The 72,089-nt window shown below is 38.6% G+C and overlaps 2 protein-coding genes across 4 annotated transcripts in view; both read left to right on the top strand.

Moving 5' to 3' along the window:
• LOC115213150 (gamma-glutamylcyclotransferase) overlaps positions 1-3,079 on the top strand; it is a 12,868-nt gene extending 9,789 nt beyond the window's left edge. For both annotated transcript variants that reach the window (XM_029782083.2, XM_036504185.1), the window contains one exon: positions 1,222-3,079. In XM_029782083.2, coding sequence (XP_029637943.1) covers positions 1,222-1,495 — 274 coding nt within the window. In that variant the 3' untranslated portion in view covers positions 1,496-3,079. The remainder of the gene's footprint in view (positions 1-1,221) is intronic.
• Positions 3,080-38,981: 35,902 nt separating this feature from the next.
• On the top strand, positions 38,982-71,502 carry LOC118764006 (protein C19orf12 homolog). Of its 2 annotated transcripts, none has more exons than XM_036504184.1 (3): positions 38,982-39,130; positions 57,610-57,771; positions 71,235-71,502. In XM_036504184.1, exons 2-3 carry the CDS (start codon positions 57,612-57,614, stop codon positions 71,489-71,491), a joined length of 417 nt encoding a protein of 138 aa, XP_036360077.1. In that variant the 5' UTR covers positions 38,982-39,130; positions 57,610-57,611; the 3' UTR covers positions 71,492-71,502. The 2 variants fall into 2 exon arrangements, with proteins under 2 accessions (XP_036360077.1, XP_036360076.1); XM_036504183.1 differs by lacking the exon at positions 38,982-39,130 and adding an exon at positions 45,274-45,351.
• The last annotated feature ends 587 nt before the right edge of the window (positions 71,503-72,089 follow it).

Here is a 72,089-nt window from a genome sequence, read left to right as displayed (position 1 = left end):
TCCAGATCAATTCAATTGGGAAAAGGTGAAAAAGAAGTTGAAGGGGATAGTTAATGATCCCCCACTTGCACAAAACCGAATCAGCTTAACAAAGTCTAGGCTTCTTCATAAGTTTAGAAAATACTGCACCTATGAATATTTGCTAACAATTTCTAAATCACAAATCTTTAGTGTATAATCTTGAATATTGTAGCTACAGTATAATACACATTGTATTTTTTTATTATTATTTTAGGTTAGCAAAACTTCCCTCACGAACATCCTTCCTAGTTCGTTACTCTTGCTACCTTTATTTCAGCAGTTCCTGCTAATTAGAAATTAGCAAGCTGTTTCACCACAACCCAAGCTCATCCACTGTGCCTCATTGGCATGGAGCTGTAAAATAGATTCACTTTAGCTTTATGTCCACCTGAATACAGAAGCAAAAATACTCCTTAAAAAAAAAGGAAAGAAAGAGCTGTAAGGTAACAAAAGATGAATATCTCAGCACTTATCCAGTGTCCCTCCTCTTTATTTTTAAGCAGTTAAATCCCCTTTCTTTATTTGTTTTAATCACCCTTTCTACATCCTTTTATTTTTTTTTCATGCTTGTCTAGTTTAGACTGGTCTCAAGACATTTTAACCCTTTTTTAGCATGGATTGGTTGCATTTTATCCTTTCACTGGAGAGGCTGTCTGTGAAAGAACTAAAATGTCGCCTCTTCCCTCTATCAACTCTTATTCACAAGTTGCCTGTAATGCCCTTTGCAAACTCTGGATCCCTTTCATCTGTTCATTCTTTTTTTTTTTTTATTAAGGTTTCTTTAGGTCTTTCCGATCACTTTACTAAAAACAAATATTCCCACCTTTAGTTCACCTGTAAGGTTGACAGTAATCTTTTCTCTCACTATTTCTCTCGGTCTCAGCTATTTCCAATCCATCCATTATTTGACTGCTGTTAATAGAGTTTTAATATTAGGGAGAGTTCAGTAATTGTCTTGATCTTTATTCTTTGTTATCTGTTGGCATTAGGAAGGGGGCACCTGCCAAGGGCCTGTAAACATTAAGTTAGAAATTTTTTTTGAAAGGCCGAAGACTCATGGAGGAGACATCAATAGTTCGCTTGAGGGTTGTGGCCCACCTGCCTTTTAGTATCTTATAAATGTTTAAATCTTGTTTTAACTGTTTATCTTGCATTGCCATTATATTCCAAGGTATCTCACTATATTTCAATTTATTTCAGACAAGAAGGAGTTGATCAAAATATATATCGTCCAATTGAAGTCAGAGTTAAGAGTATGAATGATGTGACATATGATTGTCGTACATATCAGTTGCTGGGAAGAGACTTTGGAGATCCATCCCCCCAGTATAAGGATATTATTGTACGAGGAGCTTTAGCTAGCGGTATACCAAATGACTATATTGAATTTCTAAAATCAATTCCGGATAATGGAAACAAAAAAAAAGTGCCTATTTATGATGAAATTCTTTCTTTATTAGAAAATTCAAAATAATTTAACTAATTTATATTTATATGTTTTAAACTTGGATTTTTACATGCTAGTTCAAATATTTAAAATTTATTGAACTTCATTCAGATTTTTATATTAAATATACATAATATGCTTTCTAGCATTGTGTTTTTAAGGAATTTTTCCCAGACAAATTACCACAGATTCTGGCAGTTAAACAACATGCATACATTAAATATGCCATATTGATAATATTTACATTATAGAACTGCTTCTATTATTCAATTTGAATTTATTCTTCTTATGTGGTGTGATCACAAATCAGCAGCAAATTTATATACTATCCATATATATACTTCAGACTAGCTATTTCAGTTTTGTTTCAAAAGTGACGCAAGTATGCAAATATACATGATCAAATGATTAAGAAGTTTGTTTTGCAACCAAGAAGTCTCAGTTTCAATCTCACTGTATGACCTCTGGGCCAAATTTCATTTTCTATTACCTTGAGTGAAATTGGATAGATGAAACTGAGTGAAATGATGGATGGAACTTGAGAGAAATTGAATGGATAGAAACCCATCTGTGACTGAAATTGGATGGATGGAAACTGAAAAGAAGCTTATCAGATGGATTGTACTTGCAATTCCAAAGATCCAGCTGTGTCATATTGATTCTACTCAAGAATTACATTAATGGTTACACATATCTGTGGAATATTCAGCCAATATACATTACTTCAGAAGTAAATGAAAATTCAGCTGATCAAACAATTGAATCAGAGATCAACTAACCTAAGTTGTGCCTGGCTATCAGGAGTCATTTCAACTCTGGCCACTGATATGGGCAACCGTTTCCACAGGACCTACAGGTCTTAGGTCTATGACTTGGCTGTGAGAAAGTGTGGTCAGTGTTGGCAACTTGTAATAGAGTTCAAGGAATTGCAGAAGCATTTCAAGCCAGTTAAGATCAGACCACCAAACCACTACCTTTGTAGCCAGCTTGAACAATGACGCCATGTTGGGGTGACAGAATGTCCGTCAAATGTATATAATAGAATGCTGACAGTTCAACCCAGAAAATGTTGAGGGTCCCCTAAAGGCTCCAAAAATTTAAATAATTTGAATGTGTAGTAACAAAAGCTGAAACAGATCAGTGAAACAATTGGAGATATATTGTTTTGTTTCTTTTTATCAGTTATCTTTGGAAATAAATCATCTGTTATAGACCTGATTATATTTATGGGAAAACCCTTTGAAAACAAACAATTTATTATACATCTAATTATGTTCAACACAAAACTACTGTTTAAATGTTTCTGAATGGTTTTAAAAAAAAAAACACTTCAATTTCAGAATATTTAATAGATATATATATATATATGTATGTATATATAGCCCTTCCTGTATGACTCATAGGTTAGTGATCAGCTGCACACAAAGATGTACTTAACATCCTCATACGACATGAATATGGTACCTATTTTAAGCTGGTCTGATTTTGCTGAATCATACATGAAAATCATGAGACACACTCTCTCTCTCTCTCTCTCTCACACACACACACACACACACACACACACACACACACACACACAAAGTGTTTCTCTAAACTCACCAGCTATTTGCAAAAAACTTCCATCATCATCATCATTTAATGTCCACTTTTTCATGCTTGCATGGGTCAGGACGAAATTTGCTGAGGCAACATTTCTATGACAGGCCCTTCCTGTTACAAGCCCTCACCTGTTTCCAAGCAAGCTAATATTTCCCCATAGCCAGACATATTTTTCACAGAGGACTGGAACCAAACATCACTTGTATGTTGGTAATGCTCATTTATAACCGTCGAGTGATGTCAAGACAAAGGCATGGGCACACACGCACATATACATACATACATACATACAACCGACCTTTGACCAAGACTTTTGCTGATATGTCATGTTTGAGAAGATCCGTGAAGCCAAGTGAAATTGTAGTCATGGCAGATACTGGTGTCACATAACTGGCATGAAAAAAAGCACCCATTACACTTTTGGAGTGGTTGGCATTAGGAAGGGCATCCAGCCATTGAAAATATACCAAATCAGATTGGAACTGGTGCAGCCTTCCAGCTTACCAGTTTCAGTCAAATCATCTAACCCATGCCAACATGGAAAGCAGATGCTAAATGATGATGATGACAACAGGCTTCTTTCAGTTTCCATCCACCAAATTCACTTGCAAAACTTTGGTTGTCTTGAGTCTGTAACAGAAGACATTTGCTCAAGGTACTGCACAGTGGGATTGAACTCAAGACTACATGGGTGGAAAGCAAGCTTTTCAACCACACAGTCACACCTATGCCTATTCAAAAACAATAGTACTTTCAAAGTTTATACTTACAAACAGCAAATATATGATCTACAGTTGTCAAGGTGATAAAATGGAAATATGTTATGCTCAAAATTTCAATTCTAATTCATTTTGTATCAACATTTAGAAAAAAATGTACAGTTAATGATTAAAAAGCAATTACTACTTTTGTACCTAATGAGCAGTTTGTGTTGTCCATAGAAAATATGTTTTGTTGGCAGTACACATCTTATCCTCCACCCAAATATGCTGTTTACTTGTCCTGTTTTTATGTATTTCATGTTGTTTGCATAGTTGTGATGTCCTGTACCCATATATGCATACACACATATATATATATTATATATATATATATATATATATTATATATATATATATAATATTAATTAGAGACAAAACCACTATTATGCAAATCAAACAAAGAAAGACTTAATCCAATACATAAAAAATTTTATATAAATTAAATATAATTAAGATATCCACTACGATCGTTTCTTGTCACTTCTATGGACATTCATCAGGTGGTTTCATAGTTCAAAATTGCATAGAAGGTCTAGAAACCACCTGATGAATGTCCATAGAAGTGACAAGAAACGATCGTAGTGGATATCTTAATTATATTTAATTTATATAAAATTTTTTATGCATTGGATTAAGTCTTTCTTTGTTTGATTTGCATAATAGTGGTTTTGTCTCTAATTAATATTATATTATATTTTACTATAAAATTGGATTCAATCCTAAATCTGATTTTTCCCTGTAAATTTGGATTTATTCCCTAATATTTATTATTATATATATATATATATATATATATATAATATATATATATATAGGGAGAGTTTACAAAAAAAAACAAAAGACGAAGACAGGTGGTGTACAAAACAAACAGATGTATTAGTATAAGGCTCGGGAATAGAAAAAGTCTTTTATGTTTCGAGCCTACACTCTTCTACGGAAAGGGACACAGAAAAAACAAGGAGAGAAAAAAATGTGTGTAGTAACTAACGATCAATCATGGCGACTGCACAAAAGTAATGCTTAAATGTTAGTTATTACACAAAAAGAAAAGGAAAACAAATTACATTATTTAGATTAATTTATTCAGCAACCGGCCTCCTCTGAATTAGCTATGCTTCTAGAGGTCAACTGCACTGAGGTATGCACATATTTAATGAACCAAATTATCATTTTATGATAAGTTAATATTACAATAACCTATTTCTGTGAATGAGTTGTCAGTAGTTTACAGAATGCATATTACCATTAAAAAGTGTTACATTTAATCATTTCAGGGTTATGTGGTAACAAGCTTGCTTTCAGGTTCAGTCGCAGTGTGTGATACCTTGGGCAAGTGTCTTCTGTTATAGGATGAAAGGTAATGTTGGTCTTGGCAGGATTTGAACTCAGAATGAATGTGTGTGTGTGTGTGTTTTATCATCATCATCATTTAACATCTGTCTTCTATGCTGGCGTATGTGCAAGTATCCTATGCAGCTTAGAGGATTTGAGGTTTACAGACAATCTTAAGTATGGCCATTAACTTCAGGATACAGTTTGTAATTTCGCTCTTACAGAAACTTATATTGCATAGTTTTAAATCAACAATATAGAACTAAACTTTCGTCCTAGCTCATCTGTCATTTGTAATTTATTTAAGATCAAAGTTTATAATAAATGATTTGAAAAGTTATCACATTATATTCATACCTGCACACACACACACATGTATATATAATATACATAATGTGAATATATCTCTCTCTCTCTTTCGGAGAGGCACTGAGCAGCTATACGCACACATACACACACGGCAGTAACTCCCGCCTACCGAATTCAATCACAAAGCTCCGGTCGGCTCAGGGCTATAGCGGAAGACACCTACCCAGAGTGCCACGCAGTGGAACTGAACCCGAAACCATGTAGTTAGAAAGCAAGCTCCCTAACCACACAGCCATATATATATATATATATATATAAATTATTAGAGAGTTAACCACTATGTGGATAACTCTAGTGCTAAAAATAGCCCCGATAGTATAGCCACAGAAAAAGATGTTTCCAACTAGAAGTAACATACATTTAACGGAAGGAAAGTGAAATATAACGAATAAGGGAATGCTGAAAAGCTCCTGGCTTTAAGGGTATCATGAAAGGCCTGGTCCTGGTTGAAAGCCCAACCTTCCAAGTTCTTTCACAGAGCTTAGAAAAACTGAAGGACTGCTGCAATAAGTGTGAATTTGAGAGGAGAATATGTTGAATAAGATCATAATTAACTGATCCTCCTGTGTTTTTTTTTACTCAAAACCGGAACTTTTAAGTACCTTCTCATACATATATGTATTTAGGGTGCATGTTATAGTAATTCCCAGACTAGGTGGTGCATTGTGTTCTTGAGCAAAACACTTCATCTCACTTCGACGTGTGGTACATAAGGCACCTGTTCTGATGACGTCAATTTGAGGGAGATAGTGAGGTTATGTGTGATACAAGCATTTGATCACTATAAACAAATCATTTGAGCAGGTTGTTCAGCAAAAGCTGAACACTCATATGTCGCCTTCAACAGGAGAGTCTATCATTAAGGTATGTGTGGGTTTCTATCACCAACATCAACTCAACCACCACCAGCAACAGTGTGGAGGCGCAATGGCTCAGTGGTTAGGGCAGCGAACTCGCAGCCGGAGGCTCGCGGTTTCGATTCCCAGACCGGGCGTTGCGTGTGTTTATTGAGCGAAAACACCTAGAGCTCCACGAGACTCCGGCAGGGGGTGGTGGTGACCCCTGTTGTACTCTTTCGCTCCAACTTTCTCTCCCTCTTTCTTCCTGTTTCTTTCCCCGACTTCCTACGCCTGGGTGTGCACTCATCCATCCATCGATGCTCTCGGTGTCGGAGGTTGACCTGCTTTCTCTTCTGCGGGTCTGACAAATAGCAAAGGACCACGTTTCGGACTTCTCCCACTACAGACAAAATCCTGACGCGCGATCTTGCGAGCTCTGGGACGAAGACCGTTTGCTCAACAGCAACAGCAACAGCACCAGCAACAGTAATACATGCTATTGTAGCAGGGATTCAAAGATGAATCCCTGAACATGTGGTCAGACATCACGAGCAACCCACACTAGTTTCATATGATTGGTCCAATCAGCATGAAATGATAGCATGGACAGGTTTTCTGAAATGTTCTAGAATGTGACCTCCAGTAAAAAGCCTCTCAATACAGTTGACTTCCACTTAGCATCTCTGGCTATCATTCAGTTGTTTTAGTTTCCTTCTACCAGTGTGGTATGTTGTACTTTCACACATTTGTTTACACTTCTGAAGTCAGTGTCATCAGCAACTTCCCATTTTTGAGGACAAGTGTTATCCTTTTACTTGGAAAAAGAAATAAGGATGTGTATGGGAAAGGCATGTACAAGGGGGTGCTGAAAAGTTTTTTTGCTTTAAAAGTAACATGAAAGACCTGGCTAGAGGCCAAACCTTCCAAGTTCCTTTACAGGGCTTAGAAAAACTGAAAGACCACACAAGAAAAACACACAATCAATGAAGAGACAAAAGAAACAGTAAGATGATACTACAAAGTCAGAAAACAGCTCAGCTCCCATGATTTTCGGAAACATTTTTTCACGTTAAGAGTTGCTGAAGCATGGAACAGACTGCCGGCATCAGTTATTAGTTGTCGGAGCGCTGCATCCTTCAAAACTTCCATGCTTCCTGAGATTTGCCAACACTACACCTGATTTTCTCCCCTCCATACACACGCAAGCATGTATCTGACTCATACACTGTTCGCTTTCCAGACATTTGTACATTACTGCATGTACTTTATGCGCACTTTTTGACAAGTTGTGGTGCACCTTAGCACTGTATACAATAATTTCATTATTATTATTATGTTGATTTTATTAGGTATTTCTGTTTATTTAGAAACCTACAATGAAAAGAGTGGAGGTGCAATGGCCCAGTGGTTAGGGCAGCGGACTCGCGGTCATAGGATCGTGGTTTCGATTCCCAGACCGGGCATTGTGAGTGTTTATTGAGCGAAAAAACCTAAAGCTCCACGAGGCTCCGGCAGGGGATGGTGGTGATCCCTGCTGTACTCTTTCACCACAACTTTCTCTCACTCTTACTTCCTGTTTCTGTTGTACCTGTATTTCAAAGGGCCGGCCTTGTCACTCTCTGTGTCACGCTGAATATCCCCGAGAACTACGTTAAGGGTGCACGTGTCTATGGAGTGCTCAGCCACTTACACGTTAATTTCACGAGCAGGCTGTTCCGTTGATTCAGATCAACCGGAACCCTCGTCGTCGTAACCGACGGAGTGCTTCCCATCCACAATAAAAAGATCATTTCACAGATGCTAAACTATAAACTTCACAGGGTACCACCTTATAGTTGATACCGTTCCGCTAAACGCAGGAAATTTGTCTCGCTATTGCCAATAAATACACAGTTTTTTCGATTTTTAAACCTCTTTTTCCTCCAATTTTTTCTCCACAACATCATACCTTCATAGTAATTGAAATGGAAAGCTTCATCATTATAACCGATTTTTTGATGTCTTTTAAAAAAATGCATAATTTGCGAATGAAGGAAACTAGATCCCATGTTTATTATAGAGATTACTAGCAGTATCGCCCGGCGTTGCTCGGGTTTGTAAGGGAAATAACTATATAAGCATTTTTAGAGAGTTATAGCCAAAAAATAGCAAAAAAATGCATTAAAAATGGAAAAAAAATTATAGTAAATTTTTCTTTAAATCGTTGACTCATCGTAGACATTTTCTGTTTTGGTGTCTTCAAGCCATGAAGTCGTTGTTCTAAAAGAACGCTGGTCTCCTTGACAACGCTTTACGACGTAGATTTCCTTACACTCCCTTCCCCACAGCTTCACGAGGGAGGGAAGAAGGGGGAGAATCAACACAGGTGCAGGTGTGACCATGGACGCCAACTCCGCCGCCATCGACACACGAAAAAATATGCATTAAAATGGAATAAAAAATGATGTTAAATTATTTTTAAAATCGTAGACTCATCGTAGACGCGCGCTAATACCCAGACGGGCTCGATATGAATCACGACTATAAGATACCCGAATTTGGTTAAACTGCACCACAAAATGTGGGAGTAGTTAGGAATCTAAATCGAAGGGGACAGACACTCACACAACTACAGTTTTATATATATAGATGTAACAAATCATACTTTACACTTCTATATTTAACTGTGCGTGTATATTCCCTATTTTTGTTCTGGTGTCATCCGCCTGTCTATTACAAACGTTTAACTGGGAATTTACTTAAAGTAATAATAAAAAAAATCATATACAACAGATAAGTCGTCTTAATAACATATTTCTGTGTACCAGACCTTTAGCTGTTATTTTTAGCATAACGAGTTTTCTGGTGAGGGCTTCATTTGCATAAACTACGGATGCACAAACGCACAAAACAGAGAAAATGAAACAAATATGGACGACTTGTTCCGAAACACTCCCGATTAGGGAACAGTTCTCAAAAATAACCCCCAATTGTTTTCCCCCAAAATTCCCATGTCCTCGGTATCTACATAGTCCGAAGTATATTTGTAGAAGTTTTCGTTAAAAAATATCCATTTTCTTGAAAGTTAGGACGAATTGAAGTGAACTCCAGTGAATTTTCAGAAATTCCCCATCACACCCCCTTCTAACCCCCCCCCCAAAAAAAAAAATTGTATATTTGGAATCTACATGATATAACACATATTCATAGGACATTTCATTTAAAAATATCCATTTTTCTGAAAGTTATGATCATCCAAAATCTGTAATTATGCCTGAGTAGTGTCCCTTTAATATCACGTCACAATTGATAAAAGTTTGAGAATTAAAATAAAATATCTTTTTTTCTAATGGATAAAAATTTTTACGAAGCCTTTACCAATATATTCCTTTGACATTTCTCTTTCATACTAATATCAATATAATAATTCTTAATATTAAAAGAATGATGTGAATTCAAAGTGTCCATGTAGGACGTTACTAACCGTCAGTCACCTAGTTTGGTCTATACATTTTTTCTCCTAACTTTTGTTCTACTGCACCAGATTTAAAGTATGTTATGTGTAAATGTAGCTTATCACTAGTCAAACATAATTCAACAAACTAAATTTGATTTCGATTAAAACTGAATTAATGAAACTGCTTGGAAGACGCCGACTGCAACAAAAAAAAAACCTCCAGTCAGAATATTATTCAACTACTACCGTAGTTGAATGATATGTAGATAGATATGTATATATATATATATATATATATATATATATAGGATATCCTCCTTCACCTCACATAAACACACACACACGCGCACATTCCCCCTCACTCCCTTCTCAGCCTTTAGTCCAATCGCCATGGTGATATGACCAAATAAAAAGTTTACATTATTTACAGGCGTAGGAGTGGCTGTGTGGTAAGTAGCTTGCTAACCAACCACATGGTTCCGGGTTCAGTCCCACTGCGTGGCATCTTGGGCAAGTGTCTTCTGCTATAGCCCCGGGCCGACCAATGCCTTGTGAGTGGATTTGGTTGACGGAAACTGAAAGAAGCCTGTCGTATATATGTATATATATATATGTATATATATATATATGTATAAATATATATATGTGTGTTTGTGTGTCTGTGTTTGTCCCCCTAGCATTGCTTAACAACCGATGCTGGTGTGTTTATGTCTCCGTCACTTAGCAGTTCGGCAAAAGAGATCGATAGAATAAGTACTGGGCTTACAAAGAATAAGTCCCGGGGTCGATTTGTTCGACTAAAGGCGGTGCTCCAGCATAGCCGCAGTCAAATGACTGAAACAAGTAAAAGAGAGTAAGAGTATTTGACGGATATTTGTCCCCATCTTGTTTGTTGTAATTACAACATTTCGACTGATATATCCTCCAGCCTTCATCAGGTGTCTTGGGGAAATTTCGAACCTGGGTTCTCATTTCAGTATTTTTTTTTTTTTGTACAGCTTGGTACTTATTCAATTGGCCTCTTTTGCCGAACCGCTAATGTTACGAAGGTATAAACACACCAACAATGGCTGGTAAGTGGGATGGGGGCAGACACACGTACACACACACACACGGATGGATGGATGGATGGCTTGGAATGGAACGGAATGGACTTCTTTAAATTTCCGTCTACCAAATCCACTCACAAGGCTTTGGTCGGTCCGGGGCAATAGTAGAAGATACTTACCAAAGGTGCCATGCAGTGGGACTGAACCCGGAACCATGTGGTTAAGAAGCAAACTTCTTAGCACACAGTGACTCCTGCACCTACTAGCAGACTCAAATCTTGGAATTTTACACTATATAAGCTCAACAAAGGGGAGCCAAGAAGCGATAGAATGTAATAATGGAGGAAAATAACCAAGTATGGCAAAATTAAGCAGGTTAGAGGAGAAGGGAGCAATCTGGTGAAAAAATACACTGAGGGCAAACACTAAAGTGACACTACACAGTGGTCCAACCTGCTAAAAATAGCAACCAAATCTCCTCCAGACCGAATCTCTTAATCACACCCTATTCATCTTAGTTTCTGATATACAAAGACAGGACAGCCACGGTAAAGACAGATTTGAGCATAGGTCTGCTCGTGTAGAGATAACCAAAGAGCAGTAATGGACAAACTGTGGCCCACAGAAATCACTGAATAGTATGCCTTACTGAAAAATTACCTTGAACCTTTTTTGGTAGTGCACCCAGCTTGATGGTAAAGCATACCTCAAGCAGCTCATTGCTGGAGAAATAGGTCGTCTAATACTTGCCCAAGAGCGAAACGATTTCACAGATTTCACTGTCAACAATTTCAGTCACCCTGTTTATTTATTATCTACAGCTGACACTCTGACCTTTCGTTGCTTACAAGCCCATATCAGACTTGTTGCTACCCAACCATAAACCATTCTTACCTTTTCCTTCCCCTCCATCTGCTGTTAGTACAGTTTACACTCTTTCCACATGAATGCAAAATACTTGTACATGACACCCAACACTACTGCATGTCATCAATACTGTGTCTTTGATATCCATTGTATCTTTCCTTCCCTTTGTGGCTCATATCTTTAACTGCTTGATCTGCTTCTATGGTCTGCTAATCTCCCTAACATTTTCCATTCACATACTTAAAACATTACAAAATCATCATCGTTTAACGTCTATTTTCCACGCTAGCACGGGTTGGACGGTTTGACCGGCGTCTGGGAAGCCAGGGGCTGCACCAGGCTCCAGTCTGATCTGGCAGTGTTTCTACAGCTGGATGCCCTTCCTAACGCCAACCACTCCGTGAGTGACAAACATAATTCGGTAAATAGAAGCATTATTATTTCTAAATCTTTCGAAGAGATTTATATTTCAGTACTTTACCTTTAATCATATGCTTGTTTGAATCATTGGACTGCAGCCATGCTGGGGCCCATCCTTGAAGGGTTTAGTCAAATAAATCAACAATTTTTTGTTAGTCTGGTACTTATTCTCTTTTGCTGAATTGCTTATTCATGGGGATGTCGTGGAGGCGCAACGGCCCAGTGGTTAGGGCAGCGGACTCGCGGTCGTAGGATCGCGGTTTCAATTCCCAGACCGGGCGTTGTGAGTGTTTATTGAGCGAAAACACCTAAAGCTCCACGAGGCTCCGGCAGGGATAGTGGTGATCCCTGCTGTACTCTTTCACCACAACTTTCTCTCACTCTTACTTTCTGTTTCTGTTGTACCTGTATTTCAAAAGGGCCAGCCTTGTCACCCTCTGTGTCACGCTGAATATCCCTGAGAACTGCGTTAAGGGTACACGTGTCTGTGGAGTGCTCAGCCACTTACACGTTAATTTCACGAGCAGGCTGTTCCGTTGATCGGATCAACCGGTGCCACGCAGTGGGACTGAACCTGGAACCATGTGGTTGGTAAACAAGCTACTTACCACACAGCCACTCCTGCGCCTATAGGTCAATATTATTGTTAAAGGCGTGAAATTGTAAGGATTTCATTTTTGGACGATGACCAGGAATGAGCTTGTCCATATTTTGGTTTTTTTTGGAGGTGGGGTTGGTTCTTGTATTGCACTTCTGTTTGATTTTTGAAACACATACAAACATACACATTATATAATATACTCTTATCCGTCCGCTTTGCTTCATTGAAATCTTGAAGCTATGAGATAATGTATGATTAATTCAGAACGATATGAATAGATAAGCAATATATTTGAGAGAGTAATCTGAATCCTAAAAACTGAAGAAAGTTCGAAATGTATGGAAAGGAAATAATCATTGGAGTAAAGCAATTAGAAGGATTATGATCTGTAATCCAGCAATGTGGCTTTAATCCATTTTACAGGGTTGAGAGAGAGTGGGAGGGGGGAATAACCATACTGTTAAGCCTTCACATAAAAAGTTCACTTCGGAAAGAAATGGGTGGGGAGGCAAGGAAACAAAACCAGAGAGGACACCAAACTGTGTGTGTGTGTGTATATATATATATATATATATTATACAAATTAGAGACAAAACCACTATTATGCAAATCAAACAAAGAAAGACTTAATCCAATACATAAATTAATTTACATAATTTAGAAATTGAACAATTATTAATATCCACTATATATATATATATATATATATATATATATATATATATATATATAAAGTACAAAGTGAGATAGAGGTCATGAGTGTAACCCACTATGGGATATCATTTATCCAATATACTGCCAGTGAAGTACCCAAAAGGCTAATACATAAATGCTTACAATTACAATGCAGTTAGTTCATTTATTGTATTAGATGGGCGAAGGTAAAATGTTTTACCTCAAATTCATAATACAAAATAAGAAAATGGAGGAATAGCTTCCTTTCAATCATCAACTTACAGATAATACCAATTCATATAATTTATTAACTAATTAAATAGGAACATCCAAATCCGACAGAATAAAAGAATATACATCAATAAGTAAGATAATACCATAAAAATAATGAATTATTTTTATGGTATTATCTTACTTATTGATGTATATTGTTTTATTCTGTTGGATTTGGACATTATTTTTATGGTATTATCTTACTTATTGATGTATATTGTTTTATTCTGTTGGATTTGGACATTATTTTTATGGTATTATCTTACTTATTGATGTATATTGTTTTATTCTGTTGGATTTGGACATTATTTTTATGGTATTATCTTACTTATTGATGTATATTGTTTTATTCTGTTGGATTTGGACATTATTTTTATGGTATTATCTTACTTATTGATGTATATTGTTTTATTCTGTTGGATTTGAATGTTCCTATTTAATTAGTTAATAAATTATATGAATTGGTTTTATATGATTGAAAGGAAGCTATACCTCCATTTTCTTATTTTGTATATATATATATATATTAGAGAGAGAGAGATGTATTTTAGGAGGGTCATTATGCCAATAATATACATACACACTGGTTTTATTTCACTTTATTATTTGTCAATTGATCAACTATTTCATCAATAAACTAATCGCTCATTTGACTGGTCATTCAATCAATCAATCAATCTATTAATCAGTTTGTCTTTTGGTCACTATTCGCAACATCTTCAATGACACGCCCTCTCTACTCCAGTGCATGTGTTCATTATTAGCATAGTGACCCACCCAAGATACAACAAAATCTATTTCAACATACAAGTTCACATCAAGAATCATGCAAGCTAATTACAAAAATGATGTGTGTGGATGCTGCGTGTGTGTGTGCATGTTTGCTTGTGTGTGTGTGAAATATAAGCTAAGAGAAACAACTCAGAGTGACCAGTTCCATTTATCTGAATAGCAAAGCCGAATAAGAGTATATTATATAATGTACACGGTAAATTTGTAGAGGCATGTGGCTTAGTGTTTAGGGTGTTGGACTCATGATCATAAGATTGTGGTTTCAATTCCTGAACTGGACGGTGTGTTGTGCTCTCTTTTACTTGTTTCAGTCATTTGACTGCGGCCATGCTGGAGCAACGCCTTTAATCGAGCAACTCGATCCCGAGACTTATTCTTTTGTAAGCCCAGTACTTATTCTATCGGTCTCTTTTGCCGAACCGCTAAGTGACGGGGACGTAGACACACCAGCATCGGTTGTCAAGCAATGCTAGGGGGACAAACACACTCACACAAACACACACATACATATATACAACGGGTTTCTTTCAGTTTCCGTCTACCAAATCCACTCACAAGGTTTTGGTTGGCCCGAGGCTATAGCAGAAGACACTTGCCCAAGGTGCCACGCAGTGGGACTGAACCCGGAACCATGTGGTTGGTAAACAAGCTACTTACCACACAGCCACTTGAAGAAAATATTTCATTTCACGTTGCTCTAATCACACAGCTAGAAAAAATGAGTAATTTTGCAATGGATTGGTGTTCCATCCAGGTGAGGAATATATATATTCCACGAAAACCAGCCCTATGAATTTATATGACTCAGGAAAAATCTTTATCTTTTATCCCAACAAGACAAATTGATTTATTGAAATTATCTCTGCTTCCAGAGAAGATAGAACTGTTTGGTGGCAAGTGGGACCAGCGCCAAATGAGGAGAGATAATCTCAAGAGTCAAGATTTTGTCTGTGTAGAATAAAGAAGACAACTGTTGGTACATGTTTCTACCTCGATAGTCATCATTAGCACAACAGTAGTTCTTTGAAGATGCTTATCAGCCAAGGTAATTTGGCACAACTAAAAGAAAAATAGCTAAGTGAAATATGTGTCTATGACACATAAATTGTTGTATTTGGTCTCTCAGCATTTGAAACCAATGTTGGTTTGTTTATGTCCCCATAACTTAGCAATTCAGCAATAAGAGACTGATAGAATAAATATGAAACTTTAAAACAAAATGAAATAAAAACAATTACTGGAGGCAATTTGATCAACTAATATCTATTTCTTTACTACCCACAAGGGGCTAAACACAGAGGAGACAAACAAGGACAGACAAAAGGATTAAGTCGATTACATCGACCCCAGTGCGTAATTGGTACTTAATTCAGCGACCCCGGAAGGATGAAAGGCAAAGTCGACCTCGATGGAATTTGAACTCGGAACGTAACGGCAGACAAAATACAGCAACGCATTTCGCCCGGTGTGCTAACGTTTCTGCCAGCTCGCCGCCTTGATCAACTAATATCATCAAGGCAGGACCCCATCGGGATCACAATCCAGCGACTGAAACAAGCAACAGAATAAAATGAATATACATATGCTTGTCCTAAATTTTCCCATTATTCCCCATTAGTTCTCATAAACAAAGACTTGAGTGTTTAATTGTTCATGTTCTAAAGTATTTATGCAATTATATACTTCAGTAGACTATCTGTATAGCGCGAGGAGGGTGTCAGGCATGAAAGTGGAGTAGGACTAAGAGCTATCAAACTTTTGGCGTATACAAAATAAAAAGTAGAAATAGCAGTCAGGTCAGGTTCTCCTGACAACAGCAACAACAGATACTAAAGATGGTGCTATGGCCTTTTCTTTGATAATATCTTTCTTGCTTATTTAGTTCAATGCACACTTGCCTTGAACCAACCATTTCTCTTTGTGTGTGTATATGTTCTTGATAATAGTTTAGAACAAATAGTTTTACACCAATTACACAATTTTTTTCATTTCTTTCCGGCCCTGGTCAAACACTATAGTTTAAAGGCCATGGACTGAAGATGTGAATTTTCCGAGTCCTCTCCCTTTTGCGAGAAAACATTTTTTTTTTTTTTTTTGTCATATTCATTTAGAGCAAGTTGTTTTACACATATCACACTATTTTTTTTTTGTTTTTGTGCCCGGGTCAGACCCTCAGACGCTTTCGGAAATTCCCCGATGTGAATTTTTCGAGGACTCCCCCACCACCACCACCACCACTTTCACGAGCGCGCGTTTTTGGGGTCATATTCGTTTAGAGGAAGTTGTTTTACATCTATTACACTATTTTTTGTTTTGTTTTTATGACCGGGTCAAACGCTCTAGTTTGACCCTTTTGTCATGAGAACTTGACTAATAACTGTCAAACTGCTATAAATAGAATGTAATTTTCCCAAAATACTTATTAACTACGAATTTACTTGTATGAATCTCTTCTAAAGGGCAAATTCTTTTCACTGCTCACTTATATGATTCAATTTAAAGTATTGTTGTCGGTATTATTAAGGCGGCGAGCTGGCAGAAACGTTAGCACGCCGGGCGAAATGCTTAGCGGTATTTCGTCTGCCGTTACGTTCTGAGTTCAAATTCCGCCGAGGTCGACTTTGCCTTTCATCCTTTCGGGATCGATAAATTAAGTACCAGTTACGCACTGGGGTCGATGTAATCGACTTAATACCTATGTCTGTCCTTGTTTGTCCCCTCTGTGTTTAGCCACTTGTGGGTAATAAAGAAATAGGTATTATTTAGTCAGCATGTGATTTGAGGAAGATTTGGTTGATATTTCTAGCAGTTCGAGCGAACACATTGCGGTACTAGGTTTTTTTTTTATTTAATTGCTTCAGATGTTCTTATTCATGAGGAAATAGCAATGTAACAGACATAGGTATTTTAAAAGAATAGGCAGCCAGCTTGTTACATCCTTTGTTATTTACTTGTTAAAAAAATATCGCGCAGGAGTGGATTGTGGTAGGTAGCTTGCTAACAACCACATGGTTCCGGGTTCAGTCCCACTGCGTGGCATCTTGGGCGAGTGTCTTCTGCTATAGCCCCGGGCCGACCAATGCCTTGTGAGTGGATTTGGTAGACGGAAACTGAAAGAAGCCTGTCGTATATATGTATATATATATATATATATGTGTGTGTGTGTGTGTTTGTGTGTCTGTGTTTGTCCCCCTAGCATTGCTTGACAACCGATGCTGGTGTGTTTATATCCCCGTTACTTAGCGGTTCGACAAAAGAGACTGATAGAATAAGTACTGGGCTTACAAAAGAATAAGTCCCGGGGTCGATTTGCTCGACTAAAGGTGGTGCTCCAGCATGGCCGCAGTTAAATGACTGAATCAAGTGAAAGAGTAAGAGTTTTCCAAAAGAATAAACGAATTCTAAATGAGACATTAACACCGTGGCCAATAAATCACAGGAGGGGGGGGATGTCACAATTTTGTCTAGGAAAGAAAATATTCAAGTTCAACTTATTTTTCCGTGAACTTTTCCCTGGATTCATTAACACGTAGCAACCGGCGTGTGTATATAGCACTTACGGTCAGCTGATAATAATTGACATTCATATGTGATCATCCGGTTTCTTCCCGTTTATTTTTTTCACTCTCTCTCTCTTCAAATACCATTGTTCAATTTACTCATCCTTCTTTACCTCCTATTTGTCACAAGTTTGTGTGACTGGCTGAAGCAGGATTTCCCAAGTTACATAATGGAATTTAGGAGCTCGACAAAGAGAAAGTAGGCGAAGGTCGAGGACGTGTACACCACCCATTTACTCTCTCTTTTACTTATTTCAGTCATTTGACTGCGGCCATGCTGGAGCACCGCCTTTAATCGAGCAACTCGACCCCGGGACTTATTCTTTTGTAAGCCCAGTACTTATTCTATCGGTCTCTTTTGCCGAACCGCTAAGTAACGGGGAAATAAACACACCAGCATCGGTTGTCAAGCAATGCTAGAGGGACAAACACAGACAAACACACACACACACATACATATATACGACAGGCTTCTTTCAGTTTCCGTCTACCAAATCCACTCACAAGGCTTTGGTCAGCCTGAGGCTATAGCAGAAGACACTTGCCCAAGATGCCACGCAGTGGGACTGAACCTGGAACCATGTGGTTGGTTAGCAAGCTACTTACCACACAGCCACTCCTGCGCCTTTCAACCTTTCCTTTTTTTTTTTTTTTTTCAAAAATTTCTGTTTTCGATATAGGAGAATACGATTTGGATCTTTTCGCTTTGACCGGCAGATTTTTAAAATAATTTCTATGTAACTAAAAAATTTGGCGATCTTACGGTATATGTACCGGTGTACTTCCGGAAGTACTGGATACATTTCAAAAAAGTGTTTTTTTTTATATATGGGGGGTAGGTTAGGGTTAGGGTTAGGGTTTCTGTTAGGGTTAGGGTATGTGGCGATGCTTCAGTATACGTACACAGTGACTTTGTTTACATTTCTGAAGATAACAGAAACCCTTTTCTCCCAACCCTAACACAAACCCTAACCCTAACTCGGGATCTTTTCCTTTTGAACGGCAGTTTTCAACACAATTTCTAGTTAGCGAAACATTTCTAAACTTCGTATACTGGTAGAATGTGTCAAAATAAAACATTTTTTTCTCTTGGCTTTCTTGAGAATATTGTAATTTGTAAGTTTAACGTAGTTTAATTTTTCAAATTTTAACCAATCCTATGGCCTCTATTAAGCTAAAATCATTTGCTGCGTCTAAAACTGAGACAACATCCTGTCACTAACCCTAAACCTAACCCTAAGTTTTAGCCTTTCGTTTTTTTTTTCTTAATTGTTAAATTAATTTAAGGATAACAATTAAGAAAAAAAAAAAAAACCAAAGCAATGGAAAATAATTTTAATTTAACAATTAAGAAAAAAAAAACGAAAGGCTAAAACGAAAGCAAAAACTCAAAACAAAAACAAAACGAATAAATTTAGACATACGCGTAACAATTAAATTAATTTAACAATTAAGAAAAAAAAAATGAAAGGCTAAAATTTAGGGTTAGGGTTAGTGACAGGATGTTGTCTCAGTTTTAGATGCAGCAAATTATTTTAGCTCAATAGAGGCCATTGATTGGTTAAAATTCGGAAAATTAAACTACGTTAAACTTACAAATTACAATTTTCTCAAGAATGCCAAGAAAAAAAAATGTCTTATTTTGACACATTCTACCAGTATACGAAGTTTAAAAGTGTTTAGTTAACTAGAAATTGTGTTGAAAACAACACTTTTTTGAAATGTATCCGGTACTTCCGGAAGTACACCGGTACATATACCATAAGATCGCCAAAAATTTAAAACGTCGTATACTGGTAGAATGTGTTTATAAAACATCTTTTTCTCTTGGCATCCAGCTCTGTTTACGAGTGACCCCTCAGTTTATGGCCACAGGGTATCTTCTTTTCTCATAAATAGCAGGGACATTTTCATATGACACCGCAAAAAATTGTTGTTGGCAGACTTCGGCAGATATTGTTTTCACATCAATAGACGTCATTGATTGGTTGAAATTGCCGAAATGCAAGAAATTAAACATCAAATATGTTACAAACTACAGAATTTTCTCAAGAATGCCAAGAGAAAAAGATGTTTTATAAACACATTCTACCAGTATACGAAGTTTCAAATTTTTTAGTTACATAGAAATTATTTTAAAAATCTGCCGGTCAAAGTGAAAAGATCCTTGCCAGATGAGATTGGAACCTGGTGCAGCCAACAGGCTTGCAAGTCCTCAGTCAAACCGTCCAACCCATGCCAGCATGGAAAGCAGACATTTAACTATGATAATGATGATGATGATGATGATGACGATGTTGAAAAACCTTCTCTGTGAAGGATCATGGTAAACAAGAATAAAAGGAGGTAGTTTAAGAAATGAAACATCATCACCGGTGACTCATCTTTATAGTATACTAGCAGCATAGTCCGGCGTTGCCTGGGTATGTAAGAGCCCCTAGTAGGCAACGACTAATCCCGATCTAGTCCTTTCCCTCTAGGGAACGAAGGTGCACGTGTAGGTTGCAATGTCTTCTGTGTATACGATGTTCCTAGCTGTCCCTTTGGGCGAAAACGCGATTTCCCAAAATGGCATGATTTTATCGATTTTTTCTGATGGTAAGGTATTGCATGGAAAACTAACGTCTGAAATTAAGTTTCTTAGGATAACATTAAGCTTCACCATAAGTTTGGTGAAAATCGATTGCAAGTTGCGAAAACTACAACAGAAAATGTGTTGCATATAAAAAGCTGAGATTCTCGACCCCATGTCGAATTTATCAATTTTTTTCACAACTGGGGGAACTTTTCAAAATTTTCGCTGCGTTAGTTTTGAATTATGACATTGGGCTATGTATGTGTCAAGTTTCATGAGAATCGATTGAAAGCCCTGGTCAGGGTGAGGATACAACCTGACAGACACACAGACAGACAACTTGCCTTTTATATATATAGAGATCAACTGTGAACCACAGCTGATGTTTTGTTTATTGTGAACATGAGTTATGCTATGTCAACTGCAAAATATAAGCATGTTATGTAATGTCTTGTCATTGGCGTTTTTTGTATTTCACAACATATTTTATTGTTTCTTTGGTTTTTCATTTTCTTTTAACTTCAATACTTTCTAATCAGGAGGTTTTAGACTTACTGTGAATTCTATCCAATGATGAAGATCTTTCTGTTACTATCAATGAAAGCATGAAGGGTGCTACATTAACAGGACTCACAACACTTGTTGGGGGTCTATTCTTTGGATCTCCTGGACTTATAGGCGCAGGAGTGGCTGTGTGGTAAGTAGCTCAATAACCAACCACATGGTTCCAGGTTCAGTCCCACTGCGTGGCATCTTGGGCAAGTGTCTTCTGCTATAGCCCCGGGCCGACCAATGCCTTGTGAGTGGATTTGGTAGAGGGAAACTGAAAGAAGCCTGTCGTATATATGTATATATATGTATGTGTGTGTATTTGTGTGTCTGTATTTGTCCCCCTAGCATTGCTTGACAACCGATGCTGGTGTGTGTACGTCCCCGTCACTTAGCGGTTCGGCAAAAGAGACCGATAGAATAAGTACTGGGCTTACAAAGAATAAGTCTCGGGGTCGATTTGCTCGACTAAAGGCGGTGCTCCAGCATGGCCCCAGTCAAATGACTGAAACAAGTAAAAGAGAGAGTTGCTATTGGTAAGTTGTAAATATCATATTATTTCTGAGAAATTGATAGATTTCATTAACTCTTTTGATGCCAACCTGACTGAAACCACCTCTGGACTCTTTAGTACAAATGTCTTGTTTTCATAAGTTTTGAATTAAAATCTTTTACTAAACCTTAGTCACAATTTATGTTTCTAAAACTAGCTTAATGATAACTAAGTTATTTTACTAAATTCTTTGTTATATTTAAAATTAATTGAAAGAAACACAGAGCATCTCAACAGAAATAGGGTAACAAAAGGGTTAAAATATATAATAGAGAAACAATTCTTAACTCTTTCGATATCAACCTCGCTGAAACTGCCTCTGGCTCTGTAGTACAAATGTCTTGTTTTCAAAAGTTCTGAATTAATATCTTCCACACTAGCTGAAAGATAACTAAGTTATTTAACCAAATTCTTTGTTATATTTAAAATTAATTGAAAGAAACACAGAGCATCCGTCAAAACGGAAATGGATCCCATAAAATTCAAATGTTCACTGGACAAATTTTTTTAAAAAATCCTGAACCAACCCCTTACACTCAGATATGTCTCCAACAATAATAACTCTTTGTTAGAGTGAGCTATGGTGCTCTATATATGACTATAAGACTTCACCAGGTGGCACCATTGAGTTAAACATGGGCTGGGCCTATACTGGCCGAAACCTATCAATAGCATCAAAGTTTTATATATGTATATATCATCATCATCATCATCATCGTTTAACATCTGCTTTCCATGCTGGCATGGGTTGGACGGTTTGACTGGGGACTGGCAGGCTGGGAGGCTGCACCAGGCTCCAATCTGATCTGGCAGAGTTTCTATAGCTGGATGCCCTTCCTAATGCCAACCACTCCGAGAGTGTAGTGGGTGCTTTTACGTGCCACCGGCACGAGGGCCAGTCAGACGGTATATATATATATAGCTTAGTTTTTCCTTGGGGCTGGCCGGATCGGAGTGATCAGGAGAGTCAAGATTAATCAGCCGAAATTGCTAGGATGATCCGGTTCTTGACTGAAGATTGAAGGCTTCGAATGTCCCGTCTGTTTTTTGTATCGTCTTCGAGATGTTTTACGTTCTTGTCCCAGTTTGTATTTTTCTACATATAATATCATCATCATCATCATCATCATTTAACGTCCGCCTTCCATGCTAGCATGGGTTGGACGGTTCAACTGGGGTCTGGGGAGCCCGAAAGCTGCACCAGTCCAGTCAGATCTGGCAGTGTTTCTACAGCTGGATGCCCTTCCTAACGCCAACCACTCCGAGAGTGTAGTGGGTGATTTTATGTGCCACTGACACAGGTGCCAGACGAGGCTGGCAAACGGCCACGCTCGGATGGTGTTTTTTTTGTGCCACCGACACAGGTGCCAGACGAGCTGGCAGACGGCCACGCTCGGATGGTGTTTTTATGTGCCACCGACACAGGTGCCAGACGAGGCTGGCAGACGGCCACGCTCGGATGGTGTTTTTATGTGCCACCGACACAGGTGCCAGATGAGGCTGGCAGACGGCCACGCTCGGATGGTGTTTTTATGTGCCACCGACACAGGTGCCAGATGAGGCTGGCAAACGGCCACGATCGGATGGTGCTTGTTACATGCCCACAGCACGGAGGCCAGTCGATGCGGTACTGGCTACGGCCACGTTCGGATGGTTTTCTTATGTGCCACGTGCCACCGGCACTGGTACCACAAAGATACAAATTCCATTGATGTTCATCTATTTTGATTTGTTTTGATTTGATTTTCACTTGCCTCAACAGGTCTTCACAAGTGTCACAAGAAGGAAGGTATGCACAGGTGGACTGACTACGTCCCAGGTAGGGGCCATAGGGTTATGGCCTGACTAGTCTTGCCGGGTCTTCGGATGGTGTTTTTTGTGCCACCGACACAGGTGCTAGATGAGGCTGGCGAACGGCCACGATCGGATGGTGTTTGTCATGTGCCCACCGCACTGACTACAGCACTGATGGATTTCTTGTGTGCCACAGGCACTGGTACCACAAGATACAATTCCATTGATGTTCATCTATTTTGTCTATTTTGATTTGATTTGATTTTGATTTTCACTTGCCTCAACCGGTCTTCACAAGTGTCACAAGAAGGAAGGTATGCACAGGTGGACTGACTAGTCTTGCCGGGTCTTCGGAAGGTGTTTTTATGTGCCACCGACACAGGTGCCAGATGAGGCTGGCGAACGGCCATGATCGGATGGTGTTTGTTACGTGCCCACAGCACGGAGGCCGGTCGATGCGGAACTGGCTACGGCCACGTTCGGATGGTTCTCTTGTGTGCCACCGGCACTGGTACCACAAAGTGTGTGCCACCGGCACTGGTACCACAAAGATACAGATTCCATTGATGTTCATCTATTTTGATTTGTTTTGATTTTGATTTTGATTTTCACTTGCCTCAACAGGTCTTCACAAGTGTCACAAGAAGGAAGGTATGCACAGGTGGACTGACTACGTCCCAGGTAGGGGCCATGGGTTATGGCCTGACTAGTCTTGCCAGGTCTTCGGATGGTGTTTTTTATGTGCCACCGACACAGGTGCTAGATGAGGCTGGCGAACGGCCACGATCGGATGGTGTTTGTCATGTGCCCACAGCACGGAGGCCAGTCGATGCGGTACTGGCTACGGCCACTTTCGGATGGTTTTCTCTTGTGTGCCACCGGCACTGGTACCACAAAGATACAAATTCCATTGATGTTCATCTATTTTGATTTGTTTTGATTTGATTTTGATTTTGATTTTCACTTGCCTCAACAGGCCTTCACAAGTATCACAAGGAGGAAGGTATGCACAGGTGGACTGACTACGTCCCAGGTAGGGGCCATGGTTTATGGCCTGACTAGTCTTGCCGGGTCTTCGGATGGTGTTTTTATGTGCCACCGACACAGGTGCTAGATGAGGCTGGCGAACGGCCACGACCGGATGGTGTTTGTTATGTGCCCACAGCACGATGGCCAGTGATGCGGTACTGACTACGGCCATGTTCGGATGGATTCTTGTGTGCCACCGGCACTGGTACCACAAGCGGTACTGACTACTTTTTATGTGCCACCGACACAGGTGCTAGATGAGGCTGGCGAACGGCCACGACCGGATGGTGTTTGTTATGTGCCCACAGCACGATGGCCAGTGATGCGGTACTGACTACGGCCACGTTCGGATGGATTCTTGTGTGCCACCGGCACTGGTACCACAAAGATACAAATTCCATTGATGTTCATCTATTTTGATTTGTTTTGATTTTCACTTGCCTCAACAGGTCTTCACAAGTGTCACAAGAAGGAAGTATGTACAGGTGGACTGACTACGTCCCAGGTAGGGCCCACGGGTTATGACCTGACTAGTCTTGCCGGGTCTTCGGATGGTGTTTTTATGTGCCACCATGTTCCCACAGCACGGAGGCCAGTCGATGCGGTACTGGCTACGGCCACGTTCGGATGGTTTTCTTGTGTGCCACAGGCACTGGTACCACAAAGATACAAATTCCATTGATGTTCATCTATTTTGATTTGTTTTGATTTGATTTACACTTGCCTCAACAGGTCTTCACAAGTGTCACAAGAAGGAAGGTATGCACAGGTGGACTGACTACGTCCCAGGTAGGGGCCATAGGGTTATGGCCTGACTAGTCTTGCCGGGTCTTCGGATGGTGTTTTTATGTGCCACCGACACAGGTGCTAGATGAGGCTGGCGAACGGCCACGATCGGATGGTGTTTGTCATGTGCCCACCGCACTGACTACAGCACTGATGGATTTCTTGTGTGCCACAGGCACTGGTACCACAAGATACAAATTCCATTGATGTTCATCTATTTTGTCTATTTTGATTTGATTTGATTTTGATTTTCACTTGCCTCAACCGGTCTTCACAAGTGTCACAAGAAGGAAGGTATGCACAGGTGGACTGACTAGTCTTGCCGGGTCTTCGGAAGGTGTTTTTATGTGCCACCGACACAGGTGCCAGATGAGGCTGGCGAACGGCCATGATCGGATGGTGTTTGTTACGTGCCCACAGCACGGAGGCCGGTCGATGCGGAACTGGCTACGGCCACGTTCGGATGGTTCTCTTGTGTGTGCCACCGGCACTGGTACCACAAGTGGTGTGCCACCGGCACTGGTACCACAAAGATACAGATTCCATTGATGTTCATCTATTTTGATTTGTTTTGATTTTGATTTTGATTTTCACTTGCCTCAACAGGTCTTCACAAGTGTCACAAGAAGGAAGGTATGCACAGGTGGACTGACTACGTCCCAGGTAGGGGCCATGGGTTATGGCCTGACTAGTCTTGCCAGGTCTTCGGATGGTGTTTTTATGTGCCACCGACACAGGTGCTAGATGAGGCTGGCGAACGGCCACGATCGGATGGTGTTTGTCATGTGCCCACAGCACGAGGCCAGTCGATGCGGTACTGGCTACGGCCACTTTCGGATGGTTTTCTCTTGTGTGCCACCGGCACTGGTACCACAAAGATACAAATTCCATTGATGTTCATCTATTTTGATTTGTTTTGATTTGATTTTGATTTTGATTTTCACTTGCCTCAACAGGCCTTCACAAGTATCACAAGGAGGAAGGTATGCACAGGTGGACTGACTACGTCCCAGGTAGGGGCCATGGTTTTGCCTGACTAGTCTTGCCGGTCTTCGGATGGTGTTTTTATGTGCCACCGACACAGGTGCTAGATGAGGCTGGCGAACGGCCACGACCGGATGGTGTTTGTTATGTGCCCACAGCACGATGGCCAGTGATGCGGTACTGACTACGGCCATGTTCGGATGGATTCTTGTGTGCCCCGGCACTGGTACCACAAGCGTACTGACTACTTTTTATGTGCCACCGACACAGGTGCTAGATGAGGCTGGCGAACGCCACGACCGGATGGTGTTTGTTATGTGCCCACAGCACGATGGCCAGTGATGCGGTACTGACTACGGCCACGTTCGGATGGATTCTTGTGTGCCCCGGCACTGGTACCACAAAGATACAAATTCCATTGATGTTCATCTATTTTGATTGTTTTGATTTTCACTTGCCTCAAGGTCTTCACAAGTGTCACAAGAAGGAAGGTATGTACAGGTGGACTGACTACGTCCCAGGTAGGGCCCACGGGTTATGACCTGACTAGTCTTGCCGGGTCTTCGGATGGTGTTTTTATGTGCCACCATGTTCCCACAGCACGGAGGCCAGTCGATGCGGTACTGGCTACGGCCACGTTCGGATGGTTTTCTTGTGTGCCACAGGCACTGGTACCACAAAGATACAAATTCCATTGATGTTCATCTATTTTGATTGTTTTGATTTGATTTACACTTGCCTCAACAGGTCTTCACAAGTGTCACAAGAAGGAAGGTATGCACAGTGGACTGACTACGTCCCAGGTAGGGGCCATAGGGTTATGGCCTGACTAGTCTTGCTGGGTCTTCGGATGGTGTTTTTATGTGCCACCGACACAGGTGCTAGATGAGGCTGGCGAACGGCCACGATCGGATGGTGTTTGTCATGTGCCCACCGCACTGACTACAGCACTGATGGATTTCTTGTGTGCCACAGGCACTGGTACCACAAGATACAAATTCCATTGATGTTCATCTATTTTGTCTATTTTGATTTGATTTGATTTGATTCACTTGCCTCAACCGGTCTTCACAAGTGTCACAAGAAGGAAGGTATGCACAGGTGGACTGACTAGTCTTGCCGGGTCTTCGGAAGGTGTTTTTATGTGCCACCGACACAGGTGCCAGATGAGGCTGGCGAACGGCCATGATCGGATGGTGTTTGTTACGTGCCCACAGCACGGAGGCCGGTCGATGCGGAACTGGCTACGGCCACGTTCGGATGGTTCTCTTGTGTGCCACCGGCACTGGTACCACAAAGTGTGTGCCACCGGCACTGGTACCACAAAGATACAGATTCCATTGATGTTCATCTATTTTGATTTGTTTTGATTTTGATTTTGATTTTCACTTGCCTCAACAGGTCTTCACAAGTGTCACAAGAAGGAAGGTATGCACAGGTGGACTGACTACGTCCCAGGTAGGGGCCATGGGTTATGGCCTGACTAGTCTTGCCAGGTCTTCGGATGGTGTTTTTATGTGCCACCGACACAGGTGCTAGATGAGGCTGGCGAACGGCCACGATCGGATGGTGTTTGTCATGTGCCCACAGCCCGGAGGCCAGTCGATGCGGTACTGGCTACGGCCACTTTCGGATGGTTTTCTCTTGTGTGCCACCGGCACTGGTACCACAAAGATACAAATTCCATTGATGTTCATCTATTTTGATTTGTTTTGATTTTGATTTGATTTTCACTTGCCTCAACAGGCCTTCACAAGTATCACAAGGAGGAAGGTATGCACAGGTGGACTGACTACGTCCCAGGTAGGGGCCATGGTTTATGCCTGACTAGTCTTGCCGGGTCTTCGGATGGTGTTTTTATGTGCCACCGACACAGGTGCTAGATGAGGCTGGCGAACGGCCACGACCGGATGGTGTTTGTTATGTGCCCACAGCACGATGGCCAGTGATGCGGTACTGACTACGGCCATGTTCGGATGGATTCTTGTGTGCCACCGGCACTGGTACCACAAGCGGTACTGACTACTTTTTATGTGCCACCGACACAGGTGCTAGATGAGGCTGGCGAACGGCCACGACCGGATGGTGTTTGTTATGTGCCCACAGCACGATGGCCAGTGATGCGGTACTGACTACGGCCACGTTCGGATGGATTCTTGTGTGCCACCGGCACTGGTACCACAAAGATACAAATTCCATTGATGTTCATCTATTTTGATTTGTTTTGATTTTCACTTGCCTCAACAGGTCTTCACAAGTGTCACAAGAAGGAAGGTATGTACAGGTGGACTGACTACGTCCCAGGTAGGGCCCACGGGTTATGACCTGACTAGTCTTGCCGGGTCTTCGGATGGTGTTTTTATGTGCCACCATGTTCCCACAGCACGGAGGCAGTCGATGCGGTACTGGCTACGGCCACGTTCGGATGGTTTTCTTGTGTGCCACAGGCACTGGTACCACAAAGATACAAATTCCATTGATGTTCATCTATTTTGATTGATTTTCACTTGCCTCAGCAGGTCTTCACAAGTGTCACAAGAAGGAAGGTATGCACAGGTGGATCGACTACGTCCCAGGTAGGGGCCACGGGATATGGCCTGACTAGTCCTGCCGGGTCCTCTCATGCACAGCACACTTCCATAGGACTCGGTCTTCAGTCATTTCCTTGGTGAGACCTAAAGTTCGAAGGTCGTGCTTCACCACCTCGTCCCAGGTTTTCCTGGGTCTACCTCTTCCACAGGTTCCCTCAACTGCTAGGGTGTAGCACTTTTGCACACAACTATCTTCAGCCATTCTCGTCACATGACCATACCAGCGCAGCCGTCTCTCTTGCACACCACAACTGACACTTCTTAGGTTCAACTTTTCTCTCAAAGTACTTACACTCTGACGATTATGAACACCGACATTACACATCCATCGGAGCATACTGGCTTCATTTCTTGCAAGCTTACGCATATCCTCAGCTGTCACGGCCCATGTTTCACTACCATGTAGCATGGCTGTACGTACACACGCATCATATAGTCTGCCTTTTACTCTTAGCGAGAGGCCTTTTGTCACCAGCAGGGGTAAGAGCTCTCTAAACTTTTCCCAGGCTATTCTTACTCTAGCAGTTACACTTTCAGCACACCCACCCCCGCTACTGACTTGGTCTCCTAGGTAGCGGAAGCTATCAACTACTTCTAGTTTGTCTCCCTGGAACGTGGTAGAAGTTGGTCTCTGCACATTTCCAGTGTTTATTTCTCCTGAGCATCTGCCACAGACAAAAACTATTTTCTTAGTTAGCCTTCCTTTGACATTGCTGCACCTCTTATGTGTCCATAGCTTACACTTGGTGCACCTTATAGAGTTTCTACCTACACCTTTTTTACAGATCGAGCAGGGCCATCTACCTGAAGTCGTTTGTGGTTGGTCCACCTTCCTACTTATTAATATATATATATATATATAATGTGTACCAGGCTTAAGAATAGAAAACAAGAACTGGGGTTGATTTGTTCAACTAAATGGTCTCCAAGGCAGTGTTTCAGTATGGTTCTATACAGTCTAATTAGATGGCCAAACTTTAATATGTATTGTAGAAGGCCTTAAACGATCGTATTTGATCACGTAAAAGCCTCATCTGAATATCAAACGCACAATTTTTAGAAGTGCTTATTCACGAAATAAGGTTTTAGTGCGTGAAAACTTATGGGGGGGGGGTCTAACATAAGATATAAGATCGAAGGGGATTTTTAGAGGATATGTGTTTTAAAAATTGTGTGTTGCATATGCAATGGTATATTTAGAATATTTGGTATATTAAGACCCTTTGTGATGCCCCGTCTGAGAACCAATCTTTAGGAATGTGAATTTAATTATTCTCTTTTATCATAAACAATTTGATTCTATCCTTGTCATTTCAAAGATAATGATTGACAGCACGTTATCTGTAACTTAAGAGTTTTAAAATATTAATTCCTTTAGCTACAAATATGACAAATTGCAATCCAATCGATTCCTTATTGTCGTTAAGAATGAGAAGGAGTTGTCTAAAATGTAATTTATAAAACTAATTGTTATTGAATCGCAATCGATTTCCTCCAGCACAAGGGAGACAAATCTTTATACATTTTAAATTCCTTGTTATCTCCCTTCGAGTATTCGATATAGATATTTCACAAACAGTCTTAAGAAGAAAAAAAATTGTAACTTACGTACTACACCGAAACGGATGTTATTTCTTAAAATATGTTTCGATCGAATGCTTATCTAAAATCTCAATATAATTTAAATAAATTCTTGTTCAATCCCCTTTAATTTGTCTGAATTTATTACTGTAACATAGTATTATTTACTTAATTACTTTTCAAACTTTATATCTAGTTACATTTTTGTTCTTATGAAATAAAATAAAACGAGTAGTTAACAGTACCCTATTTCTAACAAATAGTTGTTTTTTTTAAAATTCCAGTAGTTTTCGTTTTATAGTTTTAATATATTCTGATAGTTTAAAAGATGGCCGTCTTCCCTATAACCATATCAACTGCGTAAAGTATAAATAAGGGAATTTAGCCATCTCCCATTTTAGGCAGGTAAATGAAAATAAAGAACAATCAAGTTCTAATAGATTATTACAGTGGTTAATTAACATAGTGATTAGAATAGACTGAAGTGTGGTATTTGTTGCGATTTTCTGCGTTTTTAGGTCAAATCCTGCTTTTCATCATTTCGAGGACGATAAAAAGGTTCCCTTCTTGGGCAGGGCTTGTTGGAATTGTTATAGCGTCGGGCGGGCGATACACTTGGCAGCATCTGTTTCGATTTTGTACATTCTGAGTTCAAATTCCACCCCGTCACCGATAAACGTTGACACTTCTTTCACTTCTCTGACCAACAAATAATATTTGAAAAAAAGGAGGCGCAATGACCCAGTGGTTAGCGCAGCGGACTCGCGGTCGTAGGATCGCGGTTTCGATTCCCAGACCGAGCGTTGTGAGTGTTTATTGAGCGAAAACACCTAAAGCTCCACAAGGCTCCGGCAGGGATGGTTGTGATCCCTGCTGTACTCTTTCACCACAACTTTCTCTCACTCTTACTTCCTGTTTCTGTTGTACCTGTATTTCAAAAGGGCCGGCCTTGTCACTCTCTGTGTCACGCTGAATATCCCCGAGAACTACGTTAAGGGTACACGTGTCTGTGGAGTGCTCAGTCACTTACACGTTAATTTCACGAGCAGGCTGTTCCGTTGATCGGATCAACCGGAACCCTCGTCGTCGTAACCGACGGAGTGCTTCCACATTTGAAAAAAAAAAAAAAACACCTGAAAATAGAATCTCTTTGGTTCAGTCGGTAGATCGACCGATGCCATCACCAATAGACTTTATATTTACATGTGACATGGTAAACGCCAGGATCCTTTGTTTATTCTTTGTATTTAACTTTTCTTCAGTTCAAGAGAACCAATAAAGACCAACCAACGGTCGTCAAAATTTGGTGAATCCCCAAATTGTTTTCTTTCTTTTCTGTCTCTTGTTTTTTTTTATATTTTTAATTATTAAATTGTGCAACGAAGAGAATGACGCCCAAAGCTTTCGGTGACTTTCCCAGGGTGATGAGGTGGCTGTAATTTATGTGTAAATTGATTTTCTGTTGGCTGGGAAATCTTGGACATGGAGATGACTTTCCGGAAAGATGCAGTTTAGAGATGACAATATTCGTTTTGAAACGCATTAAAGATGATGAGAAGAGATGAAGATGCAAATAATTGAAAGTGTGATTCTAAGAAGACGAGACATGGTTGGTTAGTTTAGGGGAGCATGAAATGTCGGTATCGTTGTAACGGTAAGGGCGAGAGAAAGATAGATAGATAGGTAAGTTTCTTTATTGGCCACACAGGGCTGCACACAGATGGGACAAATTACAAGGTAGAGCTTTTCTTTTGGGAGATGAAAAAAACCAAAAAACCCAAAAAACAAAAGAAACAAAAAAAAAGTGGCGTTGGTTTTCGATCAAAAGGGATCGTAAAAGGGAAAAAAGAAAAAAAGGAAGAAAAGGAAAATAAACAAAAGAAAAGAAAAATGAAAAAAGAAGAAAAGGGGGGAAAAAAGGGGAAGAGGAAAAAAAACGATCAAGATAGATAGATAGATAGATAGATAGATAGATAGATAGATAGGTAGGTAGGTAGGTAGGTAGATAGATAGATAGATAGATAGATAGATAGATAGATAGATAGATAGATAGATAGATAAATAGATAGATAGATAGAGAGGCTTGATGCAGCGATGTAGTCCCGAAAGGTGCTTAGATGTATAATTCTTGGCGTATCTACACAAGTATGCCCACCCGACTTTATTTCCTCACAACTTCCAGAAAAATAAATATTAAAAAAAAAAATTTCTACAAATATGCTTCAAGCGGTTTAAATTACGTTTATATCAGCATTTTGTAACAACCAATAATTAACGCAACCAAACTTTTACATGTTACTTTTGACAATCTTTTTCCAAAGGGTGAAACCGGTAAAGTAAATAAACATCTTTTAAAATTGCATTTTCAAACCATCTTTCGTATATAATTCCACTCGTGCGGTACCCTACAACTCCACTTTGTTATATATATATATATATAATATATATATAATATATATATTTTGCAATTAAGGACAACTACTTAATAAGGAAAACTTAACAAGAAATTGTCAGGTAGATAGCGTAAAAACCTCATAAGAGAAAAAATTTCGAAAATAATTATTTCTTATTGAACATATTAATTTATATATAGATCAGATGTTGATCAGTTAGCTGTTCGGCTTAAGCGAGGCAGGGTCGTTGTTTATTTATAATACATTCAGGCCTGCTGATGATTACGTAAGTATGAAATCACTGTGATACAGGCCTATATTTTTAAATATCTTACTTTGAAAAATTGCATTCGGTGGGATAAGTAATATTTTTGGTAGAAATGACTGATTGTCCCTCTTAGCGTTTGGCAAGTATATATAATGCCTCCTGGCATGTATGTATAATTATGCCCTCTATATATAATTATATATATATATATATATATATATATATATATATATATATATATGTATATACAAAATTTAGAGGGCTGACTACTAAAAGTGGACAGCCTATATGCTAAACATAGACGTCAAATCGCCATTTACCACGAAGAATGTGTTCTCAAGAAAAATCTCTGCAAAAAAACCAAACTGTAAAAATAAGCAAGACACATGAAAATATAAGAAATAAAAAACGATTTCTTGAGAACACATTCTTCGTGGTAAATGGCGATTTGACGTCTATGTTTAGGATATAGGCTGTCCACTTTTAGTGTTCAGCCCTCTGAATTTTGTATATATATACACACACACACACACACACACATATATATATATATATATATATATATAATGAAAATAGTATTGCAATACGAGAGTATTGCTTTCCAGTAAAGGATAGCCCGTAAGGGTAAAATTATACATAAAAGTAAATAAATGGCACAACGAAACACCGATATTTACTGGAAAATAGTGAACGTAATAAATACGACGCTAATGTATAGCTTCACTGCGTATGTACTAGTAAAGATGCGTGTGTGCAACAAACATGAAAAAAATTGTCTACGAAGAACATCTGAAAAATGAAAAACCTAGAAACGGATAATGCAGTACTTTTATTTATGTATATATATGTATGTCTCCTGTCTTCTGTTCTCACGTGACAGCTAGCCGCCGTTGAGCGCTCTTTTCGTTTTCAGCAGCCGCAGAAGCAACACGTATTTGTTCGTCTCCCCGTGGCCATTAGGCACAACTTCACAAGCCAGCCCCATACTCAACTCGTCCTGTCGAAAGACCCTTGTCCCACGTCCTGGTTTTGTTTTGTTGTTTATTTTTTATTTTTATTTTTATTTTTACCGTTATTGTTTTTACGTTTTTGTATTCTTATTGGTGTCACGTATTCTGTATTTTTGTTTATGTACTTCGTTCGTTTTCCGTCCTCGCGTTGTATACATTCGAAGCTTTCTTCCAGGGGATCTAATGCGCTTGGCTTAGATTTCCCTTGGCTGGCTGGCCATATCGGAGCAATCTCAAGATTAATCAGCCGAAATTGGTAAGATGATCTGGTTCTTGACTGATGACTGAGGGCTTCGAATGTCCCGTCCTGTGGTTCTTGTGTCGTCTCTGTGGTGTTTCATGTTCTTGTCCATGTCTGTAATTATTTTTACTGTTTACCTATATGTATGTATATATATATATATATATATATATATACAAATTGAGATCGGGGTTGTAAATGCAACCCACCATGGGATACCATATATCCAATATACTGCTAGTGAGGTACCCAACAAAGTTAATACATAAATGTTAAGAATTGCGATACAATTAATTCATTTATTGTATTATATGGGCAAAGGTAAAATGTTTTACCACAAATTCATAATACAAAATAAGAAAATGGAGAAATACATCGAAATCAAATATCAGTTACCAGATAATACTCAATCACATACTTTATTAAACCACCATATAAGAAGCTATAAGGTTAAACATAATAATGCAGGGTAAAGCAGTGTACATGAAGGAGTGTACATAAAATAGTAATGTTATACAATAAGTAGAATACGTATAATAGAACATAAATATAAGTACACATAAATATAAATATAGACTATATCTTACAGCTGTTTCGGCTATGTAGATAAGCATGTCTCATTCAACTCATATTAGCCATTTGTGGTAGGTCAATATGTAGTTATAAATGAGACATTTACAAAAACATCCTAAGGCCTCTTCGGAGATTACAAATTAGATTACATATATACTTATAAAGGTATATATGTATAAGTTTTATTATGGGTATATACCCACACCTTTATAAGTATATATGTAATCTAATTTGTAATCTCCGAAGAGGCCTTAGGATGTTTTTGTAAATGACTAATTTATAACTACATTTTGACCTACCACACATGGCTAATATGAGTTGAATGAGACATGCTTATCTACATGGCCGAAACAGCTGTAAATATAGTCTATATTTATATTTATGTGTACTTATATTTATGTTCTATTATACGTATTCTACTTATTGTATAACATTACTATTTTATGTACACTCCTTCATGTACACTGCTTTACCCTGCATTATTATGTTTAACCTTATAGCTTCTTATAGGTGGTTTAATAAAGTATGTGATTGAGTATTATCTGGTAATTGTTATTTGATTTCGATGTATTTCTCCATTTTCTTATTTTGTATATATATATATATATATATATATATATATATATAAGCTGGTTTTTATATATAATTATGACGCGAAACTCTATAACTCCTTCTTCTCTCTTTCTTTCACTCTCTTTGGCTTCCTTCCTCTCTATCTCTCTCTCTCTCTCACTCCCCCTCATCTCTCACAGCCGGGTCGACGAACTTCCTTTCGCTGGCGGCCTTCTTCAAGTAAACATGTTTCTTCTTGCGCTCGTGAAAAAATTTTTTCTCGTCTAGGCTTATAGGCCCTCATTATTTGTTTTCCTGTCCTGTTTCTATTCCTTCCTGTACTGTATTTTTTGTAATTGTATTTTTATTTTGTAGTTGTTTTAATTTTTATTTTTATTTACTGTATTTTTTTGTAATTGTATTTTTATTTGTAGTTGTTTTTAATTGTATTGTTTTTACGTCCTGTTTTTGTCACATTTTTTTCCTTGTTTTTACCCCTCTGCAAAGGAATTTTATTTAATTCTTTCGCAGGAAGGATTAGTTCGACGAGACGTGTTCTGTCCTCAACTTCGAAACACGCTGGAGTTGAACTAGGGACAGCTGACGAAGGGGATTTTTCCTTGTGTAGTTGTCTTGTACTCTGTTTTTTCGTTGTTAAAAAAATGGTCCGTTCCATGCTGTTTTTACGTTTTCGTTTCTCGTTGAGTTCTACGTCTATTTGTGGTGTCCTGTACACACGTATATATATTTATATATGCATGTATATATACATGTAGATGTAGGTACGTACATACATGTTTGTATGTATTCATATATTTTATTTATTACACTATTGTATGACTGAGCGCCCTCACGTCGATTCGATTCGTTTCGGTTCGTTTCGTTTCTTCTTCTTCTCTAAGCTGGTTTATATATATATATATATATATATTATATATATATATATATATATATAAATTAAATATAAAATATAAATTACAAAGTGGGACAAGAACGCAAAAACACACAAGGAGACGACACAAAAAAAAAACAGACGGGTCACTCGAAGCCTCTAAACTTCAGTCGGGAACCGGATCATCTTAGTAATTTCGGCTGTTTAATCTCGATATCACTCCGACCCGGCCAGCCCCGAGGAAAATCCAAGCCACAGGCACTGGATTTCTTGGAAAGAGGGTCGAATGTATACGGAACAAAGACAGGATGCCACACGAATATAAATACAAGAAACAAAAATATATATAAAAAACAGAAATAAAAAACACGAAGATGGACAGTACAAGGACAGGAGCGTCTTACGACTTTAGACAATTTTTAACTTATCTTGGCTGAGAGTGTGTGTGTGTGTGTGTGTGAGAGAGAGAGAGAGAGAGAGAGAGAGAGAGTGAAGGCGCATTGCTGAGTGGTTAGAGCGTCGAGCTTATGATCGTAAGGTTGTGAGTTCGAATCCCGGACCGGGCTGCGTGTTGTGTTCTTGAGCAAGACACTTTATTTCACGTTGCTCCAGTTCACTCAGTGTAGAAATGAGTTGTGATGTCACTGGTGCCAAGCTGTATCAACCCCTTTGCCTTTCCCTTGGATAATAATACTGGTGGCGTGAAGAGGGGAGGCTGGTATGCATGGGCGAATGCTGGTCTTCCATAAACAACCTTGCCCGGACTTGTGCCTGGGAGGGTGACTTTCTAGGTGCAACCCCACGGCCAGTCATGACCGAAAGGGTCTCAGCATATATATACATATACGTGGGGGGAAAGGGTGCTGAAAAGTTCCTGGCTTCAAGGGTGTTGTAAAAGGCCTGGCTGTAAACCCAATCTTCCGAGTTCTTTGTCAGGGCTTAAAAAAAAACAAACAAAAAAAATCTGAAGGCCTACGTCAATAATTGCGTGAATCTGAGAAGGGAATATCTTTATATATAAAAATGTAGTTGTGTGTCTGTCTGTCTCCACCGATTTAGATTCCTAACTACTTCCACATTTTGCGGTGCAGTTTAACCAAAAGCGAGTATCTTATAGTCGTGATTCATATCGAGCCCTTCTGGATATTAGCGCGCGTTTACGATGAGTCTACGATTAAAAAAAAAAATTACCATAATTTTTCCGCATTTTTAATGCATTTTCGCTCGGTTTATATAAGGGAAGTAACTCTCTAAAAATGTATTATTAAATCTCAGAACGTAAAACACTACTGTAACCCCCCCCTTTGTGGTTAACCATATTGAGATGGCTATTATACTTTACATCTCTAAAAATGCTTATAAAGTTATTTCCCTTACAAACCCGAGTAACTCCGGGCGATACAGCTAGTGTTGAATAAAATCATAATTGACTGATCCTCCTGTATTTTCTTTTGCCGAAGCCAGCAACTTTTCAGATTCTCTCGTATGTGTGTGTGTGTGTGTACATATGTAAGTATGTATGTATGTGTGTTTGTGTGTGTGTGTGTGTATGTGTGTGTGTGCGCGCGCATGTCTGTGTTTATGTCTGGCACAAAAGGTCGTTAGAATAAGTTCCACATTTTAAAAAAACGTAAATACGTAGGGTGGCTTATTTTCCCGATTAAATAATTCAAAGTGGTGCACAGCATGGCCGCAGTCCATTGACTGAAACAATTGAAAAAGATTAAGGATTTACCTCAGAATTTAACTATCAAATATAATCAATACGAGAGATCACTATGTGGATCCCTTGGATGCTAAAAATAGACGTCAAACCGTCTTACCACTAAATCTGTGTTCTCAACTTAGTAAAGCGCTAGATGTTTACGAGCTAGACACGGATTTAGTGGTAAGACGGTTTGACGTCTATTTTTAGCACATAAGGGATCCACTTAGTGGTCTCTCATATTGTTTATGTTTAAATAGAATTCACAGTCCTTGGACATTTTTAAATATGCTGACCACTAGTTGAAATTGATATTATTTAATAATATTATTGGATCGTTTCGGTTTGAACAGCAGTTTTTTCTAGCGGTGTCATGAAATTGTCACCCATAATTATGACCCTAGCATCGATCTATTGCATTTCAATCTGTTTTAGGGTTAGGACAAGGGGTTGGGGAAGGGTATCTTTTTTTCTTCACAAATGTAAATAAACCCAATCTGTTTCTTAAACGAGGGACATATTCATACGGCACAGAATGTTGTTGTTTTTTTTTTTACCTCAATAGACGTCATTGATTGGTTGCAATTGCAGAAATTGAAAAAAAAACAACAACAAATATCTTACAAACCATAGAATTTTCTCAATAAAGCCAAGTATACGAAGTTTGAAATTTTTTAGTTACCAAGAAATTATCTTAAAAACTGCCGTTCAAACAGAAAAGATCCCTGACCACTAGTTAAAATTGATATTATTTAATAATATTATTTATTAATATTAATTTCTCCTTTTATTATTTAACAATCAAGTTATAGTTAATTTCATATCGCGAAAATGTGAACGATAACGAACACTAATTGGCGGGAAATTGCAATTCATTAAGGAACGCTCGGATGACGACTCGTAGATTTTGAATAATCAAAATATTTGTAACTTCGCTGGAGGAATTTCGATGAAAAATTTCTATTTTATCCGGGGTTTTACATGTTGGGAGTGTACCTGAGGAACAGCAGGTATATTTATATGTTTGGTGAACTTTGTTGTAATTTTGATCTATTATAATTATTTTTCTTTTCGCCTTTACTTTTGTCAATTATTTCTACTAAACCATACCTAACACTTCAGATCAAAAAGCTCTTCTTCGTCTTCTGTTCTGAGATATTACGAACTTGCTATAATAAAGTTCTCTGTCTGCCCCTTCTCCTCTGTCTCTCAAACCTCTTTTTACTCTTTTACTTGTTTCAGTCATTTGACTGCGGCCATGCTGGAGGAGCACCGCCTTTAATCGAGCAACTCAACCCCGGGACTTATTCTTTTGTAAGCCCAGTACTTATTCTATCGGTCTCTCACTTTTGCCGAATCGCTAAGTTACGGGGACATAAACACACCAGCATCGGTTGTCAAGCAATGCTAGGGGGGGGGGACAAACACAGACACACAAACATAGACACGCATACATATATATACATATATACGACGGGCTTCTTTCAGTTTCCGTCTACCAAATCCACTCACAAGGCTTTGGTCTGCCTGAGGCTATAGTAGAAGACACTTGCCCAAGGTGCCACGCAGTGGGACTGAACCCGGAACCATGTGGTTGGTAAACAAGCTACTTACCACACAGCCACGCCATCACAGTTATAAAGATTGATAACCAAGACAAGTTTCCACTCATAAAACACAGTTGCTGTGATAATTTCTTAAGTTAAACGGATAATTTCATTTTACCATTACACCTGTCTACAAACTCTGAGCAGTGAACTTTCAGGAATAGCTGTCAGTTCTCAAGGAATTAGATGGTTGTTCTCTTTTACTTGTTTCAGTCATTTGACTGTGGCCATGCTGGAGCACCGCCTTTAGTCGACCAAATCGACCCCAGGACTTATTCTTCGTAAGCCTAGTGCTTCTTCTACCGGTCTCTCACTTTTGCCGAACCGCTAGGTTACGGGGGACGTAAACACTCGATGTTGCGGGGACAGACACAGACACACATACGACGGGCTTCTTTCAGTTTCCGTCTACCAAATCCACTCACAAGGCTTTGGTCAGCCTGAGGCTATAATAGAATGCACTTGCCCAAGGTGCCACGCAGTGGGACTGAACCCGGAACCATGTGGTTAGTACGCAAGCTACTTACCACTCAGCCACTCCTACGCCTATGTGAAAGAATTTTTGTCCCCTACATTAAAATTTCTACCTTTTTGCTCCCCACTCTCACAGGTAAGTTTCTTTCTCTCTTAAATTTTTTTCGTCCCAATCGCAGTCAAGAAGATAAATAACTAAGACAAGGCATTCGACTCACTCTGAGATATTTTTTTTACGTTAAATGGATTGGCCTTCAACTCTCTGAACGACTACAGCCGCTATAATGAAAGAATTGTTAATCGTTTTAGTAAATTAAACCTGATTAGCCAAAGTACATTAGTAGGAGCACTCCGTCGGTGGCGACGATGATGGTCCCAGCTGATACGATCAACGGAACAGCTTGCTCGTGATATTAACGTGCAAGTGGCTGAGCACGCCACAGACACGTGTACCCTTAACGTAGTTCTCGAGGAGATTCAGCGTGACACAGATTGTGACAAGGCTGGCCCTTTGAAATACAGGTACAAGAGAAACAGGAAGAAAGAGCGAGAGAAAGTTGTGGTGAAAGAGTACAGCAGGGTTCACCACCACCCCCTGCCGGAGCCTCGTGGAGCTTTAGGTTTTTTCGCTCAATAAACACTCACAATGCCCGGTCTGGGAATCGAAACCGCGATCCTCCGACCGCGAGTCCGCTGCCCTAACCACTGGGCCATTGCGCCTCCACCCAAAGTACATTACTATACACTGCAAAGGGGTCGTATAATTAACGCTTTGTTGAAGCGGAGCTTATCCAGAATTCATCACGATTCGACATAGGTGTTGGGTAACACAGGCATTAGATCACGTTCTTCAACTGTGTAAACTTCGTATATACTGATTATGTGACGGAGGTAAAGAATACGGGTGGGGTGGGGCGATCGATTGTTTTGAGTCACAGAGTTGTCAATGAATGGTCTTATCAGCTGTTAAGGTACAGAGTTCGGTAAATTCCGTAAGGAATTTTTATTTGTTTTTTTTTTTAACTGGAAATGTACATTTCGTTTGATGTCAGCACAAAGTGAAAGAGAGAGAGAGAGAGAGAGAGAGAGAAAATGACAGGGATGTGTGTATATGTTGATGGTGGGGTGCGAGATAGAAAGTGTGTGTGTGTGAGAGAGAGGTGTGTTGATGTGTGTGTGAGGGAGAGAGAGAGAGAGTGACAGTGTACATTTTTTAAAATTTATTTTTCCTCGCATCATTTTTGAGCGAGTGCGTGAGTGATTGACTGAGAGAGGGAGGTGTGTGTTGTCGGAAAGAGAGAGAGAGAGAGAGGGGGGGAGTGAAAAGTATGTGAGACGGAGCGAGAGAGAGAGAGAGATAGCGTAAATTTTATTTACTTATTTTTTCTCGCATCTTTTTTTAGTGTGTGTTTGACTGAGAGAGAGAGAGAGAGAGAGAGAGAGAGAGAGAGTATTTCTTTATTCACCATAAGGTTGAGAAAAAGAGGGGACAAAACAAACGTTGGGGGTCAGGGTATCGAATGAGACGAAACATGAATAAACAAACAATTAAAATATATACAATTAAATGAGAATGAGTGATTAACAAAAAAAAAAAAAGCGGAGGACGTAGTTGACCCCACAAACCACATACTCACACTGAAGACTTTGATTTCTCCTTTTCTACATTCTCGGTTAAAGAGAGAGAGAGGCCTTACGCTATCACTCTTTCTCTCTCTCAGTTAATTACTAAAAAAAGATGAGGAAAAATAAATTTAAAAAAATGTACAGTCACTCACTCTCCCTTACACACACATACCTCTCTCTCTCTCTCTCCTCACACACACACACATCAACACCTCTCTCTCTCTCTCTCTCTCACACACACACACTTTCTATCTCGCACCCCACCATCAACATATACACACATCCCTATCATTTTCTCTCTCTCTCTTTCACTTTGTGCTGACATCAAACGAAATGTACATTTCCAGTTCAAAAAAACAAATAAAAATCCCTTACGGAATTTACCGAACGCTGCACCCTAACAGCTGATAAGTGACACAAAACGAAGGTTAGCCACCAGAATGCGTACACCACCGGTTTTTGGCGTAACAAAAACCCTAACTCTAACCCTAAACACCGGGTGTACGTATTCTTTACGTTCGTCACATTTTGACACACATTGTTATATTGATGATATCTTACAAGGAGAACATCTTAGACGAAAGCTTACGTAATGTAATCTAAATCTGCATATATTGAGGATAGTGAGGGCGCGTGGCTTAGTGGTTAGGGCATTCGGCTCATGATCGTAAGGTTGTGAGTTCGATTCCCGGCGACGCGTTGTGTCCTTGAGCAAGACACTTTATTTCACGTTGCTCCAGTCCACTCAGCTGGCAAAAATGAGTTGTACTTGTATTTCAAAGGGTCAGCCTTGTCACTCTCTGTGTCACGCTGATTATCCCCGAGAACTACGTTAAGGGTACACGTGTCTGTGGAATGCTCAGCCATTTGCACGTTAATTTCACGAGCAAGCTGTTCCGTTGATCGTATCAGCTGGGACCCTCGTCGTCGTAACCGGCGGAGTCTTTAAAAATATTGAGGATATAAGCTTTCAATGTAAGATTTGAAAACAGCTCCAGTTTTCCTTTTTATATTATAAGAGGGGCTCTGACCTTATGTTAGAATTTGAAACTCATATTATTAGAGGGGTGGACCAAGAACAAGATGGCTGGATAATACATACAGCCTTCGTGGGTCATGCTTGGAAATACAGTCGGAAAGTGTAATGGTTAATTGCTTCTGATAAGACTTTATGCAGGAGTGCTTGAGGACTTTATCCCACACTCCAAGGAATAGTGGGTAGAGGGAATGGACGGACGGATGGATGGTGACTATAGCAATTAGTGGAATAGTAATGAAAAACAATTATGCTTGTTCAGATGAACAGAAGAACCTGCAGTATTTGCTGTCCTAATTTGGGTGGCTTATGTTTTATTTGAATAATTGGCAATCTTTCGTCTCTAGTAGACCTTTCCGTCGATTTCCGTAAAAGAATTTTTTTTTTTACATATGGGCTTGCGGGAACTTATGAAGTAATGAGAGCGAAAGAGACTAAGAGAAAGCGATTGTATGACGAGGGAAGTTACCGTGCATGGGAGCATTAATGGACATGTGTGTGTGTTTGATGGGGTGTGGTAGACAGACAGTATGTTGTGTAAGTGAAGTGCTTCTGTTAGTGTGTGTGAAGAGACAGAGTAATGTGTGAAAGAAAGAGATAACTGAAATTTTTTACTCGGTCTATGTGTATATGTATGTATATTACTTCAAAAGTTCCCGCAAGCCCATATGTAAAAAAATAAATTTTTTACAGAAATCGACGGAAAGGTCTACTGACGAAAGATCGCCGAATAATTTCAAGTTAGGTAGAGTGCGAGGATAAAAAAATAAATAAGATATGAGTTTTCAGAGAGGTGCAATTCTAATGGAAGATGTTAAATAATATATTTTAATGATTAATCTTATTAAACTTGTAAAATCCGCCATCATCATCTCATCTTTCACATCCTATATGTTCCTCAGATTTTATACAACTTCTCGGTACATTTATTTCCGCTCTCTTGGTGTGACCCTTCCCCATTTCTACCCAAGATGTTCAGAATGTTAAATCCACTTCTCTCACCGTTCAGTCTTGATAAATTTTTTACTATTGCATTCATCTCACTTTTGAAGGTGAAATTTGTTTTTCCTTTGCTTTTTGAGGTGTTTTGAACGAACCTCACAAATAAAACTGTCAGAAATCACTCGTTCTTTTTAGCGAAATTTCACCTTCGTAGTGAAATAGGTGTATTAGTAAAAATTTAACGAACCCACGTGGGAAAATCATTTTATTAATGAGTTAAAGAAGTGTCACCCATTTTCCTTTAACGGTAAAATTTGTGTTCCTTAGGGTCTTTGATGTGCTTTAGACCCGCAGAAATCATTCGTTCTCTAGGTAAAATTTCATTAGTAATTTGTGTTGTGTTTAGGAAGAATCATATCGTCTTAATGCCTTATAATCTAACACACTCACTGGTTCGACTTCCGCTCATTTTATAAATCCTTAAATCCTTAAAAATGTTTTAGCCCGAAGGCTGCGGCCATGCTGGGGCACCACCGCTGATATATATTTTCATCAGTAATAGTAATAGTTTACCCCGATTTTATTCAATATCTACAATTTTAGTCAGTGTTAATTGTAATGAAATGTTTCGTTGCAATGTAATCAATTGGTCCCCTCCCCCAAATTCCAGGCCTTGTACCGATATGTAGAAAGGATTATTATTATTATTATTATATTATTATTATTATTATTATTATACAATAAAAAGGGGGAGAACTGGTAGATGCTTAGCGGTATTTCGTCTGCGTTACGTTGTGAGTTCAAATTCCGCCGAGGTCGACTTTGCCTTTCATCCTTTCGGGGTCGATAAATTAAGTACCAGTTACGCACTGGGGTAGATGTAATCGACTTAATACCTATGTCTGTCCTTGTTTGTCCCCTCTGTGTTTAGCCCCTTGTGGGTAATAAAGAAATAGGTATTTCGTCTATCTTTACGTTCTAAGTTCAAATTCCGCCGAGGTCGACTTTGCCTTTCATCCTTTCGGGGAAACACTGGGGTCAGTGTAATTGACTAGACCCCTCCCACCAGTGAATTAAGATTTAACTAATTTATAATATATTTGTTCTCTCACCTAAATGGTAAATCACCATGATTGCCATTACATTTCAACCTTATACAAAAAAATGACATATTGTTCAAAATAGCTTTAGCCGCTGATATATATTTTCATCAGTAATAGTAATAGTTTACCCCGATTTATATTCAATACCTACAATTTTAGTCAGTGTTAATTGTATACTTTAAAGTAAACGAAATGTTTCGTTCCTAAAGATTTACGGCTAAACGAGATCGAATCTGATGTCAAATTATGTTATTAGTAGATATGCATTATGTGCCATGTGTATAAAGAAAAAAAATTGAACAAAAGCGGTTTCAAGGATTACCAAATGTCAAATGACTTAACTAAAAGAAAAACTTTCATTTTATAAAACGTTATTTATTGCGAACGCTTCTTGGAAGGATGTTTTATGTGTCTCGTTCGGACGCAGACACGATATTTCAAAGGTATTTTTAAAAAAAAAATCTTTATCTTGACGTATTACAGGAGTGGCTGTGTGGTAAGTAGCTTGCTTACCAACCACATGGTTCGGGGTTCAGTCCCACTGCGTGGCATCTTGGGCGAGTGTCTTCTGCTATAGCCTCGGGCCGACCAAAGCCTTGTGAGTGGATTTGGTAGACCGGAAACTGAAAGAAGCCCGTCGTATATATGTATATATATATATATATGTGTGTGTGTCTGTGTTTGTCCCACTAGCATTGCTTGACAACCGATGCTGGTGTGTTTATGTCCCCGTCACTTGGAGGTTCGGCAAAAAGAGACCGATAGAATAAGTACTGGGCTTACAAAGAATAAGTCCAGGGCTTGAGTTGCTCGATTAAAGTCGGGCAAGTGCATTCTATTATAGCCTCAGGCTGACCAAAGCCTTGTGAGTGGATTTGGTAGACGGAAACTGAAAGAAGCCCTTCGTGTGTGTGTCTGTGTCTGTCCCCACAACATCGAGTGTTTACGTCCCCGTAACTTAGCGGTTCGGCAAAAGTGAGAGACCGGTAGAATAAGCAATAGGCTTACGAAGAATAAGTTCTGGGGTCGATTTGCTCGACTAAAGGCGGTGCTCCAGCATGGCTGCAGTCAACTGACTGAAACAAGTAAAAGAGAAAAGAGAAAGAGATCCCAGAGGTATTAACGAAAATATTCTAAGGTTAATATAATAATGCAAAAGGTCAGTACTAAAGGAATAGCGTGTATTTTGAATAATGGGTGGAACCATAAGGCAGAGGAAAATAAAAATTATGAATTATGGCTTCTAATTTAGGTCTTATTTTTAATCTTAGTTCCTCCCGTGTACATCGGCTACCAAGATATCCCCAGTCACCCCGGTTTTAAGTTAGTCCTTTATATCTTCCCAGGTCGGGCAATGTTACTTCACATCGTCTGTAGTTAAAAGATATGATTAAAAAATCTGTGCTTGAGATGGAAAAAAAGATCCTATAATTAATTGTCTCGGGTATCCGTTCTTCTGACAAGTCGGAAACCTCTTCTTTCCTCCACAATCTCCCGTGAGCTGCGCTGATTGGCTCTTCTCAAGACATCGGAGTTTGTGATTCTGTCCCCTGTGAGTAGTCTTGAGTATTCTGTTTAGGCACCATCGGTGCAATACATTCAACCTTTTCAGTGGCCTTTGTAATTAATTGTAATTAATTTATTAATTCCCAAGTTCTCTCCTGCATAAAACGCTTTCTTCTTCTTCTTCTTCTTCTTCTTCTTCTTCTTCTTCTTCTTCTTCCTCCTCCTCCTCCTCCTCCTCCTCCTCCTCCTCCTCCTCCTCCAATCAGGACTCACGCCATTAGCCACAAAGAATAATTTCTATTTGGTTACCACAATGGTAACCCTATAGAGCCTGTTAAATAAAGAGAAAAAACTGTTCTTATAAACTGTTTCTTATAAAAAAAGATAAATTGTTCCTATGTATGGCGACTTATGAATCACCCTGTTCACTCATACACTGTTCACTTTCCTGACTTTTATACATAATTCTATGTACTGTATATGCACCTTTGATGCGTTGTAGTGCACCTGAGCACTATACACAATAATTTCATTATTATTATTATCGACCCCGAAAGGATGAAAGGCAAAGTCGACCTCGGCGGAATTTAAACTTAGAACGTAAAGATAGACGAAATACCGCGGTGGTGCCCCAGCATGGCTGCGGCCTTCGGGCTAAAACATTTTTAAGGATTTAAGGATTATTATTATTATTGGAGAGGGCTAAGTCCTAATCAACTTGAAAATGAAGTTGAGGGTGGAGAGGGAAGTGTTGCCTTGTAGCTAGTTTGTTGTTGGAAGAATGGCCAGTGTGAAAGGACCAATTCTGAGCGTGCACTGTAAAAAAAAAGAAGGGTTCTTGCTCTGTTGTTCAGGCACCTGTGGCTTTGGTGGGTTTTTCCACGAGGACCTTAAAGCGCCTCTCCTATAGGGAATTTAATTTATTTAATTTTTAACTGTATTTATACTGCGAACACGCGAAAACCCATTGTGTCGTCCTATTTTTGTCTTTTAATGTCGTTGTATATCTTTTAATGTTTTGTATGAGAGCCCTTGTGGCTAATAAAAGAATTTATTATTATTATTATTATTGAGTGAGAGAGCAGTGCATGCCATCAAAGTGACACTGGGGTAAAATATACGAAGCCCAGTATACCCATCATGACTACCCATCTGATAAGGGTACACTAGGCACATGCATCACAACCATATGTGCGCGACATGGTGATCTCATATCAAGATAAACAGCACATGACCTTGCAGGTGGGGCCCAGTTAGAATTTTCTTCAGGTCGAGTAACCCATCCCACTCGAAAGGTCCCTGAATAAGAGTTGTTTAAGGATGTTGAACAACACACCCATGTTTCCAGAGGTGAATTATTCAAACCCCAAAGAATCCCTCTCAACACATGGCTATGATGCTCCCCCACTACTTCTGCTCGTGATCAGAGATGCACATATCGTCAGCCACTAAGGGACATGCTCAACTGGTTAAGGTCAAACAACTGACAAGCAAATCTGTGGTATTGAGCAGAATATTTGCTGTAGCCCATCTTTTATACCAAGACAAAACAATGTACATGATAACACTTCCAATCAGTTAAGATCAGAAGCCATGAGAGCCACTGCCTGGTACTACATCAGGGCATTATTATTATTATTATTATTATTATTGTTATTAAAAAGGTGGTGAGCTGGTAGAATTGTTAGCACGCAGGGCAAAATGCTTAGCGGTATTTTGTCTGTCATCTCATTCTGAGTTCAAATGCCGCCGAGGTCGACTTTGACTTTCATCCTTTTGGGGTCGATAAATAAAGTACCAGTTGCGATGTAATCAATTGGTCCCCTCCCCCCAATTCCAGGCCTTGTACCGATAAGTAGAAAGGATTATTATTATTATTAAAAATGCGGCGAACTGGTAGAAATGCTTAGCGGTATTTCATCTATCTTTACGTTCTAAGTTCAAATTCCGCTGAGGTCGACTTTGCCTTTCATCCTTTCGGGGAAACACTGGGGTCAGTGTAATTGACTAGACCCCTCCCACCAGTGAATTAAGATTTAACTAATTTATAATATACTAGCAGTATCGCCCGACGTTGCTCGGGTTTGTAAGGGAAATAACTATAAAGCATTTTTAGAGAGTTATAGCCAAAAAATAGCAAAAAATGCATTAAAAATGGAAAAAAAATTATGGTAAATTTTTTTAAAAATCGTTGACTCATCGTTGACATTTTTAGAGAGTTACTTCCTTTATATTTAAAAAATTATGCATTAAAATAGAAAAAATGATGGTAAATTATTTTTAAAATCGTAGACTCATCGTAGACGCACGCTTATACCCAGAAGGGCTCGATATGAATCACGACTATAAGATACCCGGTTTTGGTTAAACTGCACCGCAAAATGTGGGAGTAGTTAGGAATCTAAATCGTAGGAGACAGACACTCACACAACTACAGTTTTATATATAAAGATTTGTTCTCTCACCTAAATGGTAAATCTCCATGATTGCCATTACATTTCAACCTTATATAAAAAAATGACATATTGTTCAAAACAGTTTTAGCAATAAAATTTTTTATCCCTTTTCTTAAAATGTTCCATCCCCCTAATTTTGATATTTATATTGGTCTTAAATAGCCCTTCCAATTAAGTACTCCTTAGAAAATGTAATATTATTTATCGATTAACACAAATAACTTTCATAATCTATATTATACCTCTTAATTTAATATTAATATAGGTTTGCTTGTCCTTTTAACAAAATTTATCTTTAAGACAAAATTTAAAAATTACTCTAATTTTGTCTTAGATTGTCTGACCGAAAACTCTCAGATTTCTCAAGTCTATTTTACTATTATTAACATTTGTTGTCTCGTTAAATATGCTACACAGATCGCAAAAGAATATTTTCCTCCCTCTGTTCTTGACCACTTCCCCCCTCTCTCTCTATTTCACTCTGTCTCTCTTTGTCTCTCTCTCTCTCTTTCTCTAGGCCTCACTCTGTCTCTCTCTCTCTCTCCCACTTTCGATTACCACTCGCTTCGCCAAGACTTCCTACTCCACCACCACCACCACCCTATATATATAAACTAGCACACGCACACGAACTCCCCCACTCGCTTTCAATCCCCTGCCGAAGAATCCGAATCCGAGAAGGTACTCAGATAAGAAGTTTTGTCTTTTCAACTTTATTTCATCTACTCTTTAATTTCTGTGCAGATCATGAACCCCCTATTAGTTCTTTTCGTTATTCTATCTATTTCAGTACGATGTCATCATGTAAATATAGCTTTCAATAGTCTTGTCTTCCTTGTTAACTGCAACATATTCATTGATTCATTCATGTATTAAAGTTTTATCACACAGTCACTTATTACTTTAATTTTGTCTTAGATTGTCTGACCGAAAACTCTCAGATTTTCCAAGTCTATTATACTATTATCAACATTTGCTGTTTCGTTAAATATGCTATGCAGATCCCTAAAGAATATTTTCCTCCCTCGTGCTCTTGACCACTTCCCCCTCTCTCTCTCTATTTCACTCTATCTCTCTGTCTCGGCCTCACTCTATCTCTCTCTCCCTCTTTCGATTACCACGCGCTTCGCCAGGACTTCCACCAACTCCACCAACACCACCACATATAAACCAGCGCACGCAGAAGATGCTCTCCTCTAAACTTCCTAGTTTGAGGTACGCCCGCCATCCTACCCCCTCCACCTGTACTGGAAGTTCCTATCGTTCCTATCCTTTGTCATCCTTAGTTGTCTCCCATGAACACTTCTAAAGGCTTTACGCCAACCCCACCCCTACTTAGGGTTATCTCCTATGTAAGTTAGTGATCATATAATGTAAAAATATGATACTGTAGTGTATGCAGGTTGAACTGAAGGCTATTGTTTGTTTATGAATTCTGCCAAATGCGAGCTTTCTTTTCAGGTACATGAAGCTACTGTCCCCCGTCCCTGGGTCTCACGGGCCCATACCTCCCACACCCTCAGGGTTGGCACACTGAAAGGTAGGTCTAGTGAGATTGAGGAGATGGTTGAACGGAGATGTGTCGATATGTGCTGCATCCAAGAAGTAAGGTGGAGAGGAGGTTCTGCTAGGTTCCTCACAGGCAAAGAACACAGGTACAAGATTTTCTGGGTGGGGAACACTGATGAGGTCAGGGGCATGGGTATACTTCTTGCTGAGAAATGGGTGGATAAGGTAATCGAGGTAGTCAGAGTATATGACAGAATACTTAGGATTAGATTAGTGCTTCCTCATGGGTTAGCAACCATTATATCGGCCTATGCCCCTCAGCTGGGGCTACCCGATGGACAGAAAGACCAATTCTACTACATCCTCTTGCAGACTACCTCATTGATGAATGACAGGGACCTTCTCTTTGTGGCTGGTGACTTCAATGGAAATGTTGGGACAACATACAGGGGCTTCCATGGCATACATGGAGGCTATGGTTATGGTTCCCGCAACGAGGAGGAAACCAGGCTGCTGGAGTTCTGCGATGCAAATGATCTTATGGTTTGCAATACTAATTTCAGGAAACCTGCCAGTCACCTAGTCACCTACCAATCTCGCATACACACTAGCCAAATTGACTACATCCTCGCCAGAAAAAAGGGAAAGATGGCTGCTTATAAATGCCAAAACCTTCCCAGGCGAAGAATGTACCCCACAACATAGACTAGTAGTTAGTGACTTTAGGATCAGGGCTAAGTGGACGCCCAGAAGACGACCAGCATGGAGGAGAAGGGTGTGGAAGCTTAAAGATCCTGCAAATGGACAGAGATTTAGAGACATATTACTTGAAGCCTTTGACGAAATAGAAGGGGATATAGATTCACACTGTGTAGAAGACAACTGGAGGTTTCTATGGGACAACCAGCTGAGAGCCACTGACCAGATCTATGGATGGTGCAAAGTCCCCTCTTGACCTAAAATAATGAGGTGGTGGAACAATGTCGTTGACAGGGCTATTAGAGAAAATAAACAAGCTTGGAAGGACTGGAAGAATGGTGGTAGCAGGGAATTGTATTAGACTGCCAGAAGGGAAGCTAGGAAACAGGTTTATTTAGCCAGAGGGGAAACAGATAAGAAAAAATTTGCCAGTGTTCTGCGCCATGAGGACCAAAGACTTGAGGTATTTCATGTTGCAAGACAGTGTGTGAGAGAGAATTGTGATGTAGGAGAGAAATGTGTCTGCATGGATGATGGTTCTCTTGCACTAAATGAGGCTGCAAAGAGAGAGGTTTGGAGACACCACTATGAAATGTTGCTCAATAAAGAAAATGAATGGGAGAAAGAGAGTCTGCCGAATGTTGACCCAACAGAGGGACCAGCTATCCGAGTTGACAGTACCTTGGTAGATAAAGCAATTAAGAGTATGAAGACAGGGAAAGCCCCCGGCCCATCAGGAATTACTGCAGAGATGCTCAAAATATCTGACAGTGTCGTCTATAGCCTAGTCACCCATATAGTTAACCAGGTGATACACGAAGGAGTCATACCCAGTAACTGGTGTAGCAGTACTATAGTCAACTGCTACAAAGGTAAAGGTGATGCATTAGATACAAATAATTACAGAGGTATCAAGTTGTTGGATCAGGTAATGATGGTCACGGAGAGGGTCATAGCACAACTAATTAGGGAGAGAGTCAGTTTAGATGAGATGCAGTTTGGGATCGTGCCAGGGAAAAGCACCACCAATGCTATATTTCTGGTAAGACAGCTGCAGGAGAAATACCTAGCCAAAGATAAACCTCTGTACTTGGCTTTCATTGACATGGAGAAAGCCTTTGACAGGGTCCCCTGATCCCTTATCTGGTGGTCAATGAGGAAACTAGGGATAGATGAATGGTTAGTGAGAGCTGTGCAAGCCATGTACAGGGACACTATCAGGAAGGTGAGGGCTGGCAACAAATACAGTGAAGAATTCTGGGTAGAGGTAGGGGTCCACCAGCCCCCTCCTATTTATCATAGTCCTCCAGGCAATAACGGAGGAATTCAAGACAGGCTGTCCCTGGGAGCTCCTCTATGCTGACTACCTTGCTCGAATTGCTGAGTTACTATCAGAACTAGAGGAGAAGTTTCAAGTGTGGAAACAAGGATTAGAATTGAAGGGCCTAAGAGTCAACATAGCTAAAACCAAAGCCCTAATAAGTAGGAAGGCAAACCACAAGTCTCTTCATGTAGATGGCCCTGCTTGATCTGTAGAAAAGGCGTAAGTAGAAACTTTATAAGATGTACCCAGTGTAAGCTATGGACACATAAGAAGTGCAGCAATATCAAAGGAAGGCTAACTGGGAAGATAGTTTTTATATGTGGCAGATGCTCAGGAGCAATATACACTGAAAATGTGCAGAGAGCAACTTCCGCCACATTCCAGGGAGAAAAACTAGAAGTAGTTGATAGCTTCCATTACCTAGGTGACCAAGTCAGTAGCGGGGGAGGGTGCACTGAAAGTGTAGCTGCTAGAATAAGAATAGCTGGGCAAAGTTCAGAAAGCTCTTACCTCTGCTGGTTACAAAGAGCCTCTCGCTCAGAGTAAAAGGTAGACTGTATGATGCATGTGTACAAACAGCCATGCTACATGGCAGTGAAACATGAGCCGTGACTGCTGGGGACATGCGTAAGCTTGCAAGGAATGAAGCTCCGATGGATGTGTAATATCAGTGTGCATACTTGACAGAGTGTTAGTACCTTGAGAGAAAAGTTTGACCTAAGAAGCATCAGATGTGGTGTACAAGAGAGACAACTCTGCTGGTATGGTCATGTAGCGAGAATGGATGTGGATAGCTGTGTGAAAAAGTGCCACACCCTAGCAGTTGAGGGAACCTATGGAAGAGGTAGACCCAGGAAGAGCTGGGATGAGATTGCGAAGCATGACCTTCGAACATTGGGCCTCACTGAGGCAATGACTAGTGACCGGGACCTTTGGAAATATGCTGTGCTTGAGAAGACTCGGCAAGTTCAAGTGAGACCATAACCCTGTGGCCTATGCCAGGGGTGTAACCAGCCCACTTTTGAGTACCTTTCCTTCATTGGACACTAAACTCTGCTTGCGAAGACCTGTTGAGGCAAATGAAATTGAAATCGAAATCAAATTCGATGACTGGCATCTGTGCTAGTGGAGCACTAAGAGTACCATATGAGCATGATCGTTGCCAGAGCAACAAACTGGCCTCCATGCCGATGGCACGTAAAAACTACCATTCAAGTGTGATCGTTACCTGTGTCACCTTACTGGCACTTGTGCTAGTGGCACGCGAAAAAAACATTTGGGCAAGGTCGTTGCCAGTGCCACTGGACTGGCTCCTGTGCAGGTGGCATGTGAAAGCACCCACTACACTCACAGAGTGGTTGGTGTTAGGAAGGGCATTCAGCTGTAGAAACTCTGCCAGATCAGATTGGAGTCTGGTGCAGCCATCTGGTTCGCCAGTCCTCAGTCAAATCGTCCAACCCATACTAGCATGGAAAGTGGACGTTAAACAATGATGATGATGATGATGATTGAGTTTCAGCCCTGATTATAGTAAACTAAATAAACTAATTTTCTAGCTCGTAAATTATTATATATTTTCTATATAAACTTGCTGTTAGGGTTAATAAGGTAGGAATATTTTATTTTTTATTATGGTTGTTAATGACTAGTTTATTTATTCCTTTTCCAAGATGCTCTACCCTAACTGATCATTTTATTATTATTGTTATTGTTATTTTTATGACAGCCTTAAATAAATATAATCCTTGTACCCCTATTAATTAACACTCAGCTTATATAAGTTAATACTGGTATCTCGACGACTTTCAATTAGTTCAACTTTAATTAAATCAGTGTATAGTTGACATGCTCTTTAGCCTCAGTTACCCTTATTAAATATTAATTAGTTAAATCCATTTGATTAATCTCCACAGAAACTTTATAAGTGAATATTTTAGATAAGTAATAAGTATATAAATATTAATATAGGCGCAGGAGTGGCTGTGTGGTAAGTAGCTTGCTTACCAACCACATGGTTCTGGGTTCATTCCCACTGCATGGCACCATGGGCAAGTGTCTTCTACTATAGCCTTGGGCTGACCAAAGCCTTGTGAGTAGATTTGGTAGACAGGAAACTGAAAGAAGCCCGTCGTATATATGTATATATATGTATGTGTGTATATGTTTGTGTGTCTGTGTTTGTCCCCCCACCATTGCTTGACAACCGATGGTGGTGTGTTTACATCCCTGTAACTTAGCGGTTTAGCAAAAGAGATTGATAGAATAAGTACCAGGCTTACAAAGAATAAGTCCTGGGGTCGATTTACTCGACTAAAGGCGGTGCTCCAGCATGGCTGCAGTCAAATGACTGAAACGAGTAAAAGAGTAAAGAGTAATCTATTTCTCTGCAATTTTCTTTTTGCTCCCTCTATTGTAGTAAAAAAATTTGGTATATACTCAAAAGTGGTTTGTTAAAATTCTCATTCTTAATAATCTTCTTGATTACCCTAAAAATACTTTTTAACCTTATACAGCATGATAACATTGTTTGAAATGATCTTTTTAAAGGAATTACTTGATTTTTCTTTTTCTCAACTAGCTCCACCCTCCTGATCTTAGTATGTATAAAGATCTTTATATAGTTAACCTTTCTAAATAGGTACAAATTAGAAAATATAAACATCATGTAGGGTGTAATAATAACAACTTCTTAAACCTATAATATAACCCTTAATTTTATAAAAAAGATTAGTTGAAATTAAAATTGTTCCATAACTTAATTATGTCTTTAGCTGATATTAAACATCAGTCTTTTATAGATGTTATCGTAATAAGTAAATATAATTTTTAGCCTAATATTTTGAATTATTAAACTTTTTTTCTAAAAATCTTCTCTATTGGTGTTAACAAAATAAATATACTTTACCATAGTATTAGTAAGTAAACCATTTTACCCCTTTTCTATGGTGTTCTGCTCTTGATTATTTTATTTTATTTTATTTTAAAATTAGCTTTTATTTATTTATAAAATTATTCTAAGTCTTGTATCTCTATAAATTTCATACACATCTATATATATAAAACTGTAGTTGTGTGAGTGTCTGTCCCCTTCGATTTAGATTCCTAACTACTCCCACATTTTGCGGTGCAGTTTAACCAAATTCGGGTATCTTATAGTCGTGATTCATATCGAGCCCGTCTGGCTATTAGCGCGCGTCTACGATGAGTCTACGATTTAAAAAATAATTTAACATCATTTTTTATTCCATTTTAATGCATATTTTTTCGTGTGTCGATGGCGGCGGAGTTGGCGTCCATGGTCACGCCTGCACCTGTGTTGCTGCTCCCCCTTCTTCCCTCCCTCGTGAAGCTGTGGGGAAGGGAGTGTAAGGAAATCAATGTCGTAAAGCGTTGTCAAGGAGACCAGCGTTCTTTTAGAACAACGACTTCATGGCTTGAAGACACCAGAACAGAAATGGCTAAGAAAGCCCGAATTGGCATCTATAAGGGAAGTAACTCTCTAAAATTGCTTATATAGTTATTTCCCTTACAAACCCGAGCAACGCCGGGCGATACTGCTAGTCTCATATAAAGCTATGCTGATATATTCACTACATAAAATTAAAATCTTTTAATATATAATTAGCCTGTTCTTTTACCTTAATTTTCCTTTATTAATACCAGTAAATATCATTTAACCAATATTCAAAGACATATGTTAAGTTAGTATTTTCAGTGCATAAATATTGAACTATTTCTATATTTTCTTTTCCTTCCTCTATTGTGTAAAATTTGATATATACTAAAAGTATTCATAAATATTCTTCTTTATAATCTTTGGAATAACGCTAAACTTTATTTGTATATATATATATATATATATATATATATATATATATATATAATATATATATACTCTCTTTTACTTGTTTCAGTCATTTGACTGCGGCCATGCTGGAGCACTGCCTTTTAGTCGAGCAAATCGACCCCGGGACTTATTCTTTGTAAGCCTAGTACTTATTCTATCGGTCTCTTTTGCCGAACCGCTAAGTGACGGGGACGTAAACTTACCAGCATCGGTTGTCAAGCAATGCTAGTGGGACAAACACAGACACACAAACACACACACACACACACACACACATATATATATATATATATATATATATATACATATATACGACAGGCTTCTTTCAGTTTCCGTCTACCAAATCCACTCACAAGGCATTGGTCGGCCCGGGGCTATAGCAGAAGACACTTGCCCAAGATGCCACGCAGTGAGACTGAACCCGCAACCATGTGGTTGGTTAGCAAGCTACTTACCACACAGCCACTCCTGCGCCTATATATAAATATAGCAGCATTGTTTTATAGTAGTTAACTGTAGTAGTACATGATATGACTTCTCCTGTCCCATTAGCATTGGTCTGCTTAATAGCAGCCAACATCTTGTTTGAAGTATTCTTTTATTAAACCTCATGACATTGCTTCAAATAAATCTTTATTTATGACTATGCCATTTAGAATGTCTGTCTATTCCACCAACTCTACCCCAAACAGATACTTGTCCCAGCTTAAATATACAAAGGATTTGATAAACTAGTCTATAAAATAAAAACTGCCTCCCTCCTCGTAACTAAAAAATATAAAATAAATAACTGAAAAAATCAGTGAAAAGCAGTGTCTTCTTGAAAAATTTTTTAGTTACAACTATGATGTTGTTGGTAAAACATGTTCTTTGTCTATCTTCTTATCCTCTTGGAGATTTGGGGTAAAATGATACTAATGTGTCCTTCTAATTTCATTAAATTTTATGTCTTTGTGCAGCTGAAGATTGCTTTACGTTTTAAATTGATGTAATGCAATGATTGCATTGTTCAATTAAATGGAGTTGCATGAAACGATCGTACTGCATTAACTCTGGATATCCTTGTTGCTTATTTTGATATATATATGTGTGTGTGTATGTTTGTATGTTTGTTCCCCCACCATCGCTCAACAATCGATTTTGGTGTGTTTATGCCTCTGTAACTTAGCGGTTCAGCAAAAGAGAGACCGATAGAATAAGTACTAGGCTTACAAAGAATACATCCTGGGGTCGATTTGTTCAACTAAAGTCTGTGCTCCAGCATGGCCACAGTCCAATGACTGGAACAAATTAATGAATAAAAGAAAAATCTATATGAAAATTTGTTAAATGTTTTGTATTTTTTCTAACTCTAATACAGTTATGGTACTTTCTGAGCAGGAGGTTTTACGAAGTGTTTACACTATATGTGAACATGAGAAACTGTCAATCGAAACAAAGAACAACTTGAAAGGTTACTTATTTACTGTGGTTATAACACTGCTTGGTGGGTTTCTTTTTGGTCCGAATGGATTTGTTATCGGTAAGTTCCTTATGTTATATCATTTCTTTGAGCAGTCATCATATCTTATATTTTGTACCCCTAGCTGCTTACAATGGTGAGCTACACCTCTTTATGAGTCAGACATGGTGAAATGGAAGAGTTTAGAGTTTGATGACGCCTATCTCAAGTTGTTGCCCGAGGCTGGATCATCCCAAAAGTGACACAAACAGACAGTATGTACCAAGAAAAAGAGGGGGAAGAGGACTGATTGGATGCGAACACAGCATTAGAGCAGAAGAAAACAACATAGCATGTTATGGAAAAAATGCCACAGAACCGCTATTATTGGAAGTAAGAAGATTAGGCTTTTGTAGGATGGAAGATTGCAAAGATAAAGCACTGTACTAGTACTTGAGAATGAATGAAACTGAAAATAGGGGACAGAGAAAAGAATGCATGGACAGTTTCATAGGGATGTTGAATATAAGACACACAGAGAAAAACGATGGCTATGGATGACTAAAGGTAATTCAAAACCAGAAACGGAGGCTCTAATCTGTGCTGCCCAAGAGCAAGCATTAAGAACCAATTACATCAAATAAATAATGGACAACACATCAGAAAGTGATAAGTGCATAATTTGAAGACAAAACAGTGAAACTGTATGGCATATTACCAGTCAATATATGCTACTAACCCGGAAAGAATATAAGAGATGTTATGACAATATAACAAGGATTGTCCATTGGACACTTTGCAACAAGTATGGACTTGACAGAGCAAAGAAGTGGTACGAACATAAACCCGAAGACATCATTGAAAATGATAATGCAAAGATCCTATGGGATTTTGCGTTTCAGTGTGACCATCAGATAGAGATTAGGAAGTCAGACATAGCGTTAATTGAGAAAGGAAGGAAATGATGCTGGATCATAGATATAGCATGCCCAGCTGACAACAAGGTATGCGATAAGGAAGAAAGACATGACAGGTTAGCTTGGTGGGTTAAGCAGTTGTGAACACTGAGAAAGCTGGCAGTAGTACCAATAATTGTCGGAGTCCTGGGAACAATGAGTAAAAATCTCGAGAAGTGCATGGAACGGGGTTGCAATATGGGTGGAGCCCTTGCAGAAAAGAGCACTGCTTGGAACTGCTTGAATACTCCGGGTGGTGGTCGAAAAATAAAGGGTGTTACCTTAGTCCACTGGTATTGAACAGCTGACACCGTAGTACATATCCAGCCTTAGAAGCTGTGCAAAGACAATAAAATAATAATAATAATAATAATAATAATAATAATAATAATAATAATAATAAACTCTCCAAATACAAAGAGCTGGAAATAGAAGTAACTCAAATGTGGAACCTAAAAGCAAAAGCAATTCCTATTATAACAGGTGCATTAGGTATGATAAAAAAAAAACATTCAGACAACTACGTAACCAAAACACCAGGACTTACAAATGTATATAACATACAGGAAATAACACTACTAGGTATTGCACACATCCTACGTAAAACACTTTCAATACAGTAAAAATAAGAGCACCACAACAACCCACAGTACAAACCTAAGGCACAAACAGCTCTGCTCAGTAGTGCAGTGAACGTGCGTAATAAAGATAAGACTACAGAATAATAATAATAATAATAATAATAATAATAATAATAATAAAAAATGCCCTGATGCAGTACCAGGCAGTGGCTCTCATGGCTCCTGATCTTAACTGATTGGAAGTATTATCATGTACATTGTTTTGGTCTTGGTATAAAACATGGGCTATAGCAAATATTCTGCTCAATGCCACAGATTTACTTGTCAGTTGTTTGACCGTAACCAGTTGAGCATGTCCTTTAGTGGCCAACGATATGTGCATCCCTTATCACGAGCAGAAGTAGTGGGGGGAGCATCATAGCCGTGTGTTGAGAGGAATTCTTAGAGGTTTGGATAATTCACTTTTGGAAACATGGGTGATTTGTTCAACATCCTTAAACAATCCTTATTCAGGGACCTTTTGAGCAGAATGGGCTACTCGACCAGAAGAAAATTCTAAATGGGCCCTACTTGCAAGGTCATGCACTGTTTATCTTGATATGAGATCATCATATCGCGTACATATGGTTGTGATGCATGTGCCTAGTGTACCCTTATCAGACGGGTAGTCATGATGGGTATACTGGGCTTCATATATTTTACCCCAGTGTCACTTTGATGGAATTTCAACTCAGAACGTAATAATGGACAAAATGCTGCTAAACATTTTGCCTCTCATGCTAATAATTTCACCTGCTTGCCGCCGCCTAATAATAATAATCTACAACAGCTACAAGGCTTGAAATTTGAGGAAGGGGCTGGTTGAAATGTCACTAAGCATTTTGCCAGGTGCGCTAGTGATTCTGCCAGCTCGCTGCCTTAATAATAATAATAATGATAATGATAATAATAATAATAATAATAATAATAATAATAATAATGATAATAATAATAATAGTAATAATGATAATAATAATAATAATAATAATAGTAATAATGATAATAATAATAATAATAATAATTGTAATAATAATAATAATAATAATAATAATAATAATAATAATTGTAATAATAATAATTGTAATAATAATAATAATAATTGTAATAATAATAATAATAATAATAATAATAGTAATAATAATAGTAATAATAATAATAGTAATAATAATAATAATAATAATAATAATCTCTATATTATAATTCTGAAATGAGAAAGTTTGTTTGTTTATCTGGTTTTGGTATTGGAACGGGTTAAAGGTAACTAGATCCCGTCGGATTGACTCCCAAATTTACAGGGACATGTAAAATGAGGTGAGGATGTGAGTGGGCTAAGTTAGAAATCCCTATCTTAAAAGGTATGGTTACTAGGGCAAAAAACACACACTTTGACAAGTCTTCTCTCATTCTCTTATCTGCCTGTCTTCCTCCGTCTCTCTCTTTCCTCCCTTCCTTTCACATTCTCTCTATAACTTCGTTTGACAGCGTCTACTATCTTCCCCCGTCGCTTTCGCCAGCGCTGTCACCCTTCATCCCACATCCTCTCTCTCTACATCTGTCTGCATTCACAGAGAGAATTATCATCACCACCACCACCACCACACAATCATGAGAACAAATATTATGAATCAGATATTTATTGGGTTAATTTATATATGTGTCTGTGTGTGTGTGTGTTCTATATATAAATATGTATATATAATGTATATATACAAAGTGTATATATCTGTATTTATATATATATATGTGTGTATATATATATATATGTATGTATAATTTGTATACATTTGTATATATAATGCATACACACACACATATATATATATAATGCGTATATATATATATATATATATATATATATATATATAATGTGTGCATTATGTGGTCGGTTGAGCTGAAAATATGCACACCTATGTTAAAAGTGTTGGCGAGTTTGCATGACAACTATTTTTTCCCTTAAATGAAAGGGTTGACTTGTAGGACAAACTTCCTCATCTTATAAAATGTGGCCCGAGTAGACCCGAATGAAATCGGATTATATTAACCAAAATGTAAAAAGGGGTCTAAATGGGGCTGGAAGGGGATTAAAATTTACAGGAGCGGTTGTTTAGGAATTCTCTGTTGCATCAAGCTAAAAAATTTGCTCCAGCCTTTAAATCGTTAATGTGTTGCCGTCCATGGTGAAGAAGTTTTGAATGCTTGCCATGGTGAGTCTACTGTCGTGAGAAAGAATCACTTCAAAACTTGGTGTTTATGAATTTTCTTTTACATCAAGTTCAAAATTTTACGCCAGCCATTAAACTGCCACTATCTTGCTGTCTGTCGTTAAGAAATGCCAGCCATGGTGACTCTACTATCCTCAAATTCTATCCCTTCAAACTTTGGTTTCCAATATTTTTTTATTTTTATTCAGCTCGCAAGTTCGTCTGTCCCTTTTAAATGTTAGTGTTTTGCTGTCTGCCTTGAAGCAGACCTTTCTGTTGTCACTGCCTGATATTTATGATTGATCTTTCAAAATATTTTCTTTCTCAACTTACTCAAGATCTTTTGTTGTTTATAAAGGGGAGAGAGATAGATAGAGAAAGATAGAGAGTAAGAGAAAGTGATGTAGAGTCCGAGAGAAAGGAAGAGTAAGAGAGTGGGAAAGTGATAGAGAAAGGAGAGAGAAACAAAGAGGGAGAATGTGGTGATAAAAACAGAAAGGAAGCAACAGAAAGTAACAATCACACTCTTACCCGCACGTAAAGCGGGTCACCTTTAGCTAGTAATTATAATAATAATAGTAGTAGTAGTAATAATAATAATAATAATAATAATGCCTGATGTAGTACCAGGCAGTGGCTTCATGGCTTTGATCTTAACTGATTGGAAGTGTTATCATGTACATTGTTTTGTCTTGGTATAAAAGATGGGCTACAGCAAATATTCTGCTCAATACCACAGATTGCTTGTCAGTTGTTTGACCTTAACCAGTTGAGCATGTCCCTTAGTGGCTGACGATATGTGCATCTCTGATCACGAGCAGAGAAGTAGAGGGGAGCTCATGGCCATGTTTGAGAGGGATTCTTTGGAGTTTGAATGGTTACCTTGGAAAACATAGGTGTTTCGTTCAACATCCTAAAGCAACCCTTATTCAGGGACCGTTTGAGCAGGATGGGCTACTCAATGAAGAAAAATTCTAACTGGGCCCCACCTGCAAGGTCATGTGCTGTTTATCTTGATATGAGATCACATGTCGCGCACATATGGTTGTGATGCATGTGCCTGGTGTACCTTTATCAGACGGGTAGTCATGATGGGTATATTGGGCTTCATATATTTTACCCCAGTGTCACTTTGATGGCATGAACTGCTCTCTCACTCAGAATAATAATAATAATAATAATAATAATAATAATAGAAATAAAAGTCAAGAGATATCACAGGTTAGCTTGGGAAGAAAGAAAAGTAGAGGAGATATGAAAGCTTAGTTTGGGAAGTTAAGCAGTTGTGGTCGATGAAAAAGGTAGCAGTAGTACCAATAATTGTCACAGCCCTGGGAACAGTGAGCAAAAATCTTGAGAAGTACGTGGAACGAATAGGGGCTGCAATAAGAGTGGAGTACTTGCACAAAACAGCACTGTTTGGAATCGCTCGAATACTCTAGAAAGTGCTCTAAAAATAAGAGGTGTTACCTTAGTTTACTGGCAGTGAACAGCTGACACCGTAGTACATATCCAGTGTTAGAAGCTATGCAAAGGCAATAATAATAATAACAATAATAATAATAATAATAATAGTAATGATCATAATGATAGTAATGATGATGTTGATGATGATAATAATATTATTATTAATAATAATAATAATAATAATAATCCTTTCTCCTGGAGGCACAAGGCCTCTGATCTGGTGGGAGGGGTCTAGTTGATTACATTGACCCTGAGTATTTCACTGGTACTTAATTTATCGACCCCGAAAGGATGAAAGGCAAAACTGACATTGGCAGAATTTGGATTCAGAATGTAGCGATGGGCGAAATACTGCTAAGCATTTCGTCTGGCTAATGATTCTGCCAGCTCGCCGTCTTAATACTGATAATAATGATGATGGACTCTCCCGTCGAAGATGACGTAAAAGCATTCAACCCTCAGCGAAAAACTTGCGCAAATGATTTGTTTATAGGGATGAATGTACCTGCTGTACATTAGCTCATTCTCTCCATCAAATTGATGTTGTCTGAACAAGTGCACAAGTGTACCTCGCATCAGATGTCAAAGTGATCCCAGAGCAACATGAGATGAAGCGTTTTCCTCAAGAACACAACGCACCACTCCGTCCAGGAATTGAAATCATAATCTGTAGATCGTTAGCGCAAAACCCTAACCACTAGGCCATGTACCTTCATTAAAAATAATAATAATAATAATAATAATAATAATAATAATAATAATAATAATAATAATAACTCTTTCTACTATAGGCACAAGGCCTGAAATTTTAAGGGCAGGGTAAGTCAATTACATAGACCCAGTACTTGACTGGTACTTTTTCATTGACTCTGAAAGGATGAAAGGCAAAGTCCACCTCGACAGAATTTGAACTCAGAACCTGAAGGCAGACATAATTCCGCTTGGCATTTTGCCCGACGTTCTAATGATTCTGCCAGTTCAACACCCTTGGTTTCAAATTTTGGCACAAGGCCAGCAAGTTTTGGGGAGGGGGTAAGTCAATAATATCACCCCCCCCCCCGCCCCAGTGCTCAACTGGTACTTATTTCAAAAGGATCGAAAGGATGAAAGGCAAAGTCTACCTCGGTAAGATTTGAACTCAGAATATAAGGACAGACGAAAAGCTGCCGAGGGTGCTAATGATTCTGCCAGCTCGTGTTAATAATAATGGTGGCACATGAAAAACCATTCAAGTAAGGTCGTTGCCAGTGCCGCTGGACTGGCTCCTGTTCAGGTGGTATGTAAAAGCACCCACTACACTCTTGGAGTGGTTGGCATTAGGAAGGGCATCCAGCTGTAGAAACTGCCAGATCAAGATTGGAGCCTGGTGCAGCCATCTGGTTTGCCAGTCCTCAGTCAAATTGTCCAACCCATGCTAGCATGGAGAGTGGACGTTAAACGATGACGACGACCACCTATGCAAAAGTCTTTAGGCTGAACAAATTTATGGACTCGGAGTTGTCTATAATGTTCCTCCTTGGTCTAGTTTTTCCTCAGTTATGTCACTGCTCTTTGACTCTTGTAGAGATACTTTGACTCGTACGACTGAAATGTTCCCAGTCTACTAAGAATGCTCTTAGTTGCAATTATCAGCTGCTAAAGAAGTAGTGAATAAATCTGATATTTAACATTAAGTTTCATAGGAAGCATAGCCCAACCCTGGTGATTTTTCTATTCAACAGTCGCCTATCAAATCCACTACTTCATCTACTGAAACTGGTTTTTCACAGCACTCTCCATCTTCAGTTAGAAGTTGTGGTAGATCGTCTGAATAAGTACTGAAGTCTATCATCTTCAGTCAATTGCTTCTCATGAACAGTTCAGTAAAGTACTGCTGATAGCTTGGAGTTGGCTGGTCAGTTGTCCCAGAGCCATGTGTTTTCTCAAATCACTTTAAAATGGTCAATGTAGATTTGAAGAACAGCTGAGCGGACACAGCAGACAAAACTCCTGCCATCCCTCCAACCTTGGTGCTTCTACAAGATGCAACAGGCCACAAAAGAAACCTAGTCACTAGGCATGCTCTGCTCTTTTCAAACAGAAAGTAATCAGTGCTTGTTTGCGTTTTGCTCCGGACAACAGTGTTTCCACCACTTCCAGCCAGCACTTCCAGAGGGGAAACAGAGAGCTGGAGAGAATCTGGCATGTCGAGCAAAACGCTTCATGACATTTCTTTTGTCTTTACGTTCTGAGATCAAATTCCCCCAAGGTTGACTTTACTTTTCATCCTTTCAGGGTCGAAAACCTTATAGCGAAGAAAATTAATTATGAACATTAATTTGGTTCAAGTATGTGATTTTGATAAGCCACAAAAATGGCGAAACGTCGATGTCCATCGCTCATGAATGGGATTTGGGGTAAGTTGTCACGCCTGTCTATGATGTTCAGGTGTTCTAACCCCTGGTGCTTTGATGGAGTCATCTCCACCGCACCAAATAGCAGGTGTGGCTGAGTGGTAAGAAACCTGCTTCCCAATCATATAATTCAGAGTTCAGTCCCACTGCTTGGCATTCCGGGGCAAGTGTGTTCTACTACAGCTACAGGCTGACCAAAACTTTGTGAATGGATTTGGTTGACAGAAACTGAAAGAAGCCAGCCGTATATACATACATACATACATATATATATATATATAATATATATATATATACTTTATTTTAAGCAGCAGAAAATTCAACAGATTTGTTGAATTTTCTGCTGCTTAAATAAAGCATATTACTCTACCACTGGTATCTGAGTACTCTTTTTCCACCTTGTTTCACATTTATGTGTTTACTCCGGTATATATATATATATATATATATATATATATATATATATATATAAATAAATATAAGAGAGTGGTCACTATATGGCTCACTCTAGCACCAGTTAATCCAATAGGTTTCAACCACAAAAATACATGTTTCCCATGAAAGTCAGTACGATTGTTAGCTCACACGGACAGGGCAAATAAAAAATAACAAAAATACAGATTATTTTGGGACAATTGTTTCGCTATTAATGAATTAAATGTAATTTTACTTACAAAAGAATCCACTGTAGCTCCTCAGCCAAAACTATCTGGATGAAATCCACTCAATCACACGCCAGATTTTATCATAACGATAAATACGCGTGTGGTTCAATTGATTACATCCGACGTTATAATTCAATTTCAAATGCCCCAACTAACAGCGCGCCAAATTTTCACGGAAAACAAATACAGCATTTAGAAATAAATGCAGCATAATTATAATTAATTAATAAGGGTGAGAGAATTAGATACTAATTTAATAGTATATCTATTCTACACCAAGTGGCCTAGTGCTCCGAGAAACCTGGATAATTATAATATTTTATAATATATTATAATATTTTTACAAAATAAATAAAGAGAGTGGTCACTATATGGCTCACTCTAGCACCAGTTAATCCAATAGGTTTCAACACCACAAAAATACATGTTTCCCATGAAAGTCAGTACGATTGTTAGCTCACACGGACAGGGCAAATAAAAAATAACAAAAATACAGATTATTTTGGGACAATTGTTTCGCTATTAATGAATTAAATGTAATTTTACTTACAAAAGAATCCACTTGTAGCTCCTCAGCCAAAACTATCTGGATGAATCCACTCAATCACACGCCAGATTTTATCATAACGATAAATACGCGTGTGGTTCAATTGATTACATCCGACGTTATAATTCAAATGCCCCAACTAACAGCGCGCCAAATTTTCACGGAAAACAAATACAGCATTTAGAAATAAATGCAGCATAATTATAATTAATTAATAAGGGTGAGAGAATTAGATACTAATTTAATAGTATATCTATTCTACACCAAGTGGCCTAGTGCTCCGAGAAACCTGGATTATTATAATATTTTATAATATATTATATATATTTTACAAAATAAAATAAGAGAGTGGTCACTATATGGCTCACTCTAGCACCAGTTAATCCAATAGGTTTCAACCACAAAAATACATGTTTCCCATGAAAGTCAGTACGATTGTTAGCTCACACGGACAGGGCAAATAAAAAATAACAAAAATACAGATTATTTTGGGACAATTGTTTCGCTATTAATGATTAAATGTAATTTTACTTACAAAAGAATCCACTTGTAGCTCCTCAGCCAAAACTATCTGGATGAAATCCACTCAATCACACGCCAGATTTTATCATAACGATAAATACGCGTGTGTGTTCAATTGATTACATCCGACGTTATAATTCAAATGCCCCACTAACAGCGCGCCAAATTTTCACGGAAAATCAATTGTAATCAATTGAACCACACGCGTATTTATCGTTATGATAAAATCTGGCGTGTGATTGAGTGGATTTCATCCAGATAGTTTTGGCTGAGGAGCTACAAGTGGATTCTTTTGTAAGTAAAATTACATTTAATTCATTAATAGCGAAACAATTGTCCCAAAATAATCTGTATTTTTGTATTTTTTTATTTGCCCTGTCCGTGTGAGCTAACAATCGTACTGACTTTCATGGGAAACATGTATTTTTTTGGTTGAAACCTATTGGATTAACTGGTGCTAGAGTGAGCCATATAGTGACACCTCTCTATTTATTTTGTAAAAATATTATAATATATTATAAAATATTATAATAATCCAGGTTTCTCGGAGCACTAGGCCACTTGGTGTAGAATAGATATACTATTAAATTAGTATCTAATTCTCTCACCCTTATTAATTAATTATAATTATGCTGCATTTATTTCTAAATGCTGTATTTGTTTTCCGTGAAAATTTGCGCGCTGTTAGTTGGGGCATTTGAATTATAACGTCGGATGTAATCAATTGAACCACACGCGTATTTATCGTTATGATAAAATCTGGCGTGTGATTGAGTGGATTTCATCCAGATAGTTTTGGCTGAGGAGCTACAAGTGGATTCTTTTGTAAGTAAAATTACATTTAATTCATTAATAGCGAAACAATTGTCCCAAAATAATCTGTATTTTTGTTATTTTTTATTGCCCTGTCCGTGTGAGCTAACAATCGTACTGACTTTCATGGGAAACATGTATTTTTGTGGTTGAAACCTATTGGATTAACTGGTGCTAGAGTGAGCCATATAGTGACCACTCTCTTATATTTATTTTGTAAAAATATTATAATTATTATAAAATATTATAATAATCCAGGTTTCTCGGAGCACTAGGCCACTTGGTGTAGAATAGATATACTATTAAATTAGTATCTAATTCTCTCACCCTTATTAATTAATAATATTATGCTGCATTTATTTCTAAATGCTGTATTTGTTTTCCGTAAAATTTGGCGCGCTGTTAGTTGGGGCATTTGAATTATAACGTCGGATGTAATCAATTGAACCACACGCGTATTTATCGTTATGATAAAATCTGGCATGTGATGAGTGGATTTCATCCAGATAGTTTTGGCTGAGGAGCTACAAGTGGATTCTTTTGTAAGTAAAATTACATTTAATTCATTAATAGCGAAACAATTGTCCCAAAATAATCTGTATTTTTGTTATTTTTTATTTGCCCTGTCCGTGTGAGCTAACAATCGTACTGACTTTCATGGGAAACATGTATTTTTGTGGTTGAAACCTATTGGATTAACTGGGCTAGAGTAAGCCATATAGTGACCACTCTCTTATATTTATTTTGTAAAAATATTATAATATATTATAAAATATTATAATAATCCAGGTTTCTCGGAGCACTAGGCCACTTGGTGTAGAATAGATATACTATTAAATTAGTATCTAATTCTCTCACCTTATTAATTAATATTATATATATATATATATATATACACACACACACACACACATATATATATATATATATGTATACATACATATATATATATATATATACATACATATATATATATATACATACACACATATATATATATATATATACACATACATATACACACACACACACACACACACACACACACACATATATATATGTATATTTATATATGGAAAAATTAAAAGAAAAGTTTTTTAAAAGAATATTTGCATAGTATTGAAATACAAGTGGCATTTTCCTTGTTTCTGCCTGTCTCTGTCTCTCTTGTTTACTCTTGTGGGTACGTATGTGTGTGTCTGTGTTTGCCCTCTCCCACTGCTTGACAACACATGTTGTTATGTTTACGTTCCTGTAACTTAGTAGTTCGGCAAAAGATACCGATAGAATAAGTACTAGGCTTACAAAGAATAAGTTCTGGGGTTGATTCATTCTGTTAAGGTACTTGCTACTGGTATACCTTGAATATTGATGCCTATTATTTTGTTTTTTCTGGTTTCTTTTTGCCTTTAGCTGTGTTTTGAGTATTAATCTAATGGAGGTGCATTGGCCCAGTGGTTAAGGCAGTGGACTCACGGTCATAGGATCTCAGTTTCAATTCCCAGACTGGGCGTTGTGAGTTTTCATTTAGTGAAAACACTTAAAGCTCCACGAGGCTCCGGCAGGGGCGGGGGGTGAACCCTGCTGTACGCTTTCTCCATAACTTTCTCTTACTCTTTCTTCCTGTTTCTGTTGTACCTGTATTTCAAAGGGCCAGCCTTGTCACACTCTGCATCACACTGAATCTCTCTAAGAACTACGTCAAGGGTAATCGTGTCTGTGGAGTGCTCAGCCACTTGCATGTTAATTTCATGAGCAGGCTGTTCCAACTGGAACCCTTGTCTCTTGTATTTATTACTAAACTTTTCTTTTAATTCTGTCTGTTTTATTCGGTTTTGTTCATGAATTCCTTAGTGCATCTACCTCGGTGTTTAAGCTAATTCTCTTTATTATATTCTCTTATTCTTTTACTTGCTTCAGTCATTTGACTGTGGCCATGCTGGAGCACCACCTTTAGTCGAAAAAAATCGACACCAGGGCTTATTCTTTGTAAGCCTAGTACTTATTCTATTGGTCTCTCTTTTGCCAAACCGGTAAGTTATGGGGACGCAAATACAGACACACAAACATTTACACACACACACACACACACACACACCACACACCACACACACACACACACACACACATACGACAAGCTTCTTTCTGTTTCCGTCTATCAAATCCACTCACAAGGCTTTGGTCGGCCCAAGGCTATAGTAGAAGACACTTGCCTAAGGTGCCACGCAGAAAGATTGAACCCAGAACAGTGTTGTTGGGAAGCAAGTTTCTTACCCCACAGCCATGATTTATCACACAATCATGATGATGCTTTTTTTTTTTTTTTTTTAACATTAGAATGTGCAAGGCAGCTTTCTGTTAGAAGTAGATAACATTTTATACCATTTCAAAGTCAATCATTCTAAAGTCAATCTTTAAAGTCAATCTTTAAAGTCAATCTTTAAAGTCAATCTTTAAAGTCAATCTTTAAAGTCAATCTTTAAAGTCAATCTTTAAAGTCAATCTTTAAAGTCAATCTTTAAAGTCAATCTTTAAAGTCAATCTTTAAAGTCAATCTTTAAAGTCAATCTTTAAAGTCAATCTTTAAAGTTATTTTGTTAGGGTTGTTTCTACAGAAATTAAAACTGTAACGAGGATCGGTTATCGATTCACTGAAAGAGTGTCGATATCCGATCTAGTCACATACAATTTTATAAGACTTGCCGGAGAGAAAGATTTGAGTTTGGTGGGCCTGAGGGAACGTTTCCCGCACATGCGCATGGGAAGACTTCTGGTGGCCACCCGGAAGTAGTCCCATTCTGCGCATGCGCGCTGAACCCTACACAGTAGCATCACTACAAAACCAACACTGATTTTTTTGCAACGTTTTGTATTGAGACATGAGATATAAACAATGAAATTGAAGACAAAATGGGTAATGAGTGTATATACCTTATTTCGGGGGGGGGGGGAGGTTGCCGTCCCTTCATCAGCACCCATGTAACCCACTCTCACCTCCGAACACATAGCCACCACATACAGCAATGTTAAGTTATTAGATATATCAATTTACATATTAGATGCATTCCTGGAGCTGTATTTATTACTAAATTTTTCTTTTAATTCTGTCTGTTTTATTCGGTTTTGTTCATGAATTCCTTAGTGCATCTACCTCGGTGTTTTAAGCTAATTCTCTTTATTATATTCTGTTATGGTGCTGAAAGTAGAGGAGGTGGTAAGTAGCTATGGTCGACTGTGTTGTATGCTTTAGAATAATATAAATTTATTGAATGTTTAAAGTGTATTATATGACTTGAATAAAATGCTAATATATTTAACTAACCTTTTGCTCAAATAAACATATTCTATTAATCTTAATAGGTGGCATAATCGGTGGATATACAGCATATAAGAAGGCCTACACGATTAAACCTGCTTCAGAAGTCCTCCCTGAAATGTCAGAACATGAAAGACATCTGTTGTGCCAAATGTATTCAAAAGTATTTCGCGGTGTTAGTGTTATTACAGCGGCCACTTTATTGACGATGATCAGAAATAATCGATCTTATTATCTTGAAATTTTATATTTTATACGGTTTTTCATCACATCAAAATTAAGATTGAAAGTAAATAACTGATTGAACCAATTGAATGTTGTTTACAGTTTGCTGTTACTTAAATGATAGCCAGATAAATGGCATTAACTAACGTAAATTAATTAATGTTAATGGCACCACAAACTCCTGGAACTCTTTTACTCTTTTACTTGTTTCAGTCATTTGACTGCGGCCATGCTGGAGCACCGCCTTAATCGAGCAACTCGACCCAGGGACTATTCTTTTCTAAGCCCAGTACTTATTCTATTCGGTCTCTTTTGCCGAACCGCTAAGTAACGGGGACATAAACACACCACATCGGTTGTCAAGCAATGCTAGGAGACAAAACAGACACACAAACACACACACGCATATATATATATATATATATACGACGCTTCTTTCAGTTTCCGTCTACCAAATCCACTCACAAGGCTTTGGTTGGCCTGAGGCTATAGTAGAAGACACTTGCCCAAGGTGTCACGCAGTGGGACTGAACCCGGAACCATGTGGTTGGTAAACAAGCTACTTACCACACAGCCACTCCTGCGCCTATGCATATAAAAAAAACAAAGCCTTGAATCTCACTTAGTCACAAATTGGAATCTGGGATTAGATCCGGGAGTACTATGTATATTTT

This window comes from Octopus sinensis, linkage group LG6 (assembly GCF_006345805.1).
Source record: "Octopus sinensis linkage group LG6, ASM634580v1, whole genome shotgun sequence".
Lineage (NCBI taxonomy): Eukaryota > Metazoa > Mollusca > Cephalopoda > Octopoda > Octopodidae > Octopus > Octopus sinensis.
Note: the sequence above shows the minus strand (reverse complement) of the source record. Positions and strands in the feature narration are given on the sequence as shown.

Excerpts from the sequence above, each read along its gene's own strand:
- LOC118764006 (XM_036504183.1), top strand. The coding sequence starts at position 45,315 with ATGTGTCTCGTTCGGACGCAGACACGATATTTCAAAG. Across the intron at positions 45,352-57,609 it reads GCAGACACGATATTTCAAAG|TTATGGTACTTTCTGAGCAG; the intron begins GTATTTTTAAAA and ends ACTCTAATACAG. Across the intron at positions 57,772-71,234 it reads TCCGAATGGATTTGTTATCG|GTGGCATAATCGGTGGATAT; the intron begins GTAAGTTCCTTA and ends TAATCTTAATAG.